Source organism: Silene latifolia, chromosome 10, assembly GCF_048544455.1.
Source record: "Silene latifolia isolate original U9 population chromosome 10, ASM4854445v1, whole genome shotgun sequence".
Classification (NCBI taxonomy): domain Eukaryota; kingdom Viridiplantae; phylum Streptophyta; class Magnoliopsida; order Caryophyllales; family Caryophyllaceae; genus Silene; species Silene latifolia.
Genome location: NC_133535.1, coordinates 34,374,341 through 34,446,429, shown reverse-complemented (window position 1 = coordinate 34,446,429; position 72,089 = coordinate 34,374,341). Strand labels below are relative to the sequence as shown.

At 33.5% G+C, this 72,089-nt stretch overlaps 2 protein-coding genes and 1 long non-coding RNA gene across 3 annotated transcripts; all 3 read left to right on the top strand.

Moving 5' to 3' along the window:
- Window positions 1-46,479: 46,479 nt before the first annotated feature.
- On the top strand, window positions 46,480-47,470 carry LOC141607417 (uncharacterized). The gene is made up of 2 exons (XM_074426767.1): window positions 46,480-47,209; window positions 47,286-47,470. The coding sequence occupies exons 1-2, from the start codon at window positions 46,480-46,482 to the stop codon at window positions 47,468-47,470; spliced, it is 915 nt and encodes a 304-aa protein (XP_074282868.1).
- Window positions 47,471-47,482: 12 nt separating this feature from the next.
- On the top strand, window positions 47,483-48,979 carry LOC141607415 (uncharacterized). Its single transcript, XM_074426766.1, has 2 exons — window positions 47,483-48,264; window positions 48,784-48,979. Exons 1-2 carry the CDS (start codon window positions 47,483-47,485, stop codon window positions 48,977-48,979), a joined length of 978 nt encoding a protein of 325 aa, XP_074282867.1.
- An 8,277-nt stretch (window positions 48,980-57,256) lies between these two features.
- Window positions 57,257-58,885, top strand: LOC141608921 (uncharacterized). Its single transcript, XR_012527064.1, has 2 exons — window positions 57,257-57,453; window positions 58,213-58,885. It is a non-coding gene; the product is annotated as an uncharacterized LOC141608921 (long non-coding RNA).
- Window positions 58,886-72,089: the final 13,204 nt, after the last annotated feature.

Here is a 72,089-nt window from a genome sequence, read left to right as displayed (position 1 = left end):
CTTCTCAAGACACATAGTGTAGGGCTAGGTTTAGGTCTATAAAGGACATAATCATTATGCCTAATTCTCAATTAGAGCACCAATTAAATCCTAAACTTACCCAACTCCCTCCACTCACACGGCACACTCATACAAAATGGGTCCATTTTATGTTTTGTCAATTTGTTAATTTGTATTGTGTGACAATTGGACATGTTATTTGACATGTCATTTAAATAATTCATTTTTAACAAATTAAAAAATAAATGAAATAAATCACATACAAAATTAAATAGTAATTCACAATTACAATTACTTAAAATGGGTCATAGAATTATAAATCACAACTTCTTATATTTATAATAGGCAATTTATTCTATATTTTAATTGTTTCATAAACAATAATTTAATCTAAGCAATAAAACAATTCTATTACTTATGCCGAATCTTATTTAATCAAATTACAATAAGACACGTAATTTTGCTCACAAAATCACCCGTCAATTTTAAGGAATTTAATTAACCATTATCGGCATACGATTAATTAAATAATCAATTAAGAGCATTACCCTATAGGTATGACCTTAGGGGATCAACTGGTCACCACCGTCGTACGACAGTAATGTCAAACTCTAGTCAGCCAATCGGTACTGATATGTGTGGACCAGTTCACTAAGAAGTAATACTTTCCCTCATGTATTCTTAATATGAGATTTAAACATGTGATCTCAATATGATCAACAATGATATCGCACTATTGTCGGGGACACTCCAACATTAAATCCCAAATTTAAGAACATATCCATACTTAGAACTTTGTAAAAGACATTTCCTAGTTATGCTATGAAGAACAAATCTGAAAAACAACTACAACATGATAACAATACAAACATCACACAACAAATCTGTGAAAAACCCTAATTTCATCAACCCTAATTATCAAATCTAATCATTCTTAAGCCTAATACTTAAAACGCAACAGAAATCATGCTATATTTAACTTCAAATTATAATACCAAGCATCACACAACAATCTAATTTGTCTAATTCGAATAAAAAACGGACTACCCAGAGACCCTAATTAATTAAATTGAAATTATTCAAGTTGAATATTATACCTTGTAAAAGAGACATAAGAATGTCAAAGGAGGAGATGAGTCGCCGACAAACGCTCGTCGTGTGTTGTGGTTATCGCATCCAATTTCGTTGTGGCTATCGTGCGTCGTGGCTGCGTTGGTACCAAAATGATAGTGGCAGAAGGACGGTGGATAAGGGTGGTGAAATAGGGTGGTAGGCGAGTGACGTTGGATGAGAGTGGTGGCGGTGGAAAGGGAGGAAAGGGAGTGACAGGAGATGGAGGAAAGGATGACTGTATGACGATATGAGTTGGGTTGAAGTGTAGGCGATCTTTAGGGATTTAATAAAGAACGGCCAAGAATAGGGACCGTGCTCTTTGTTTTATCAAGGAGAGCGGTTCTGCATATATAACCGATCTCTTTTATATTTTAAGACGGTTGGTCAAACCTAACCGTTCTCTTTGTTAATGTACGAGAACGGTTTTAACAAACAACTGTTCTATATTACAATCATATATGCCCGTCAAACTAAAAATAACAAAGAGACCGGTTCCGCTATCAACCGTTCTTGAAGGGGTGTTCTCTTTGCCTTAAAATGTAGTAGTGTGTATGTTATAATAATAAACAAATATATGTTACAATAATACCTGATACATATTATTTAAACAAAAAAATTACATGTTAAGATAACAATAACTGTGTCACAATAGCAACTAATATGTGTTACAATAGCATATAATACGTGTTACAACTTATAATAACACCTCATGTGTTCCATTTTAGTAACAAACACTACTATATAAAATAGAAAAACACATTTTTACCAATATTGTAACACCGTTACATAGTAATTGTAATATAGTTGTTCCCTCATCGAAACACAACAACATAATTGTAACAAAATTACACAATTACTAAAAAAAAGGCTAAATTGTAATTAGAACCGTGATTAGTTTATAATTATTAAAAGCAAAAAGAAGCCTTAAATCAAGATAGAAGACATAACTTTAATCAAAAATACATAATGACCAAATTTCGCATTAATCACAATTTTGGACAAAGAAATACTCCGTATCATCTTTGATTTTTGGGATATTCTCTCGTGTACCCCTCAACTTTTTCATTTTCTACGATATACCTCTCTTTTCATGCAAAAAAACTTTGATCGTCAATAACTCTTGGCTACAAGTTCAGAATACGATAAACTTTTTTTGCAAATTGACCGTTTTTAAGAGGTCTTCCGTTTGAAAAAAAATTCACCGACGTCTCAACTCGTAGTCGGGAATTATGATCGGTCAAAGTTTATTCGTTAAAAAATGTTTGACCAACCATAACTATCGGCTAAGAGTTCAAAAAGCGGTGAATTTGTTTTTCAAATTGAAGGCCTTGACGAGATAATTGGTTTGGAAAAAAAATTACCGTTTTCTAAACTCGTAATAGAGAATTATTGTCGGTCAAAGTTTTTTTTACGAAAAACAAGGGGTACACCATAGAAAACGAAAAAGTTCAGGGGTACACGAGAGAATATCCCTTGATTTTTCGTTGGAAATTCCCTTTACCTTTGATTTGATTGTTACATGTCTTCTTGATTCATTTCCAGTAAATGATGTAGTAATTTACAAGATTTATGTTAACTTTTGTTTGATTTAATATGTGTAATTTTAATAAAAAAAATTAAAGAATTGGATGTTGAAAACGTGGGAATTGTAAGGGTGAAGCAAAAATTAAGAAAATTTAGGAGAGAGAATGCATTCAGTGGAAATAAAGGGACGCTAACTCTCTAAACCCACCGCGCGTTCTATTTTCTTTTGTGTCAACGTGGCGCAATCTGGACCCTTCTTTCCTACAGATCTTGTGATCCTTATTTGAACACAAGACTTATCTAAGGGAGTGGACTCACCGAATCTTGCCTATATATATATATATATATATATATATATATATATATATATATATATATATATATATATATAGAGAGAGAGAGAGAGGTAAGATCTAATGAGTCCCTTACCTCATTTAAGTCCTTAAGTCCCTCTAAGGGCCATTGGATGGACTAAATGGAAGGTTGAGATGAATTTGATTAAAGGCCATTAAAAAGAAAAGGAAAAAAATGTGGATGGTTGGATTGAGATGGATGGTTGAGATTGAAAATTACCAAAAAAAATTACCAATAATCAAATTTCTATACACTAATTAATTTTTCTTTCTCTCTCTAGCCCCTAATTAATCAGTTTTGAGTTTTAGATTTCAGAAAGTGTAAATGTAATGTTGTATGAGTTTTACAAGTGTAAATGTGACGGAAATTTTGAATTTATATAATTTTAACATTTTACAAGTGTAAATGTGAAGTTTTACGAGTGTAAATGTAACATTTTAAGAGTGTAAAATTTATTTTTTGTGACGGAAATTTTGAATTTATATAATTTTAACACTTTACAAGTGTAAATGTGAAGTTTTACGAGTGTAAATGTAACATTTCTAGAGTGTAAATTTGATTTTTTTTGTGACGGAAATTTTGAATTTATATAATTTTAACATTTTACAAGTGTAAATGTGATGTTTTACGAGTGTAAATGTAACATTTTAAGAGTGTAAATTTGATTTTTTGTGACGGAAATTTTGAATTTATATAATTTTAACACTTTACAAGTGTAAATGTGAAGTTTTACGAGTGTAAATGTAACATTTTTAGAGTGTAAAATTTATTTTTGGTGACGGAAATTTTGAATTTATATAATTTTAACATTTTACAAGTGTAAATGTGAAGTTTTACGAGTGTAAGCTGTCGTAACATTTTTAGAGTGTAAATTTGAATTTTTGTGACGGAAATTTTGAATTTATATAATTTTAACATTTTACAAGTGTAAATGTGATGTTTTACGAGCGTAAATGTAACATTTTAAGAGTGTAAATTTGATTTTTGGTGACGGAAATTTTGAATTTATATAATTTTAACATTTTACAAGTGTAAATGTGATGTTTTACGAGTGTAAATGTAACATTTTAAGAGTGTAAATTTAATTTTTAGTCAATTTGAAGGTTTTAGAGTGTAACTTTAGTCCTTTGAGTGTGAATTTGGTCCTTTATAAGTGTAACTTTGTCCTTTACGAGTAAAACTTTAGTCCGACTACCAAAAACGCCACCATCATCGTCCTCTCCCACCAACTCATATCCACAAAAATATATGAGTGCAAATTTATATAATTTTAACGAGTGTAAATGTAAAGAAATACAAGTGTAAATGTAAAGAAATACGAGTGTAAATGTTAAGATATAGTTGTAAATGTTAAGAAATATGAGTGTAAATTTAAAGAAATACGAGTGTAAATGTGAGGAGATACAAGTGTAAATTTAAAAGACATACGAGTGTAAATGTGAGGAGATACAAGTGTAAATTTAAATAAAAACGAGTGTAAATGTGAGGAAATACAAGTGTAAATTTAAAGAAATATGAGTGTAAATGTGAGGAAATACAAGTGTAAATTTAAAGAAATATGAGTATAAATGTGAGGAAATACGAGTGTAAATGTAATGATTTACGAGTGTAAATGTGAAAAAATACGAGTGTAAATGTGAAGAAATAAAAAAAAAGTATAATATAGATCTACAAAAATAAAATAAAAGCATTAAAAAACTAAAAACACAAGAAATATGAGTGTATAATATAGATCTACAAAAATAAAAAAAGTAGAACGATAACTTTAACAAAAAATTTATAACTCCCACAACAAACAATAACCTATTAAATTAAAATAAAACAAAAAAAATAAAAAATTGAAAGACAAAGACTAAAAACACATCAAAACAAATTAAAAGAACAAACCCATCAAAACAAATTGAAAGATAGAGGACAAAACATGCCCACACAGATCTACAACAAAAACAACAAACAATGACATTTTAATTAAAAAAAAATGCAGAAAAAACGACACATCAACAAAACCAAAAAGACAACCCACCAACCCACACAGTAAAACAACAAAACACAATAAAACAAAAAAGACAATAAAAAGGGAACACAATAAAAACACTATAACAATAAAAACAATAAAAAGCAACGAGAAGAAGAATGAAGAAGAAGAAAGGAGTGGATGGTGTTGATGGTGGGTCGTGGTGGTGGTGGTGAGCCGTGGGCTGCGGGTGGTTGTTGTCGTGGGTGGTTGGTGGTGGCAGATCTGGTGGTGGCGTGTTTGTTGTCGTGGTGGTGCGTGGTGGCGTGTTTGTTGTCGTGGTGGTGGTGGCGTGTTTGTTGTCGTGGTGGCGTGTTTGTTGTCACGGGCTTTGGGTTGTGGCGGTGGGGGCTGTGGGGGCTGTGGGAGAAACGGTGTGAGTCGTGGGTGGTTGGTGGTGGCAGATCTGGCAAGAGGGGAGGTGGTGGTGGTCGTGGGGAAATGTCGCGTGAGGGTTGTGGGTCGGTGAGTCGGTGAGGATAAAAGGAGGGTGGTGGGTCGGTGGTGGTGAGGATGAGAGGAGTGTTGTGGGTCGGTGGTGGTGTGGTTGGTGGGCGTGGGTAGGTGGCGGTGGAGGTGGAGGTGGTCGTGGAGTCGGGTAGGTGAGGAAGAGGGGGGAATTTTTTTTTTTGAATTATTTGGTTTTTGAATTTTGTTGGATTTTTGAGAGGATTTCAGTTTTTTTTGATTTTTAGAGAGATGAGGGGGAGGATAATTGTGAGATGAGAGAGAAGTGGGTGGAAAAAGAAGGGTTTTATAGTGCAATTAGGGTTTGATTAGTGATGGTAGAGAGGGAAAGGGATTAATTAGTATCAATCCCCTTATTTTAGCCTTAATCCCCTACTTTTTCCCTTCAATCTCAACCTCTCATCTCATCTTTTCAATGGCCCTCAAGAGGACTTAGAGACTCAAAGGTTGGAGGTGGACTCACTTGATCTCTTCTCTATATATATATATATATAGAGTGAAGTTCAAATGAGTCCACCTAAATTGGTGAGTCCACTAAGTCCTAATCTTGGCCATTGATCTTCCAAGATTGATGGTTGAGATTTTAAAATTTTATGATGAAAACTTTAGTGTTTTATAAATGAAACTTTAATTTATGATTGTAACTTTAATTCTTTACCATTATAACTTTAATATTTAAGTCAATTTTATAAATAAAAATTTAAATTTATGTTATAAAATTCTATTTTAAATATATAAAATTAATTTTTGAATTTAATAGTGCTTTACGAGTGAAACTTTAATATTAAAAATTGAAACATTAATTTTTTTTAGACAATTTCTAATATAAAAGTTTAAATTTATTTTATTTTACTGATTTATAAATGTAACTTTTATGATTTACGATTGAAATTTTTATGTTAAAAATTGAAATTTTAATTTTTTTTAGCCAACTTCTAACATTAAAATTTAAATTTTTTTAATTTTACAGATTTATAAATATAACTTTAATGTATTACGAGTGAAACTTTAATAGTAAAAATTGAAACTTTAATTTTTTTTAATAGTAAAAATTGAAACTTTAATTTTTTTAAATAATATCTCATATAAAAATTTGAATTTATTGAATTTTACGGATTTATAAATTCTACGTAAATATTATAAGTTTATGAATGTAACTTTAATGTTTTGCGATTGTAACTTTAGTCATTATTTATGAAACTTTATTTTTTTAGTATAATTAGTGCATATCAGAACATAAATTTAGTCCATATAAGCGTAACTTTAGTCCATATGCGTTGTAACTTTAATCCGTGCCGCTGAAACTTTATATTAATAATCATCAACAACCACCACTGCTTTCACCAAAACCACCATGACGTCAAGCTGCCAACACGCACCACCATTCGGAAAAAAAAACCATTCGAAAAAAAAAATCATAGATCTGAAAGTGAAACGAAAAAAAAACAAAAACAAAGGCGACAACATCAAATTAGTGGTGGTGGTTGCCAAGACATCATCACCACAGATGACCTCCCACCAAAAAATCTGAAAAACCCAAACAAAAATTGAGAAACGTGATGGCGTCGGCCTGACCCAACAACCACCACCACGACAACACGACACCACCACTATCAAATCTGAAAAAAAAAACAAACAAACAAGGAGGCGGCGGCGGCCTGACACCAACCTCCACCACGACATCACCACCATCACTAGCCCCACACTTGACCCACCAACACCAAATCTGGAAAAAAAAAAGAGAAATGAGAAGGCTGCGGCAGAAGCGCGGTTGTGATGCAGAGAGGAAGGAGATCTTGTGGGTGGACGTGGTGGTAGTGGTCCGTGAGACAGAGAGGCCCGCTGGGGGAGGTGGTGGTGGTGAGAGTGTAAAAAAAGAGGATAGAGGAGGAGGTAGTGGTGGTAAGCAGTGGCAATCGTGTTTGGTGGTGAGCGGGGGCGGACGTGCTCGGTGGTGGGCTGCGGATTTGTAGAGAGAAGGTGGGGAGGAAGAGAGAGAAGTGAGAATGTGATTGTGAGGCAGAAAAATGAAATTTTTAGGGTTTGGTAGTGTTTTTATATAGGGCCTCTATTTTGAGATTTAATCTTGACCTTTGATTTTGTTAAAATCTAATGGTGAGGATTAGGACTTATGGACTCACTTAAGGGAGATGGACTCATTTGATCCTAATTCTATATATATATATATATATATATATATATATATATATATATATATATATATATATATATATATATAGAGGTAAGATCTAATGAGTCCAACATGGACCATTGAGTCCATAAGTCCCTCTAAGGGCCATTGGATGGACTAAATGGAAGGTTGAGATGAATTTGATTAAAGGCCATTAAAAAGAAAAGGAAAAAAATGTGGATGGTTGGATTGAGATGGATGGTTGAGATTGAAAATTACCAAAAAAAATTACCACTAATCAAATTTCTAAACACTAATTAATTTTTCTTTCTCTCTCTAGCCCCTAATTAATCAGTTTTGAGTTTTAGATTTCAGAAGTGTAAATGTAATGTTGTATGAGTTTTACAAGTGTAAATGTGACGGAAATATAATTTTAACATTTTACAAGTGTAAATGTGATGTTTTACAAGTGTAAATGTAACATTTTAAGAGTGTAAATTTGATTTTTTGTGACGGAAATTTTGAATTTATATAATTTTAACATTTTACAAGTGTAAATGTGAAGTTTTACGAGTGTAAATGATACGTGCATTTTATATAGTCTTTTTAGCCTGTTTTATGCACGTATTTCTATGCTTTTATCGTGGTTTTATGCTACGAAATGCCCCGAATTGCATACTTTGGAAGTTCTTGTCTTATTTGCATGAATGAGCCATAAGTAGCGAAATCAAGCCTTTTACCATACTTTTAGCATGCATTTGGAGGAAGAGTGAATTTGGAGCGGGAATGAAGCTATTTTGAGATGCGCATTGGAGTAAGGAAGTTAGGCGAGCCAAGAGAGTGCTTCAATTTGCTAGTTCCTGCTTGTAAGAGCCATATCTCGAGTTTTACAACAGTTATTAAGGTGATTCTAGTTGGAGGTGAAAGCTTATCCTCTTAGCTTTCCAACGCCACCAACCACGCCTTATTTGTCCAAGTAACGAAGAAATGGCAGCCGTTTGAAGTTCAGTGCGCGAAGCAGGAATTACGCGCTGAGAAGTGCTCGATCGAGAACTATTTCTATTCGATCGTGAGCCCATTTGCTCGATCGAGAGCCACTTATTCTCGATCGAGTGGTTTTAGGATGAATAAGTACTCGATCGACTATTTTTCCTTTCGATCGACCAGTTCCTTTTATGCCTTTGCTCGATCGAGTGATTTAGTTACTCGATCGAGTGGATTTTGCTGACGGGCTGGGCTTTTTAGTTATTTTCCGTCATTAGGTTTAATTAAACTCCTAATTTCTTATAAATAGGAGTTAGGTCGTCAGTTATGTTATGCTTTTTATCCGGGGGACTGCACGTTACTCTTCTCCCTTCTTTATACACTGTTACTTTTCTTCTTGCTCATTTTCCGGATCACTTAATTCAGTAATTTCTTCCCTTATTCTCTTTTAATGCTTATTTCTTCTTTAATTATTGTTATTGCTTATTTTATTATGAATAGCTAATTCCCCTAGTATGTTAGGATTAGGGAAGCCGTGGTAGCAATGTTTTAATTGACTTATATAGATTAGTCTTGCGATAGGAATTGTATTAGGCAATTTAATTGTTATCCGGTCGAATGAATGCATGCAGGAGACCATAAATTTAGTTAACCCCGACCTAGATCGAAAGATTGGAAGGGAAGGCTTGCTTAATTACAATAGGGTATTGCAGTGAGGGCGAAAGTTAAGCTGTTTACGCTCTAGGGCGGTTTAAGGACCGAAAGGTGACGACCATAGCTCTTCTTATCAATAGTCTAATCGCTTTAGTATTCCCGATAGTATAAGATCTGATAGCTGCCACGGTGGACCGATTCCTAGCATACTTCCCTTCTCTTCTGTTAATTTCTCTTGCTTTTATTTCCTTTTTGCCTTAGCCTCAGTAGTTTAATCAAAATAATCAAAACCCCCATTCGTGACATTCCGACAGATAGAATAGACAAGTAGATAGTAAACCGCCTCCCTGTGGAGATCGACCCTACTTACCGCTGACTTCTGTTAGTAGTACTTAGGTATTTATTTTTGGTACGAAACGACAGTATCAAATTTTGGCGCCGTTGCCGGGGAGGCATTCTATTTATTTATTTGTTTAAATTTTATCTGTTTTTTTTTTTTTAGCCTCGGGGATTTTTCCCTTGAGGCCGTTTCCGATCTTTTTCCTTGAGTCTTTGTTCGATAGGCCTTACAGTACTACCTAGACAGTTCTAGGTGAAAGACATCAAAGGGAAGGCTTGAGTACCTTTGACCCATCATCGATGTCCCATTATATGGAAGTAGGTGATGCGCTACGGGAGATGTGGTTCTCACGAGCACAATGCAAGTTTGTAGTTGTGCCGCCACATCCACCCTATCAATGGCCGCCGCAACAAGATTCCCCTGATATACAAGAAGAAGACATTGCGGAGCTGAAATTCTTGATGGAGACACTTGCATTCCAAGCACAAGAATATGTCTCGCGAGTTGATAAGCTCGAGTCCGTAGTTGCTCGATTAGCGGTGAGATGGAGATAGAAGAGATCGCGGAGCTGACATATTCAATGGCAACGCTTGTATCACAAATGCAAGAGAGTAATAAAAATATGGACGCTCGATTCCATGAGCTTGAATCTGTAGTTGCTCAGATAGCAGCTGAGATGCAAGAAGAAGAAGTATACCTTGCTGAGAGCGGTTCTTCCCCGGAGGATACCGTGTTACCCAATGCTGAGGAAGACTTCTATGACTCGGATGACGAGTTTCTATCATATTTCACTGCCCCACACGAGGATTTCAGCGCTGTACAGGAGGAATCACTCGATCGAGTGATTAATATCGGTCGATCGAGTGATTTTCCAGAAGAAAGTGCTCGATCGAGTGAACATTCTACTCGATCGAGTGGAAATCAGGAGGAAACTGCTCGATCGAATGAAGACTCTACTCGATCGAGTAGTTTGGCCATTGGGAGCTTTGGTTCGTCATTTGGGCTTGATTTTGATGACGATTTTGACGATGATAACGGTTATGGTGAATCACCCTTATTCAAAGCCGAGTTAGATGCGCTTGAGGCTGAGATTTACGGGACGGATTCCACTGAGGGTGACAAAAGGACAGTTGGGTCGGTGATTACTCCTAGCACGGAAGAGGTAATGAATTCTTTTATCTATGATTCCGTCATTAAGAGTGATCAACCTGAGGTAGTAAACGGTAATTTCATTATTATTTGTAAATTGCCTCGTCTTATTCATGCTTCCTTTTTCAAAGCTATACCCCCTCATATGTGGACGCATAAATTAGCGATTTTTCACCGTCCTTATCATTTTAATTTCGTTAATCTGAAATGGAGCCCTACTTTATTGACAATTGCTCCCGCGCTCCTATATTTTGTGGATAAATTTAGGAGCGCCCATAGGAAATTTGTTAGACTTAAATGCTTACATAATTTTATTTCCTATTTCTGTATTCCACTTTGGTGCTACTTATGCTGTTGTGTAGCACATGCGCAGATTCATGATTTAATGCTGCGCGCTTTGAGCTGTTTTGATCGTGATTAACCAGAGAGCTCGAAGAAAAAGAAGGTCGAGCTGGGACCTGTCTGAAGCTAGCGCTACCCGGGAGGCAACCCGGCGATTTTATTTTTGCATTTTAATTCATTCCAGTTGCAATAAATGGTTTTTATACCATAGACTATCTCAGTATGCTTGTTTTTGTCAGTTGCGGGCTGTTTTTCATTGCATTTTGCAGGAATACGCTGAGGATCACTCGATCGAGTACTTGTTGTACTCGATCGAGCACTTTTGCTGCCAAATCCACTCGATCGACCACCTGCAGAAAGAAAACCACTCGATCGACCACAGTACCATTCGATCGAGCAGTTTTAGATGCCCATTCACTCGTGTTGACTTGGATTAGCTTCCTGAGACGGTTTTTCGGGCCCTTAGCAACCTCCCATTTCATGGTCGGTTTGGGGAGGTCCCCTTATTCGCGCATTTTGTGAGTTTTTCCGCTCTTACTCTCTCTTCTTCTTTTAGTTTGCGTTTCCTTTCCATGTTTTGGTACAATGAGGGCATTGTACAGTTTGGTTTGGGGAGGTTATGCATCCATATCTGTGTCTGCATATTGTTTTTATTGCATTTCAGTTATCACATTTAATTTATGTTTGCATTGTTGTTTATTCTTATTAAAATTTAAAATTCCATAAAAAATTGAATAATTTCAAAAAAAAATTTCAAAAATTTCACGTTTAATTTAAGCATATAGGTTGAGTCGGAACGGTAGATTTCAATGATGATATTGCACTGCAACTGTCTTTTTGCTTAAGCCTTGCAATAAACTGTTATCTTTTAGTTTTGTCTTTTGCATATCTACGAGTTAATGTTAAAATTTAGCTGAACGAATAGACTTGACCTTAAATTTTGGCAACCTACTTATAATTTCTAAGATTTAGAACCTTATAAACTGGTGTCATTTATGACCAGTTTCATGTAGGATTGTGAGTAGTTACTCCTTGCATAACATGTATCATCAATTTGCACGTATATGAAATTCAATTGCTTTTTGCCTTCATACATTCGGGTTAGTGGTTGGTGTCACATGCAGGGAGGTGCTTACATTTTTCCCCTTTCTTTCATTTTTACCCATTTAACTCCACATTAGCCAAATTTGCCAGTTGACCCTTAGCTACATCCAAATTTAGCCTGCCTTGTCAAGCTAGTTTAGATTGTATTTTTTGCGGTATACTGTTTATTGTATCAAATCTTGGCTCATATCATATTGATTTGGAGTTGGTAATTTATTGAAGAAAAGGAGGATGAAGAAAAAAAAGACATGAAAAAGAAAAAAAAAAGTTGAAAAAGGAATTCGAAAAAAAAAAAGAAAAAAAATCAGAAAAGAAGAAACCAAAAGAAAAGAATAGAGAAAGAAAGGAAAAAAAAAGATGTTGTTTGGTTGACGGTTTCTGCTCCTATGATCTATCTTACATTATTTGAGGAGTATGTTCAGTTTGGTTTGGTGAGTTTTGTGCCAAATGAAGGGCATGTATTTATTCATAATTGAGTTGGAAATGGATGTTGATATATGGTTTTGTTTAGGTACTAGCTTGGCCGCCTATACCTCCACATTCCCATAAATGTTTTGCCTTTTCTTACCCATTGCCTCACTTTACCATACTTTTGTAAGCCCTCGGCTGTGACAGGACCTCGTTTGGTTGGAATGTATGTACGGTAGCTAGAATTGTCTATCATATTAGTTGCATGCATGTTTATGTGGGTCGTAGTCTAAGTGAGCGACTATTTTTCTTTTTCTCTCTTACATTCAATTGCTTACCCTTTGCTTCATGAGAGAAGAGTGACCCGTGAGAGTCCATTATTAAAGGTCTTGCAAGGTCGACGGTTCAGCTTTATTATAAACATCTTACAACTCGTTTGCATTTGACTGTCCTGCTATAAGTGTTTAGTTTGCTTGCATTAAATTGGCTTAAGTGGGCATTTGTAGCTAGCTCTGAGTTATCTTTTTCCGTCCCATTAGCATATAGTTTTGAGTTTACTCGAGGACGAGTAAAGGTTTGGTTTGGGGAGATTTGATACGTGCATTTTATATAGTCTTTTTAGCCTGTTTTATGCACGTATTTCTATGCTTTTATCGTGGTTTTATGCTACGAAATGCCCCGAATTGCATACTTTGGAAGTTCTTGTCTTATTTGCAGGAATGAGCCATAAGTAGCGAAATCAAGCCTTTTACCATCCTTTTAGCATGCATTTGGAGGAAGAGTGAATTTGGAGCGGGAATGAAGCTATTTTGAGATGCGCATTGGAGTAAGGAAGTTAGGCGAGCCAAGAGAGTGCTTCAATTTGCTAGTTCCTGCTTGTAAGAGCCATATCTCGAGTTCTACAACAGTTATTAAGGTGATTCTAGTTGGAGGTGAAAGCTTATCCTCTTAGCTTTCCAACGCCACCAACCACGCCTTATTTGTCCAAGTAACGAAGAAATGGCAGCCGTTTGAAGTTCAGTGCGCGAAGCAGGAATTACGCGCTGAGAAGTGCTCGATCGAGAACTATTTCTATTCGATCGTGAGCCCATTTGCTCGATCGAGAGCCACTTCTTCTCGATCGAGTGGTTTTAGGATGAATAAGTACTCGATCGACTATTTTTCCTTTCGATCGACCAGTTCCTTTTATGCCTTTGCTCGATCGAGTGATTTAGTTACTCGATCGAGTGGATTTTGCTGACGGGCTGGGCTTTTTAGTTATTTTCCGTCATTAGGTTTAATTAAACTCCTAATTTCTTATAAATAGGAGTTAGGTCGTCAGTTATGTTATGCTTTTTATCCGGGGGACTACACGTTACTCTTCTCCCTTCTTTATACACTGTTACTTTTCTTCTTGCTCATTTTCCGGATCACTTAATTCAGTAATTTCTTCCCTTATTCTCTTTTAATGCTTATTTCTTCTTTAATTATTGTTATTGCTTATTTTATTATGAATAGCTAATTCCCCTAGTATGTTAGGATTAGGGAAGCCGTGGTAGCAATGTTTTAATTGACTTATATAGATTAGTCTTGCGATAGGAATTGTATTAGGCAATTTAATTGTTATCCGGTCGAATGAATGCATGCAGGAGACCATAAATTTAGTTAACCCCGACCTAGATCGAAAGATTGGAAGGGAAGGCTTGCTTAATTACAATAGGGTATTGCAGTGAGGGCGAAAGTTAAGCTGTTTACGCTCTAGGGCGGTTTAAAGACCGAAAGGTGACGACCATAGCTCTTCTTATCAATAGTCTAATCGCTTTAGTATTCCCGATAGTATAAGATCTGATAGCTGCCACGGTGGACCGATTCCTAGCATACTTCCTTTCTCTTCTGTTAATTTCTCTTGCTTTTATTTCCTTTTTGCCTTAGCCTCAGTAGTTTAATCAAAATAATCAAAACCCCCATTCGTGACATTAAACGGATAGAATAGACAAGTAGATAGTAAACCGCCTCCCTGTGGAGATCGACCCTACTTACCGCTGACTTCTGTTAGTAGTACTTAGGTATTTATTTTTGGTACGAAACGACAGTATCAGTAAATGTAACATTTTAAGAGTGTAAATTTAATTTTTTGTGACGGAAATTTTGAATTTATATAATTTTAACATTTTACAAGTGTAAATGTGATGTTTTACGAGTGTAAATGTAAACATTTTAAGAGTGTAAATTTGATTTTTTGTGACGGAAATTTTGAATTTATATAATTTTAACATTTTACAAGTGTAAATGTGATGTTTTACGAGTGTAAATGTAACATTTTAAGAGTGTAAATTTGATTTTTTGTGACGGAAATTTTGAATTTATATAATTTTAACATTTTACAAGTGTAAATGTGAAGTTTTACGAGTGTAAATGTAACATTTTAAGAGTGTAAATTTAATTTTTTGTGACGGAAATTTTGAATTTATATAATTTTAACATTTTACAAGTGTAAATGTGATGTTTTACGAGTGTAAATGTAAACATTTTAAGAGTGTAAATTTGATTTTTTGTGACGGAAATTTTGAATTTATATAATTTTAACATTTTACGAGTGTAAATGTAACATTTTAAGAGTGTAAATTTAATTTTTTGTGACGGAAATTTTGAATTTATATAATTTTAACATTTTACAAGTGTAAATGTGATGTTTTACGAGTGTAAATGTTACATTTTAAGGGTGTAAATTTGATTTTTTGTGACGGAAATTTTGAATTTACATAAATTTAACATTTTACAAGTGTAAATGTGATGTTTAACATTTTAAGAGTGTAAATTTGATTTTTTGTGACGGAAATTTTGAATTTACATAATTTTAACATTTTACAAGTGTAAATGTGATGTTTTACGAGTGTAAATTTAATGTTTTAAGAGTGTAAATGTAGTATTTTAAGAGTAAACTAGTTTTGTGGCCCGTGAAATTCACGGGATGTTTTGTTTTGAATGTGATGTTTCTAGTGTTTTTATTAGTTGAAATTTTATAAAATATCAAAACATATAGTAAGCTCACCTTATGAATAATTCATCACTGATTGTGTATTAAGATTACGGGCATTTATATGTTAACATAAAGATCAAAGTCGATAAATTAGATAAGCCAAAGTAGGTGAATATTGCTATTTTTTCGAAGGTAAAATGATGGGAAAAAAAAAACAAACAAATACCAAAATAAAATATACATTTGAAAAAAAAAGGAAAAAAAAAACTATTAGTCATTCACGTTGATGTCGTCAATCTTGTAGTTAGTCTCCAATATATAGTTATTTAAGCTGTCCTAGTATTTTACTTCTTCATATAGTCTTCTTTTTTCAACGAATCGACCCTATAATAAAAAAGTAACTCAATAATTAGTCTGAATTAACCAACAAAATAGTGAAATTTGTTTTATACAATATTATCGTTGTTAACTTAAGTGTCCTCTTAAATAGTGAAAGAAAAAGGGAATGAGAATGAAGTCGTAGAGATGTATGTATTACATTTGAATAGCTCAACACCACAAATATTGATATCCACTAAATGAGAACAAAACAAACACAAACAATGAAATTGGAAATGTGATGAACATTTCATAACCCAATGGAACTTACATAAAAAGTAAATAAATTAGTTAATAATTTTAAAACCTTAATACACTTGGCTTGATGTTGATAGAATAATAGGAAAGTTTAATGATACATTTAGTTCTACTGACGATAGAGATAAGAAAAATTTTGGCTTATAAATTTTGTCTTCCATAAAAAATATATAAAGAATTGAGGATGCGTTTTATGACTTTTGAGCATCCTTTTTCATTATTATCAAAATTAATATAGGCATAAATATCAATCAAGGTTCACGACTTTTGAGCATCATTTTTCATTATTATGAAATTTAATATAAACATTAATAAGGAATAAAGAGAAATGGAATGTATAAGTTTTGCTTGATTATTATTATTGTTATAATTTTTTTTACAAGATCCACTTTACAAGAGAATTATTTAAGATGTTGTCTAATTATGTAATTAAAATATGACATGTAAATAATGATAGTTAGTTTTATTTGCCTTTTAATTAGATTTATATATTTTATATTTAGATTATTGAGTTATAGATTTTTCTCATTATTATGAAATTTAATATAGACATAAATATGGAGGAAAGGAGAAATGGAATGTAAAAGATTTGCTTTATTCATATTCTTATTTATTTTTTGTTTTTTTACAAAATCCACTTTGCATAAGAGTGGTTAGAAATTATCTTATGAAATTTGAAATATGACATTCAGATGATGGTAGATAGTTTGGCTTACTTTTTAATAATAGATTATAGTTTTATAAATTCAATTATTATTCCATGCATGTCATATTGTCAATATAATTAAATAATCAATAAAAATGAATAAGAATTAATGGGGTGTGAAAAAGTCATGTGAAATAAAATTGAATGTTCTAAGCTATCCTTTTAATTAGATAGTATAGACTTCATGCAATGTTATTGATAATTAAATATGTCATCTTCCTGAAATTTCAATACAAACACAAACACAATAACTAAATAACATTTCTTGCTATTAATAAATTTAAAACATAATAAGGATAAAAAGTGAAAGAATTCATTTAATTATCTATATATGTATACTTTACCTACCAACTTTTTGAATAAAAATGAAAATTAGGATTGTTATAATAGTTATATAGGAAACTTTTTGTTATTAATTATTGATTAAATTCAACAATTTATTCGAGGGAAGAGGAACGATTTTGTGAATTAAAAGGGACATAAAAAAATTATGATAACTACAAATTATAATGATGGTGAGGGAAAACCAAAAAACCATCCTATTAAATAAAAGAAATTAAAGGTTAAATAAATAAGTAGATTAATAACCAAATTTATGAGAGGAAAGTAAAGAGTTTGTATTAATTTATTTTTTGTGTTTGCAATTAATATTTTTTTTAATTTTTTTTACTTATAAGCATGTGACAGTTTTAAAGATAACTTTTTAATACATAATCTAGACTTTTATAATATTGTATAAATAAATAATCAAGTAATCAATATAGATAAATTAGCATTTACCAATAAAAAATCGACATGTGGATTAAAAATTAAATGTTTTAAGTAACCTTTTAACTATATTGTATAGGTACAAATTTTTTTTCAACTCCATTTATTCTTCTTCGTTCTTAATTTCATGTATTCGATTTTTTTATTTCAAATACATATAATACTACTCCATATGAAATATTTTGAAATTATTAGCTTATAATTAATGCATATTTTTTTTATTGTAATTTTTTTTAGTTAATTAAGTTTAAAGCTAATGGAATATGGATGGATTTATAAAGAAAATAAGTGAATTAAATTGATGCAATATAATAATAAATTGATAATCCATGTCATATTAGTTTGCCAAGTCACATTGTTATTGCATACGTGGCTTTTTTTCATCCCATGTGGCATTGTCTACGTGGCTTTTTTAGGCTAGCCTTTTAATAATGTTATATAGATTGGTCCTTTGAGTGTAACTTTGGTCCTTTATAAGTGTCAACTTTGTCCTTTACGAGTAAAACTTTAGTCCGACTACCAAAAAATGCCACCATCATCGTCCTTCCCCACCAACTCATATCCACAAAAAATATGAGTGCAAATTTATATAATTTTAACGAGTGTAAATGTAAAGAAATACAAGTGTAAATGTAAAGAAATACGAGTGTAAATGTTAAGAAATACGACTGTAAATGTTAAGAAATATGAGTGTAAATTTAAAGAAATACGAGTGTAAATGTGAGGAGATACAAGTGTAAATATAAGAGAAATACGAGTGTAAATGTGAGGAGATACAAGTGTAAATTTAAATAAAAACGAGTGTAAATGTGAGGAAATACAAGTGTAAATGTAAAAATTATAAGTGTAAATGTAAAGAAATACGAGTGTAATTGTAAAGACATATGAGTGTAAATGTAAAGAAATATGAGTGTAAATGTAAAAAAATATGAGTATAATAAATATATTTATTAGATCTAGAATAAAAATCATGATAAAACAACATCAACAACACTAGATCTAATAAAGAGAGATTGAAAAAAAACATCTAACAAAAATATAACATTAAATCTAATAATAATAACAATAATAATAAACATAACACTTTATTGTTGAAAAAAAAAAAAAAAAAAAAAAAAACACAAACAAAAACAAAAACAAAAACGACAACAAACACAACAACCACCACCATTTATTTACACAACTCTCAACTACTGTCAGATCTACTCTCAAATCTTAAAAAAAAAAAAAAAAAAAAGGAAAACGAGAAACAGAGAAAGAGATAAACGAGTGCACACACTACACTAGACACGAACAAAGCATAAAAACCCGACATGGGTGAGAGGAGAGAGAGGTGGCGGCAAGGAGTGGTGCGTGGTGGTGCGTGGTGGTGCGGCGTGGTGGTGCATGAGCAGTGCGGCCCAGATCTGCAAAAAAGAGAGGAGATATGGTGGTGTCGGGTTGTGACTTGCGAGAATGGCGGGTAGGGGTGGTCGGTTGGTGAAAGGAAGGGAGTTGGTTGGGCTGTTTGAGGCGTGGGGCTCGGATCTGGAGGTGGTTGTGGTTGTGGTTGTGGTTGTCGTGGGGTGGTGGTGAGTTAGTGGTGGTTGTCGTGGGGTGGTCGTGAGGTTGTGGTGGTTGTCGTGAGGTATTTGTGGTGGGGTGGTCGTGAGGCAGTGGTGGTTGTAGTGAGGTGGTTGTGGTGGATCTGAAAAGGGGCTGCGTTTTTTTTTTTTTTTGAATTGATGGTGATGGTGGTGGCGGTGCTGCTAGTTGGTGAGTGGCGGCAGTAGAAAAAGGTGGTGGTGATGTGCGGTTGTTGTGGTGGCGGTGCTGCTAGATGGTGACGGGGCAAAAAAAGGTGATGGTGATGTGCGGTTGTTGTGGGTCACGACAGGCAGGGGGAGGAGGCACAAATGGAGGTCGGGGCTGGGGTTGGGTGGTGGTGGGTGAGTGAGGATGAGGAGGGAAATTTTTTTTTTTGATTTTTTGAATTTTTGGGTTTTGGAATTGTTTTGGTTTTGGGGGGTTTTTAGAGAGATGAGTGGGAGGATAATTGTGTGATAGGAGAGAGAAGTGGGTGGAAAAAAAAGGGTTATATAGTGAAATTAGGGGGTTGATTAGTGTGGTAGTGAGAGAAACTGATTAATTAGGATTGATCCCCTCCATTTAGCATTAATCCCTCCCTTTTTTCCTTCAATCTCAACCCTCCATCCTATCTTTTCAATGGCTCTTATGAGGACTTAGGGACTCAAAGGTTGGAGGTGGACTTACTTGATCCTTCCTCTATATATATATATATATATATATATATATATATATAGGCGGGATCTCGTGAGTTTGGTTCTTACAGTGAGTTGTGAGTTTGAAAATTTTCAACCATTGATTTAAGGGAAACCAACGCCTGAGATTGAAACTAAAAAAAGAAAAAAAAACCTGACATCATATATCGTCTTTCTTCCCCAAAAAACGATTAAAAAATAAAAAATACCTTGACTTTTGGGCAAAATTAGTATACTAGCAATGATATCTCCTGCAATTTCACGAATTCTACCATTAAATTCAACAATATCGTCAATTTTCGACATTTTTGGTGCCCAAATATGGATTGTGTTGCCTCCTGCGTTTCAAGTGATTTTTAAGCATTTCGAGTCTCAACATTGATGCAGTAAGAATTCAAACATCCGTCATCGTTGTTGGGCAATTCATAACTAAATTTATTTATACTGCCCAAGTCCCGATTTAAGATTAAGGAAGAGATTGGGTTTATTGTCTTAAAATCTGGGTTTGGTTGATGAATAATTGAAAGATTAGGTTAATTAATTAAGAAAGGCAAATGGGGAAGAGATTAGGTTTATTGTCTTAACCTTTCTGACGAGTGGAGCACCATACTTAAGGAAGATTGACCTGAAAGTGTACCAAAGTTATGAGGAACTGTTGATGGCTTTAGGAAACATGTTCAAGGTCTGCATCGAAAAATACTCGGAAAGAGACGGGTACAATGAATCAGAGTACGCACCAACTTATGAAGACAAAGATGGTGACTGGATGCTTGTCGGAGACGTTCCCTGGGAGATGTTCATCACCTCTTGCAAGAGATTTAGAATCATGAAATCTTCAGAAGCTAAAGGGCTTGGCTGTTTATAATGATCAGGTCCCTGCAAAAAGTGTTGAATCTAAAAAAAGTCAAGATTTCAAGCAATGTGTGTGTCGAGACTTTAGAAAACAGATCGGATGTTCTTTTGGGTCATTTTTACTGCTTGTAATTTGGTTAATATGGTATTCCTGGTGGATTTTGAGTCTTTTGTTCTTGTTTTTGAGAGAAACTGATATTAGAAACTGTACTATTTCGAAATTCGGATCAAGGTGGTTGTGGATTGGTGATCAATTTGTTGATGGCGAAGAACGAGTGGATGAAGAGGACGAAAGTGGTGGTTGTGGAGGCGAGTGAGGAATGTTGGTGTCGCCGCTGCTGGTTGATGCGGGTCAAGTACTTAGTAGCCATCAGTTACCGTCAACATGTACATCCACTAGTATTTCAAAACTTTACTGCATAGGATGGAATTGGTTTATTAACAGATTGAGAAAATGGTTTACTTTCCATGCCTATTTTAGCGAAAAAATGATCTGTTGGTTGGACGCTGCTGCGTCACATTAGCTAATCGCTGCTCGTGCCTCTCGTTTGTGTGGGTGGGTGGGGGTTGAGAGTCCGTTAGATATTTTTTTGGCAACCGCCAATATACATTAGCACTTACTAGTGCGTTTAGCGGAATTTCTAATCTAGTTTCTTAGGAATCAGATTACCCCTCTTTGTATGACAAGCATCCTTACTCTCATGCGTTCGAGATGTATAGCATATAGGAGTATGATTTTTCCTTACAATCTATGCTGTGTTGCAGATATATCTCACTTAGCACAAGCTACAAAAAATACAGTTGATATATTACTCAAAGGAGTTAATGACAGAACTATAGAAGTCTTGTCGAAGAAAGCAAGCATATTCTTGAAATGGTTTGCATTGCTTCTTTTTAACTTATACAGTTATACCATCTAGATAAGCCTATATATGAGAATTAATTGATTGGATCATCTTTCAATTTTATTGAAGGCTAATTGCGTGTCACGGAGAAGAGAAATCCTGCACACAAATTTTCTTACTCCTCCAACATTGAAGGAGGCTATGGCGGTTTTAAATAAATTAGTTGCTGAAAGTCTTCTTCAGCCCACTTTTCTTTGTTAAAGTTACAATAACACCAGAATAACAATACCACCAGAATAACAGCACAATAACACGTGGTAAAAAGAGTAAAAAAAATGAAAGTAGTAAAAAACTCAAAGTGACATCGGAACATCACAATAACACCGGAATAACAATAACAGTAGAATAACAGCACAATAACATCTGGTAAAAAAGAGTAAAAAAATCAAAGTAGTAAAAAAAACTAAGTGACACCGGAATAACATCACAATAACACCAGAATAACAGCACAATAACATGTGGTGAAAAAAGAGTAAAAAAATCAAAGTAGTAAAAAAATCAAAATAGTAAAAAAATCAAAGTGACACCGGAATAACATCACAATAACAGCAAAAAAAAACAATAACACGTGGTAAAAAAAAAGTCGTAAAAAAAATCAAAGTAACAGCAGAATAACATCACAATAACAGCACAATAACAATAACAGCACAATAACATGTGGTAAAAAAAAAAAGAGAAAAAAAATTAAAGTCGTAAAAAAAAAAAATCAAACTAACAGCAGAATAACATCACAATAACAGCGGAATAACAATAACAACACAATAACATGTATAGTAAAAAAAAGAGAAAAAAATCAAAGTCGTAAAAAAAAAAATTCACAATAACAGTATAATTACACGAGGTAAAAAAAATAAGAGTAAAAAAAGGGTTTTTTGATAACTACTACCTTTGTACTACACTGTTTTAAGAATTACTACCAAAATAATTTTCGTTTAAAAACTACTACCAATAAGTTTGTTTTTTTTAAAAACACTACCAAATCTCATCTAAAGCCAATAAAACACAATCTCAGCCATTTATTTTTGAATTTCCATCTTAATTAGTAAATTTTATAGCTTTAACCAGTTACTTTGATGAAGTTTAAACAACTTTTTTACCTTAGATAGGTGAATTAGATGAATCTAAGTTAAAGTGATTTTGCCCCAAAATGATTGGCAAACGGTAGTATTGGTTGTGTTAAAGGGATAAAATGTATAACTTAAGATGAAAAGTCAAAAATAAATGGTCGAATTGTGTTTTACTGGGGTTTGGATGAAACTTGGTAGTGTTTTTAAAAAAATTTAAACTTATTGGTAGTAGTTTTTAAACGAAAATTATTTTGGTAGTAGTTCTTAAAACAGTGTAAGTACAAAGGTAATAGTTATCAAAAAACCCTAAAAAAAATTCAATTAAAAAAAAATCTGGTACAAAAAGAAAAAGAAAAAAAAGTTAACATAATGAGAAAACTAGAGAAAAACATAAGAGAAAAAAATCAAAGTTGTAAAAAAAAGTATAATAACACGAGGTAAAAAAAGAAGAAAAAAAATTAAAGTAAAATAAAAAAAGAGTAGCACTAGAAAAAAGAGAAAATAAGTAAATGACAGTGATTTTATATGACAGGTAAGATTAGATCTTGACCATTCATCTCTAATATAATCTAGTGGCTGAGATTTCAAAGCACAAACTCACAACTCACCATAAGAAACCAAACTGCCCGGGAAGCATATCCGTTTTAAGGCACGGGATACCGCCAAAGCCCATCTCTTGAATGTCTGAGATTTGATTGTTGGAGAGGCCACTATTGATGAAATTTAGAAGACCACTAGGACTCATCCTTGTTTTCAATACCGGAAAATCTTCAGAAGGATTACATCCAGCTTGTTGCATACTTGTGACAGGGACTTCTTGATGTCTGCTTGACCCTGCTCCGTCTAGTGCCGACGTTTCTGAACGTGTTCTCTTCATAATGACACATGTAATCATAAAAAATGTAGATGTCAATGTAATCAATGTACCTAACCAACAACAAATGTGTATGGACGTATGTGATAAACTGAACCTATATCTCACGGTGCAAAACACATAGTAGCCTCATTGAAAATGATCAAGCTAAACAAAAATAAACCATGATAAAGGTTTCCAGAAACAATATGCATAGGTACATTTATGCACACAACATAAACTAAAAAACGTATCCAGTAACTCATTTACCGTACATATAACCCGTATTGACGTACCTGACTGGCACAAAACCCCATAAATGAACAAAACTCACATCAACACACAAACAATCCATGAAAAAATACTCTCCCTACATACCAAGGGCATCATAGATACGTTACAGCGGAAAAAAAATAAATTGCAAAACAAATGCAGATGTGGTCACCCTCTTGAAAGGACACTGATGCAGTCATTGTTATTAAACGCAAAATAACGTACGTATGGGCTAAATAGACGTGATTAACGCGTATTAAAGTGCACCTACACCCTAAAATACTCATTAAGTGTAAAACCCCAACTGAAACACACAACAAAACAAAAACAAATAAATAAAATAATACAAAAAGTCAAAAAAAGCATATAACACACACACAAACTGATGCCAAGCATAGAAAAATGCCACAAATACGTAGGACATATCAGTAAGTCAAACAAACCACATGAATGTACCTATCAACTGACAAGGTGTGACTGATAACCGTTGTGACGTACCTAGCTGATACAGAACCATTAAAACGTATAAAAAAGGCAGATAACGCACACACAAACTGAATTCTGAAGTAAACACAAGGACATAACGTGGAAAATACACATAAAATTAGCTCAACAAGAAAAAACAACAAAAAAAGGTTGTAAACAACACAAATTTCAGAAAGAAAACTTCAAAACTACAATCATGTTAAACTTAGAATGCTAACACAGCAAAAAAAAGGAAAAAAAATGTAAAATCGAACAAAAAAAGTAGGGAAATATACTACCTAGTTGAGAATACACCAAGACGACGATGCTCTTAAATTGAAACGGAACAAAAACCTGCATGCAACCGAACGGAAGTAAATATCAAATAAAGTCAATGAATAAGCCGAACATAAACAAAAATATGCCTAAAATTAATCACGACAGTAATAACAAATACCTAATTAACAGAATCTCAACCATAACGCAGATAAACCTGCATTAATGATTTCGAAAGACAACGACGAAGTTAGATTCAGCTTATTAAAGGATAATTCAGCTTAATAAAACAAATAATCGAAGAAATAGGCATTAACAACTAAAAGTTGAAGATCAAAACATACCAAAATACTTGCGAAGTTCATAGAAATAGAGCGATTAAGTAGAGTAGAACGAGAAAACGGCAGACGAATGATAATCGATCATCGTTATCAACAATTAATTCACCGCAAATTGACGAACAAGCGATTTGAGGAAGAAATTAGGGTAAAACTGCATTAATGATTTGAAAGACAACGACTAAGTTAGATTGACTTATTAAAGGATAACTAAAGCTTAATAAAACAAAAAATCGAAGAAATAGACATTAACAACTAAAAGTTGAAGATCAAATCATACCAAATTACTTGCGAAATTCATAGAAATAGAGCGATTAAGGAAATTAGAACGAGAAAACGGCAGAGGAATGATAATCGTTCATCGTTATCAACAATTATTTCACCTGAAATTGACAATGAAATGATTTGGGGAAGAAATTAGGGTTAGTTTATGGTGATTTGGGGGAAAAAGGTAGAGAGAAGAACGAAACTAAAAAAATGAAAGGAGAGAGAAGGAAATGAAAAAATATCACAAATATATATGAACCGCGTAAAATAGAAAAATTAGGCAGACCGCGTAAAATAGAAAAATCTGTTATAAAATCCTACTATTGTAGGTCGTTCTCACCGTTTGCACCGAGTGATCGTTCTCACCGGATCCTAAATCTATATATATATATATATATATATATATATATATATATATATATATATATATATATATATATATATATATATATATATATATATATATATATATATATATATATATATAGGAATGGGATCATGTGAGGATACACTATCTTTTTGAGGATTGAGGATTTCGTTAAAATATCACAGGTTGTTCAATACAATATCACAGGTTATTCGATAAAATATCACAAAAAAAAACACCTGTGCAAAAAAAAAAAAATTATAATTTTTTTTTTCAAAAAAAAAAAATGGCAAAGGTCAAATTTTTCGTGATATTGTATTCACTAATCCTCAATCCTCAAATATTTAGGAGTTCTCACCGGATCCGTATATATATATATACATATATATATATATATATATATATATATATATATATATATATATATATATATATATATATATATATATATATATATATATATATAGAATTAGGATCAAATGAGTCCACCTTCCTTTGGTGAGTCCATAAGTCCTAATTCTGGCCATTAGATTATAATAAAATTAAGGGCCAAGATTAAATCTCAAAATAAAGGCTCCATATAAAAACAACCAAACCCTAAATATTTTTCATTTCTCTGCCTCACAAACTGTAATACTCCGTATTTTTAATAATAATTTATAAGAATAATTTATATAATTTAATGAGTAATTAAATGACATTTCTAATACTAAATACAAGTAAGACGTTAATTAAATAATAAATTAATAATTCAAATCGGGAATTGGGTTTGGCTAATATTTGTGCTTTGGGCTTAGTTGGTAATCGAGTGTTGGACTATGTGGTATTATTATATGGGCCGAATTTATTAAATTGCTATTAGTGTAATCGGGATTTATATCGGGAATTAATAATAATATAACAAGGGAATAATATTATATAAAGGTAATTATAATTATAATAATAATAATAAAGTTATGGCAATAATAATTAGTAAATATTATATGAGTAAATTATAGTTATGGTAGAATTAATAATATATGATAAATAATAATGATATAATTAGAATGACAATTTCTATACTAAATAGAATAAGGAAAGTTACATGGTTTCCTAATTGGCCTCGTATTCTCTAAATCTTACACTATAAATACCACCTTAAATCTGATAAATAAATTACAAATAAAAAGAAGAAGCTTTAGGAGGCGGAAAGAAAGAAGAATTAATAAAATCAATTGGTCGACTTGAGGTAATTAACTCAGCTTAAAGCGGTTTATATTCTTTTCATGCAAGCAACTTTAGATCGATAGTATGACTTATATAGACCACCATAGGACTCGGGAATTGAACCTATAGCGACATTGGACTGCCAAGTTTATAACCTGACCATTGTTGACCGTCATTGACCGTGTTAGGATGGCGTTTAGGGCGGCTAAAGGTGGCTGGTCAGGGGGGTTATACGAGTTGGTTGTGGGTGATTAGAATGAGTAGTTGAACCCCTAATTGACCTCGACTTGACCTGGGTATAGAGGGGTTGTGATGGGGGAAGGTGGTCGGTCCTTTTGGTGGTGGCGGAATGGTGGCAGGTGGCGGTTTATGGCGGTGGTGGCGAAAACAGGGGAAGGACTCGTGTTTTGGGCAGGCTGTTTCGAGGGGGTTTTTAGTGGTTGTAAGAGGTCTGGGTTAGGGGGTTTTTGGGTGGTTCTTGTCGAGGGAGGATAGGGGAGTTTATTGGTGGTTGTAGGTGGCGGTGAAGGTGGCGTTAGGTGGTGGTTAGAGGCGTGTTTTATGGGGTGTCAGGTGAGTGTTGCGGTTGGTGTCGTGTGATAGGGCGTGGGTTTGTGGGTTGTTGGTGGTGGTTTAGCTGGTGGTTAAGGACGAGTTGGATGCGTGGGGTTGCAGGCTAGGGGTGTCGAGGTTGGGTGGTGGCTGTGGTGGCTTGTGGTGTCGGGTTTGGTGGGTTTTAAGAGAGGTGTTGGCCATGGTTTATAAACCATGTTAAGGTGGTATGTGTTTGTAGTGTGACGGGTTTTAATTACTTAATTAGCTCGGGTGAGTCGGGTTCGTAGTTAAATCGGGTTTTAGTTATCATAAACCTTTAATAATTATAGTAAATAATTAATTTGAATAATTAAATAAAAGGAATAAATAAATGAATAAATAAGTAAAGTTAGTAATTATAATTGTTGTAATTGTTATTATTATATAGGTGACGGAAATTGTGAAGAATTATAATCGGGTTGGATTTGCTTTATTTATTTGGATTGCGTAATTGGAGTGCTTGCTTGCCAGGTAGGATAACTACTCAACTTGTCTTGCTATTTATTTGATAAGAGGAATTGTGGAACTGTGTGGTTAATTGTCGTTGGATGAATTATCAGATGTGAATTATATGTCGTTGGTTTATATTGTGGTTATTGGTTTATTCATATCGTAATTATTGGATACCTCAGACTCGTTCTGGGATGATTACTACTATTATATTTTGAGCATGGCATTTGTGTTGGATACCTCAACTTCGGTTGGGATGGTGGATACCTCAACTTCGGTTGGGATGGTGAATACTTCAACTTCGGTTGGAATGATGAATACCCCGGGCCAGGGATTGGCGGGATGAATGGGTGTTTCGGGTGATGAACTCAGTTGTTTTGGCATTATATATCGTATCATTTCACTTTGACTTGTTGTTGGTTATTCCTACTCAACCATTGGTTGACGTGTTTGCTTCTGTGTCAAAATAAAATTGATGCCTGCTTTAATTGATGGCATCCTGTGGTGAACCATTTAATATTTCCGGTTAAATGGGGAGCAGATTTAAATAGCAGGTTTTGAGTTAGCTGACTTGGGAGCATTGGGAAGAGAGCTCGACTTGGAACCTTAGAAGAAGTCTAGATCACATATATAGTTATATCACTTTATTTATTTCCGCTGCGAGATGTATTTAATTTTATAATAAGTTTTAGTTGATTAAAATTGTAGAACATATGTAATCATTAAAATTTTAATTTAAAGTACTTTGGTATTGTTGTACTTTGTTATTCACTACCTCGGGAAACCGAGATGGTAACAGTCCTATTTATTTGGGAATGTCTAGCTAAAGGCTCCTGAATAAATGGGGGTGTTACACAAACACACTTCTCACTTCCCTCACCCCCATTCTCTCTCTAAATCCCTTTCTCTCCTCTTCCTCCTACCACCCCGACATCACTACTACCGCATCCATCTGCCTCCCTCCCCCGTGCCTCCCTCGGCCTTTACCACGCACCTTTGCCGCCGTCTCTCCCCGTGCTTCCCTCGGATCAGCCAGCTACCGCCCCTCCTTCACCTTTCTCCTTTCTCTTTTTTCTTACTTTTTTCTTTTTTTCAGATCTGATGGTTGGTTGCTCTGTGGTGGTGCTTGGTGCTTTTGGTGGTGTTGTCGTTGTCTTGTCTTTTTTTTTTTTTTTTTTTTTTTTTTTTTTTTCAGTCAGATCTGATAGACCTGTGGTGGTGGTTGCAAGGGGGTTATTTGTGGGGACGGTGTCCTCTTTTGCCTCCCTCGGCACCACCCGCAGTTCCTCCTTCTTTTTTTTAAATTAATATTTCAGATCTGAAGTTTTCCAATCTCGTCTTGGGGTGGTGTGGGGTGGGGCTGTCGTGGTGGTGCTCGGTACCTTTGCCGCCTCTCTGCCTTCTCCTTTTTTTTTTCTTTTCCAGATCTGAGTAAGGAGTGGTGGGTGTTGTCCGGTGTTGGTGTGGGACGGTGGCAGTGTTGCTGTGGTGGTCGGGGTGGACGTCGTGTTGGACGATGGTGGTGGTCGTGTTGGACGATGGTGGTGTGGGGGGTTTGCTATGCATTAAAGTTTTTTACTCGCGAGCATTACCGATAAAGTTTCACTTTCGACCATTAAAGTTTCACTCGTATACCACTAAAGTTTCATTCGTAACTTCGAGAAATAACAAATTTTTACATCATTATATAAATACACACTTTTATATTAAAAATGGCCTGAAAACCATTAAAGTTTCACTTATCACCATTAAAGTTTCACACGTTTAACATTAAAGTTTCATTCATAAATCACTGAAAATTAAATAAATATTAATTAAAGTTTCACTCGTCAAATGGCCTAAAAAAATTAAAGTTTCATTCGTCACCATTAAAGTTCCACTCGTTAAACATTAAAGTTTCATTCATAAATCAATGAAATTAAATAAATTTTAGTCACAATTACATCATTACATAAATTCAATTTTTATTTATTAAAATGGCCTAAAAAAATTAAAGTTTCACTTTTAAGATTTAAAGTTGAACACGTATACTATTAAAGTTACATTTAAAAATCAGTTAAATTAAATTAATATTAATCACAATCACATCATTTCATAAATTCAAATTTTTATATTAAAAATGACCTAAAAAAATTAAAGTTTCAATTTTAAGCATTAAAGTTTCACTCGTAAAACATTAAAGTTATATTTAAAAATACATAAATTTAATTTTTTATTTACAAAATGACTTTAAAAAATTAAAGTTTCAATCATAAAGAATTAAATTTGCTCTCACATATTAAAGTTTCATTTTTAAAACATTAAAGTTTCATTTCAAAAATTGATTAGAAGTCTCAAATCTCAACCATCAATCTAAAAGATCTAATGGTTTAGATTAGGACTTAGGGACTCAATTATTTAGGTGGACTCATTTGAACTTGCCTCTATATATATATATATATATATATATATATATATATATATATATATATATATATATATATATATATATATATATATATATATATATATATATATATATATATATATATATATATATATATATATAGAGAGAGAGAGAGAGAGAGAGAGATTGGATTTGGATTTTTGGTTGATTTTGGTTCTTATGGTGAGTTGTGAGTTGGGGAATCTCAACCATTAGATTAAATTAGAGATGAGTGGCCAAGATTAATCTTAGTTGTCATATAAAAGCATTGTTATTTAGTTTATTTTCTCTTTTTTCTAGTGCTACTCTTTTTTTTTTTTTACTTTAATTTTTTTATCTCTTTTTTTACCTCGTGTTATTATGCTTTTTTTTACAACTTTGATTTTTTTGTTCTCTTATGTTTTTCTCTAATTTTCTCATTATGTTACCTTTTTTTCTTTTTCTTTTTGTACCAAATTTTTTTTTGCTTGAATTTTTTTTCACTCTTATTTTTTTTTACCTCGTGTTATTATGCTGTTATTGTGCTTTTTTTTTAACTTGATTTTTTAACGACTTTGATTTTTTTTTTTCTCTTTTTTTTACCACATGTTATGTCTTTGTTATTGTTATTCATTTATTATTGTGATGCTATTCTCATTACTTTGATATTTTTTTACGACTTTGATTTTTTTTCCTTTTTTTTACCACGTGTTATTGTGCTGTTATTGTTACTCCGCTGTTATTGTGATGTTATTCTGCTGTCACTTTATTTTTTTTTACGAATTTGATTTTTTTTTTTTACCACGTGTTATTGTGTTTTTATTCTACTATTATTCTGCTACTATTGTGATGTTATTCCGGTTTCACTTTTGATTTTTTTTACTCCTTTGATTTTTTTACTTTTTTTTTACCGCATGTTATTGTGCTATTATTCTGGTGTTATTGTGATGTTATTCCAGTGTCACTTTGATTTTTTTTAGTACTTTTGATTTTTTTACTTTTTTCTACCACATGTTATTGTGTTGTTATTCTGTTGTTATTGTGATGTTATTCCGGTGTCACTTACATTTTTTTACTACTTTGATTTTTTCTCTTTTTTTACCACATGTTATTGTACTGTTATTATACTGTTATTGTTATTCCGGTGTTATTGTGATGTTATTCCGATGTCACTTTGAGTTTTTTTACTACTTTGATTTTTTTACTCTTTTTACCACGTGTTATTGTGCTGTTATTCTGGTTGTATTGTTATTTTGGTGTTATTGTAACTTTAACAAAGAAAAGTGGACTCAAGAAGACCTTCAGCAACTAATTTATTTAAAACGCCATAGCCTCCTTCAATGTTGGAGGAGTAAGAAAATTTGTGTTTAGTATTTCTCTTCTCAGTGACGCGCGATTAGGCTTCAATAAAATTGAGAGATGATCCAATCAATTAATTCTCATATATAGGCTTATCTAGATGGTATAACTGTATAAGTTAAAAAGAAGCAATGCAAACCATTTCAAGAATATGCTTGATTTCTTCGACAAGACTTCTGTCATTAACTCCTTTGAGTAATATATCAACTGTATTCTTTGTATCTTGTGCTAAGTGAGATATATCTGCAACACAACATAGATTGTAAGGAAAAATCATACTCCTATATACTATACATCTCGAACGCATGAGAGTAAGGATGCTTGTCATACAAAGAGGGGTAATCTGATTCCTAAGAAACTAGATTAGAAATTCCGCAAAACGCACTAGTAAGTGCTAATGTATATTGGCGGTTGCCAAAAAAATATCTAACAGACTCTCAACCCCCACCCACCCACACAAACGAGAGGCACGAGCAGCGATTAGCTAATGTGACGCAGCAGCGTCCAACCAACAGATCACTTTTTCGCTAAAATAGGCATATGGAAAGTAAACCATTTTCTCAATTTGTTAATAAACCAATTCCAAAGTTTTGAAATACTAGTGGATGGTACATGTTGACCGTAACTGATGGCTACTAAGTACTTGACCCGCATCAACCAGCAGCGGCGACACCAACATTCCTCACTCGCCTCCACAACCACCACTTTCGTCCTCCTCATCCACTCGTTCTTCGCCATCAACAAATTGATCACCAATCCACAACCACCTTGATCCGAATTTCGAAACAGTACAGTTTCTAATATCAGTTTCTCTCAAAAACAAGAACAAAAGACTCAAAATCCACCAGGAATACCATATTAACCAAATTACAAGCGGTAAAAATGACCCAAAAGAACATCTAATCTGTTTTCTAAAGTCTCTGACACACACAGTTGCTTGAAATCTCGACTTTTTTTAGATTCAACACTTTTTGCAGGGACCTGATCATTATAAACAGCCAAGCCCTTTAGCTTCTGAAGATTTCATGATTCTAAATCTCTTGCAAGAGGTGATGAACATCTCCCAGGGAACGTCTCCGACAAGCATCCAGTCACCATCTTTGTCTTCATAAGTTGGTGCGTACTCTGATCCATTGTACCCGTCTCTTTCCGAGTATTTTCCGATGCAGACCTTGAACATGTTTCCTAAAGCCATCAACAGTTCCTCATAACTTTGGTACACTTTCAGGTCAATCTTCCTTAAGTATGGTGCTCCACTCGTCAGAAAGGTTAAGACAATAAACCTAATCTCTTCCCCATTTGCCTTTCTTAATTAATTAACCCAATCTTTCAATTATTCATCAACCGAACCCAGATTTTAAGACAATAAACCCAATCTCTTCCTTAATCTTAAATCGGGACTTAAAAGTATAAATAAATTTAGTTATGAATCGCCCAACAACGATGACGGATGTTTGAATTCTTACTGCATCAATGTTGAGACTCGAAATGCTTAAAAATCACTTGAAACGCAAGAGGCAACACAATCCATATTTGGGCACCAAAAATGTCGAAAATTGACGATATTGTTGAATTTAATGGTAGAATTCGTGAAATTGCAGGAGATATCATTGCTTAGTATACTAATTTTGCCGAAAAGTCTAGGTATTTTTTATTTTTTAATCGTTTTTTTACCCAAATCTGGGTTTTTTTTTTTGTTTTGGAGGTGGAGGGAGAATGAAGATAGAATTATGGGGAAGAAAGACCATATACGATGTCAGGTTTCTTTTTTTTCTTTTTTTTAGTTTCAATCTCAGGCGTTGGTTTCCTTAAATCAATGGTTGAGATTTTTCAAACTCACAACTCACCGTAAGAACCAAACTCACGATATCCCGCCTCTATATATATATATATATATATATATATACATATATATATATAGGGTCGAGATCCGGTGAGAACCACTAGTATAATGAGAACCATGAGAACCACTTATAGCCATCCGATCTAAATAATCCTACGGAAGGCTGAGATTGACTCAACCATACTCCAAAAGTCCAAATCATCGCAACAACACCCCCCTAAACCTTTTGATCTGCTTCATTTTCACAAAATTATTTTCTCTATCATCGTTCTTTCTCTCTCTTCGACTATCAAAACCTTCCACCATCACTCTAGCTCTTCGAATATGATATTCTTTCGCTTCCCTCGATCGTGACATACCTGATGAACAAACTCTTCGACAATTAACTTTTCGATGATTATTCAATCAATGAATCCTGTTAATTCGAGGTAAAGTTTCAAAATTGATTATCATTTCTGTGAAATTAGGGTTTCGTGAATTAGGAATGAAATTATGGTGGCCGAATTGGTGACTCGACATTTAATGGGATCGAGTGAATTGGTGGTTGAATTGATGTCCGGCTGATTGGAGGAGCAGGACAGGTTATGGTCCTTATGGAGTCGGGTTTTGAGCTGAAATTGAAGCTGGTGTTAAGTTTCGATGTTGTTATGACTCGAGTCTGGGGTTGATTGAGTTTTGTGGCTCGGTTGAGTCGTGGGGCAGGTGTGAATGGAGAGAGAGGAGATGAAGGGATGGTGACGAGCTGCTGCTACGGCTGTTGGTGTTGAAGCAGTTAAAGGAAACGAGGCTGCTCGTGGTTGTTGATGCCGCTGATTGGTGATGAATGGTGGTGTTCAAATAGGCAACGACTATTTGAGGGCTTTTCTGGTTTTATACTATTCAATCGGTCTTCTTTAAAACGGTTATATCTAAACCTGATAAACGGGTTAATCGGGTTGAGGGTAAAATAGGGGGGGGGGGGGGGTTGAGGAGGAAGAGGGGCAAAGGAAGAGTAGGGCTGGTATAGAAGAACACAAGTATCAAATTCCGTCTGATCAGGCCGCTCATCTTATTGCCGAACAAAGGTAGTGCCTCATTTACCACCTACCTCTTATAGCTTTATTATAATCTCTCCGTCTCAATCATTATTTTTAGATAAATTACCTGATAACGAATTAAAAAAGCAAACGAATAAAATGTTGATGATAAACTAGCTAGTCAATCCCCTTGGAGTATCTTTATATAGAGGACAATACTCCAATAGATGATCATGGTAGTGCTCTGACTCTGACTCTATGTGTGTGGAAATGTGTAATGAAATAGGTATGCCCAATCGAAGCAACACGATGCTGGCACACAGCAAGGTGACCGCACACAGACGCGAGAAGAGCATCACCCGAGAGAAGCACCAGGACGACTCCTTCTCTGGAACAAGTTACTCAGTATAGACAAATTGCGCAGCAGAACTCAATGGATGCCATTCGAGCTGCTGAGGAGAGGTACTTAAATCCCAAACTCTTTGATTATTACATGTGCATTCTACCTTGGTTCTTTTCTATCACTATTTTAGCTTTGAATAGTTTCAATTTAGAAATAATTCCCTACCTTTGAATTCAAAGCTCAACTTTTATACTTTTACTGTTTGTTTGGTTGGAGGTGTTGGAATGGAATGGAATAGAATAGGTTAGAGTGATTCTAGTGTTGAACTGGAGGCTCTGAGTTTGACTGCTTTTCATGAAATCTGAAAATGCGTGTTTTTATGGCCAAACCGTGTTCTTATATTGTTTTTGTTCCTGTTCCTGGGTTTTATATTTAATAAGATATGCCAAAGCCAAGGAAGAGGCTGCAAATGCTGCTTATGCAGCCAAAGGTTTTTAATCATTTCATTCATTTGCAATTAGAGTGGTTTTGTATTAACTCGACTCTTTTGCAGCTACTTAAAAAATGTTGAAAAGTAATCAAGGCGGAATAAGGCAGGCTTATGCCACTGTAATTGCAATCATCTCATGGTTGCGGATGGTCTAACTACATAAACCCTTCCCCATATAACTATCACTATTATTTGGAGTCTGAAGGCAATATCTTGGCTTTCCTGCCTGCTTCATATGTAAAATAAGAATCCAAAATATTTTGCTGTCTCCGTTTCCTTGGTAGTAGCTATGAGCTAGCTGCTTTTCGAGTAAAATACATGCGCTGATGAAAATAGTCCTCTAACTCAAGCTTAAGCTCTTCTTTCTTCGGCGTGTTACTTATTTTGAAAGTCAATTAGCTCAAATGGGAGAGCATTTTGCAATGCACAAGATGTGGGTTCGACTCCCATATTAGCTATGAAATTCCAAATCTTTCTTTTATTTTAAGAATGAAATAGTGTAATTGATAATCCTATTTCCAGTTCTTATCACGGACCTAAAGACAAAAAAGATGAGGAAATTGGACACTTATTTCATGCATGTATAGGGTTGTTTAATGCACATAGGTTGCTTTTTCATGCATCTAATAGGCTATATGGGACTCGAACCCATACCTTTGTGCAAAATTTGCACATTGCTCTACCATTGAGCTAATAGCCTTTAAAATACGCTAAACAAATACGAGTATCAAATAACGGGCGTATCATATGTTTATTGAACAAATCAAATTCTCTTTTATAACATTAGCCCTTTTATACCAAACCCCTACAACATTGCAAAATTAATAAAAAGCTTTGTCTCAGACTATAAGAGGTAAAGTGCGAGCAGGTGAAATGCCAAAATCTGACAAGTGGTGGCAGAATCAAGTGCATCAGTAGATAAGCGTGTAATACCGTGATACCTGGCCGTGATATATGCACTAAATAGCATTATATGTGCATGAAATAAGCTTGTACATGCACGACATAATGACGCCAAGAAAACTCGCGTTTTACATTCTATAAATCCAAAATAGCATTTTGGTCTTCTGTGCTCAGGCCATCAATTCGTAAATCTCAATCTGTACTAGTCCAAAAAATCAAATCCAGGGAAAAAAGTGTTGTTCAAATGATCAAGTCGAGAAGCGCTAGGTCTACCAAGTTCAGCTTGCATTAAGCCTTAAATACAGTACGACCAACCTTTAACAAAACAAAGGAAAAAATAAAAAATAAATATAGCTTATTCGTACGTACTCCCTACTCCCTACGTCCAATCATTTATTTACCTTTTTTATTCCTTGTGATTGGTATTATAACCAAGGTAAACAAATGATTGACGGGGGGAGTAACAAACAAATGTAATATACGCTACCTTCACACTTGCAGGAACATCAGGTCCCCCTATCATGATTGTTGCTTAATCGTTTGCCTATCATAGATTTAGTGACAAAAAAAAAAAAGACCAACTTGTACCCCAATTATACAGTAATACAACTAACTAACTAACTAACTGAATTCACCCCTAAAAACTAAACCCTTTCCCTTATTATTGGAACGGGTTTAATGCACATAAGACCTTATTTCATGCATATAGAACCCTATTTCATGCACATATAACCTTATTTCATGCACATAGAATTAAAGTTAATGTACTTAACCAACAGTAATTAGTATCACAAGTTAACCAACTGATGCTATTGAAGAACTTTTTAATGCACATAGAACCTTATTTCATGCACATAGGACCTTATGTAATGCATATAGAACCCTATTTCATGCACATATAACCTTATTTCATGCGCATAGAATTAAAGTTAATGTACTTAACCAACAGTAATTAGTATCACAAGTTAACCAACTGATGCTATTGAAGAACTTTTTAATGCACATAGAACCTTATTTCATGCACATAGGACCTTATGTAATGTACATAGAACCTTATTTCATGCTCATTTAATACTTATTTCATGCACGCCGAACCTTATTTCATGCACGCCGAACCTTATTTCATGCACATATAATGTTAAAATGCAAATGCTTGCTATTGAAATTAGAACTCAGTTGCGGATGAAATGGCTGAATCTATAATTGTTTTACAGTCAAAGGCCACCGACATAAACGGAGTCTCGTGTTATATGCCTTTCTGTTACATTTTACTTTGAAGACGAAAGATGAGAGGCTGAAATAATAAATGCACAAAGCAAGATAATCAGTGTACACAACGCAACTACAGAGAAAACAGAGATAGCCAATTCATTTTCACACTGATATCTAACTAAGAAGTCTGTTTCCAAACACGAACTGCAGCAAGTAAATCAATCAGCCTGTCAAATTGATTCAATATCACCTTATAGCCTTCTAGGTGTAGCAAAAACCAGCAGAACACTTAATGAAACTCATAAACGTGATAGCTTAATAAGCGAAACACCCAAAAAAATCCTGACATGCGAAATCATACATGAATGGAAATTGCAGGCTATAACCACATTTCCTACCTCTTTCAGACCATGCATTAGAGAGCCAGCCGGAGTCGTATGAGAAAGGCTAGGCCTACCATAGTTACTCTGTGGAAGCTCACTTACATTTCTTACAAGTGGAAACCCTGCAGTTTCCCCAAACAAAATCCCACCTTAGTTTCCAGAAAAATATACCCACAAATCATGCACTGAAACCAAAAACCGTCAGAAAAATCTCAATCTTGATTCGAGACCTACTCATCTGCAATGGGTCTTGTAAATAAATGGAAAAAATTGCCAAAGTAAACCCTTTAGTGCTAGCAACACAGAGATAAGGCCGCACACACTCGACCCCTTAACCCGGAAATGGCAAGAACCCATAGGGCACTTAATTCAGGTGGCGATCGTTAAAGTTTGACAAATTATCAAAATACAGAAGCACAATTTCAAATTTTTACTGTACGAAAATGGGCCAATTCTAAGAAGTAACAACCCCAACTCATTAAACTTCACCACAATTTTGATGAATCGATAAAACTATATACACTCTCCGTCTCAATCATTTGTAATTTTTTACCAGGATTCTAAATAAAGAAGTCGAACTCAGCAATGAACACAAGAGATTATAGTGATTGTGCAATACTTCAATGAGTAAAGGTCAAAAGTAATGTGTGATTGCAGTAGCCAATCCAAATGATTGTTCAACAAAAAACCCTTCACCAGCTGAAAGGGATTATGACAGCAAAACAGTCGCCAGTCGGTCTTACATTTCATGACGTAAAACACAAAACTCGATAAATAATGATGAGTTCCTATTACGTTTAAAACGAACTACATAGAATCAACAAAAAAACCAGAGAAATTACAGGATACTTGTACAAAAGACTTCATCAGCCGAAAGGGATTATGACAGCAAAAAAGCCGGTCTCACATTAATTTCATGATGAAAAACAGAAAGCGCGATCAATAATATGACTCCTCAATTTCTGAACTCAAGTAGACCACATCAGTAATTATGTCTATTCCAATTCCGTGAATAATGAAACAGTAAGAATCTGAACGGTATTTGAAAGCAGCGAAAACAACATGAAGTAGAACAAATCAGAAATACAACCCTAATCAAACTAATTTGTATAATTAAAATCGTAAAATTGGGGAATAAAAGAGAAATAGGGAAAATTAAGAAATTACCTAAATAGTAATCTACTAAAAATCAAAGAAATCATAGTTGAAATCAGCGAGAACAAATTGGGGAAGTATGGAGTATAATAGCCATTACCTGAATCAGCAGAAAATGGTGATGATCGACGAATTCAACCCTAATTTGTGAAGCGGATTGAGAAGAGTCGAAAACATGGTCATCGGAGAGTGATAGGATCAGAGAGTGATAGTATCGAGAGGATGATTTGAGAGGACGGTCGAAGAGAGAGAAAAATGAATTTGTGAAAGTGGCTGAGTTTGGAGGATTTGAGGGGTTGAACTCTGACGTCTCTGAAATTTCGGGAACGTATTATTACCAACAATCTCAATCGTCAAATTTCAGTAACATAGGCTATAAATGGTTCACATGGTTCTCATTATCTTGATGGTTCTCATAGGATCCCAAATCTATATATATATATATATATATATATATATATATATATATATATATATATATATATATATATATATATATATATATATATAGTACTATAAGGTTATACACGATTTAGTTTGATTTTAATTGTTCATAATTTAATCTTTTTTGAGTTTGCATCCAACTAAAACGCATATATATATATTAAATATATCTTCGTTATGTTGTTGAGCAAGTTACATATTATAGTCTACGTAAAATACAATCTACTATCTTCTTTATTTTAAAATTGATATTTATTTATTTATGTAATCTGCAAAACTTGGACTCTCTATAATCGCTCGAAAAAAACTTTCTTTATTTTTAAAAGTTTAAAACTTTTTCCGGTCCATGAGCTATACCTCATATATTTAATTAAAACAAATTAAAAAGATAAACAAATCTACACAATCTTCTTCCTACGCAAATATGGAAACACCTATTCCTAAAGAAGGCGGGACATGGATCGAGAGAGGGAGAACGTTTGTTTTTCCAAGCAAAAGAGTAGTTCAGCTGATGTCATTAAATCTGAATGGTAAATCTTATCTCAGTAATTGAAGTATATTCAAAAGATGTAAATTTACGAATTACGATTGGTAGTTTTTTTTTTTTGAGTAAAAGATCAATTTCATTAATAATAATAATATGTCATACAAGAATTGCAACAGAAATTAAAATTATTTGAATACAAATTTGTAAAACATTTGCAAGATAAACTTTTCCTAAAACTAAGATCGTTATTAGATAAAAGCGCTTCTGCACACCACCTTCTAAAATACCGATGTTTCTTCATACAGCCAACTGCGAGGGGATCCATAGATCTGATAATAAAGTTTTGAAAGAGATGAATCTTTTCCGATCTCACAAATCGTAAGCAATAATCCAATATCCATTGCAGCACCATATGACTACATATAAGACCATTGATCTTCCACATAATTCTTGAACCACTCAAATAGAGGGATAAATCTCACACAAGATGAGGACCAAACTCACACAAAGGCGGGGACAAATCTCCAATAAAGGAGAGGCAAGAGTTATTTGCATATAATTAATAATTAATAGATGTTTAGTAAGAAAAATGGTAAAATTGGGGCTTACCTCCACCAAAATTGGTAGACGGTGGCCCCTAATTGATGAACTTGAATGTTAGGGTTAGGGTTTTTAGCCTGTAGGGTTTACTATATTTTTACCCGCTAAACAAAACTTATGTTAGGCGTAGCAATTTCAGTACTACACATGTGGGTCAAAGTGTTACAAATATTGCTCATTTTAAGATGAAAATATATGTGTCAATCTCTCTCTAAAAAAGTCTCTCTCTAAAAACCTCTAAAAACCCTAACCCTAATCTTCAAGTTCATCAATTGGGGGCTACCGTCTACCAATTTTGGTAGAGGTTAGCCCAAATTTTTCCGTTTTTCTTACTAAATATCTATTAATTATTAATTATATGCAAATAACTCTTGCCTCTCCTCTATTGGAGATTTGTCCTCGCCTTTGTGTGAGTTTGGTCCTCATCTTGTGTGAGATTCATCCCTCTATTTGAGAGGTTCAAGAATTATGTGGAAGATCAATGGTCTTATCTGTAGTCATATGGTGCTGCAATGGATATTTGATTATTGCTTACGATTTGTGAGATCGGACAAGATTCATCTCTTTCAAAACTTTATTATCTGATTTATGGATCCCCTCGCAGTTGGTTGTATGAAGAAACAGCGGTATTTTAGAGGGTGGTGTGCAGAAGCGCTTTTATCTAATAACGATCTTAGTTTTAGGAAGAGTTTGTCTTACTTATGTTTTACAAATTTGTATTCAATTAATTTTAATTTTTGTTGCAATTCTTGTATGACATTTTATTATTATTATTATTAATGAAATTGATCTTTTACTCAAAAAAAAAAAAAGATGAAAATATTAGAAATGTGAAATCATACTCGTCCAATTTAGTACCCGAGTCTTCTTTTAAAATAAAGAGACCATTCAAAATAGTTAATATACCATACCATGAATATTGTCTACTATGACTTTGTTTGTCGATAACCAATCCTTTTAAGTGCTTATTTGGAATGAGAGTAATTATTAAGGGAGTAATGAGAGTTAAAATAAGAAGAAATAGAAGGAGATGTGACTGAAGAATTATTACCTCCATATGGAGGTAATGCATTACTTGGGGGAGAGGCCGGGAATAATTACTCCTTTAATGGAGTGACTATTACACTATATTTCTCCATTTCTATCTCCAAACCCCATCCATTCCCTCCATTTTTTAGTTCATTTTAACTCTATAATTCCCTTAATAATTACTCATATTCCAAGCTAGCCCTAAGCGTTTATTTGCTTTTGCTTGTCAAGTATTTCTAATTCCACTCTTTATATTTTTTTTATATTATATAACTAAATAAGAAATCAAAATTATTTATAAAACAGAAGGTGTAGTACTTAATGGAGAATGATTCGATAGTACAAAATGTCTTAAATTTACAAAAGTAACTTATAAATTAATAAAGTATTTGTATATACTATACCTAATACATTTATTAAAACACTTCTTTTAAGTATGAGACATAAAGGTTTTAGCACACTTATATATGATCTCCAATATAATTTTAGTGTTGACATCTTAAGACGTGCTAAGTGCTAACATAGCCATTTAGGCTTTAGATGACTGACAATCATAAAAACCTTCTCGTACGTAATCTTAATATGTCGGTGTTAACTAACGTTTTTCTTGCATAAATTTCTAAGTCATAAAAAACCCATTAAAAATGCTAAGAGGTTCTCTCGTCATGGCTAATGGTTAAGTTAAAGTTCAATTCTTTTAAGACCCATACCCATTTGTATAAGTTAGAAAAATAATTCAAGTACAATTGATTAACTACTTAAATTTTCTCATTAATACATGGTAAAACATGTAAAGTCTAAAAGTTTATACTTCTATAAGGTAAAATTAAGAACCTTAAAAGTATATTCTTAGTCTAAAAGTATACACTTTAAATTTAAAGTCTTCATATGTATAAGCATGGTAAATTTTTAATTTGAACTTGTCAAAGTTCGTGAGCAATATCACCTAAGTTTATACAAAGAGTACTTCTTACACCTCTAATTTTAGATACAGAGTGCCAATAAACTTAAAAGAGTTTTTAGATACCCCATGGTATTATTAACAATTTTAATGACTATGTAGCAAAGATATACCATTGATACAAAATTTGAATGAAGTAATAGTACAATGAATGTGACGTTATAACGACTTCTTCCGTCTTAATCAGTTGTTTTTCTTGATTAAAATACACTTATAAACTAAAGTAAAAAAACTAAATTTGATAGGGAGAGTAAGTTATACGCTTGATATAGTTGTTCACGAGTATGATAACTACAAAATTGTTCTTAATAAGAGGGTAAAATTACAAATCCTATTGTTGATGTTGCATTCATTCAATTCCTATTTTTGAATGACTTCCATTGTTTCCTGAAAAATTGATAAAAAGTACAAAATTAAATATCTACAGTGTATAAAAGTAAATAATGCACCCAAAAAAAACAGTATAAAAGTAAATTAGGTATGACAAAATTTACATATGTATACTAAGCAAATATAATCAGGTTCATTCTCAAATAGTTTAGGGGATGGGGGACATTCAAAGGTTAACGGGTATAACATTCATCGTAGCGTCAAAATCCTGCAAATAAATCAAATAAAGCTATTTGAGAATGAACCTGATGCGTGCTTTATTCTTGCTTAGTATTATTTCTACATAACTCCCTCCATCTCAGTCAATAATTTACAGTGTCCGTGCATATGTGTGCTTTATTCATCTTTGGGTGCAAAATTGCAAATAAACGTATCAATTATGCCTACTGTAAAAATGAACGAAACCAAAGTCATTAATTTAACACAAACTCACAAAGTTAGATCGTTATAACTGTTTGGGCTAAAATTCACATAATAAATAAAGCTCGCTTAGTAAGCAATTAAGGAAATGGGCTATGAAGGGAGAAATTAAGAGAAAGGAGCCCGTGAGTAAAAGAAAGGCAGGTGGGCCAAGAAGCGTGCAGAGGAAGCTAAGGCCCACTAAGAAGGACATCCGTGTTTAGGAAAGAGTCAAGGAGAAGTCAGGGAGATCAGGGAGAATTGAGGGAGACGGCAAGATATGGAAAGAGTTATTATGGAAGTTGTATTCCTTTCCATAAACACAGTAGGATACATCTAGGGTTCCTACCCTATAAATAGCCAAGGAAGCAATCAAAGGAAGACATTCAAGATCTCACACACTACACTTCGTGCTAGCAAGATTTACATTACGTCTCAATTGTATTCATCCCCCCATTCAAACATAGTGCAATATTTGGCAGGGTACCGTCCCTCCCGCGGTTGTTCCCACATTGGGTTTTCCGCGTCACCAAATCTTACGTGTCAATATATATCTCGCACTTTATTTCTTTATTTACACATCAAATACAAACAATCAATTAAGCAACCAACGAGTAAGACCACATTGACCTAAAACAACTAACTTGGTAAAAATCACCTAAACAATAACTTCATCGGTAATTCTTGTAGTATACCGTCTAACACACAAACAAAAAGTAAGCAGCATGTTTCGTTGACAATACCGTAGCCCCGTAATATTTTTGATTTGCGATTAGACCTTGGTAACATCTCCATCCTATCAACTGAATAAAAGAAATCGGTCAGTAAAAATTGAAAAACGATACTATGTATAAATAAAATTAAGCTTAATTACCTTCGGTTTTTATTACTCCCTCCATACCACACAAATGGTTACATTGACTTTTTCATACTTGTCGAGACACGTTTGACAACGTGGATATCTTTAGTTACACATTATTAAAAATTATAAAAAATTGATATTCTTATAGCATTTATGACGATAAATCAAACAAGATCTCACATGACTATATTTTGTCTGATAAATTAAGAATAATATTGAAGATTCCCTACGACCATGAATAGTACCAAGATTCTCAATGTTATCATTGGTGTAGTATGGAGGGAGTACTTTGTAAAAACTCTAGTTGGTTGATTTCTTGACACCCTGTACATGGAGTAAAGCCATACAATAAAAGTTTCAAAAGATTAGGAAATAAATCATGAGCTCCAAATAAAGAAACGAAAACTGGGATAGCCGACAATTTATACCACAAGGCTCTTGCATCGGAATACATTGATAGAATGACCTACAAAGGCTACAATCACAATATGATACTCCCTCCAATTTCATATTATCTTCCCTCTTTCCTTTTTCACACAAGTTTGATTATCTTTTATCTTTTTTATTTGGTAAGTTTTATTCATTTTTTATTAATTTCTCTCTCCTAAAAAATCAACAACTCTCATTACTTTATCTATTCTTTATTCATCATTCATTCTTTATTATTTTCTTTCACCTATAAATTTCAAAACTTACAATACTTTATTCTATTTTATTCCTTCTTTCTTCCCCTTTCTTAATTATTTTATTCCTTCTTTATTCCCCTTTCTTAATTTTTGTGCCTAAAAGAAAGGGGAAGATATAAGAAAATAGGAGGGAGTAATTGATAAACAATTAAACAATACTTCGTACGTATATATTATAATTACAACTATAATTGTTATTATTATAACAACAAATATGCTTACTATATAATCCTTGATTAAGGATTGGCAAATTCACGAATGCATCGCATCTGTACATGCAAACGTCAATTAATGCATCACAACTTATATATAGTGGTTGTTAATAACTAATGCATGATCACCTATTGTTTCCAATTCGACTACAAATGCTATGAGATTAAGATTGTTTTTGGTATTACAATAGCTTACAAATACGATAGTATATATCTTTAACGTTATTCTATTTTATGTAGTGATTTGTAAAAGTTGGTCTCTTTAAAATCGCTCGAAAAAAAGCTTACTTTATTAATATAGATAGATTGATTTCGTTTTGAGCCCCATTTTAAGAAAAAATTCCTTAAGTCCTCTTTCGGGCCGTTGTTAATTCATCACACATGGTATAAATGGATCTCTATAAATATCTCACATTCATGATTGACCATGGTACTTGGGTGGTAAGGTTTTCTCACTCGTCACAAGTCACAACTATACAACCTCTGTTTTTAGAAGTAAGAGTAATCACGCTACAAATAAGAGAGGATATCGAGACCTAAGCCTCTAGCAAGGTCCTGCCATCGGGCATCCACCGGTGTCATATTGACATAAGCATCAGAGAAGGACTCTTTGAGAACCCCCTAACATTGTTTGCTACGTGTGCAATAAGAACTATCCGAGCACAAACATTAAAAAAAAAAAAAAGTTGAGTGCTTGATTTTCAAAAGATTGAACATGCTAGTATACAGTGGTGGAACTAGGGGGGCTAGCAGGGGCGGTCGCCCCCCCTGGCGAAAACATAAATTTTTTTTATACTAGCTTGAGTTTTGAAAAAAAAAATTGAAAAAAAATTAGAGTATATGAAAAAAATTATCTATTAAACTATTCTTTCCAAATAATCTTTTAACTTATATAACAATATAACAAATAAGGAAAATTTCCTAAATACTATTTATTACCCTAAACCTAATCTAATTATACACTAATACTTCCTCAAAAAAAATTATACACTAATACAAATAAGTAAAAAATTAGCAGAGGCGCAGAGCACTAACACAAACTCCACACCTCCATTGCCGATTCACGTAATCACGTCTAATTGTCTAAAGAATTAGCAAGTAAGTCACCAAAGTCCAATTTGTGTTTTTGTATGTCAAATTAGCTTTGTCTAAATTTTCTAATCCTTGGGTTTTTTGCAATTGTTTTTTTGTCAATTACAGGTAAGTTAGCCGTATCAAATAGCAATAACAATTTGATTTTGTATTTGCTCAAATCTCAATACAAAGGTATGTTCTCAAATTTAACTATTTTTATTTATAATCTTCTATTTGAGTTATAAGTTATGTATTTGTATTGTGCAATTTGTTAGAGAAGTAGACATGAACTTGAAAATTTGATCAATTATAATGTATAAACTAGTATTAATCGAAAATTTGAATTGTCATGCTTAATTAGATATAACTTTCATTTATAGTGTATTCTTTTTGTGGTAGATGAGTAAGAATACGAAAATTTCTGATTTTTTCAAGAAAAGAAGTCAAGAAGAGGTTAACACTAGTAACCCAAGTATAACCTCTACGGATGTGACAGAAACTGAAAACCCAAATATAGAAGAACTTAATGATCATGATTCTAACTTGGGTACTGAAAATCCAATTAATGAAGAGCCCCCGTTTAAAGTTCCCCGTGTTGAAGTGTCAGATCAGTTATATTTAGAGCGTGACCCAGGAAAAAGAAAGCCAATTTGGGAGTACCAAACATCAAAAGAGCAAAATGAAATCCGTAAAACTTTTCTTCAAAAAGGTCCATACACATGGCATACAGCAAAATATCCTTCTGACCGAAAGGGTAGAAACTTTTGCTCATCTTGGTTCAAACAATTTCCTGATTGGTTAGAGTATTCACCGACTACTGATGCTGCATATTGTCTCCCATGTTTTCTGTATGCCAAACCAAGTAATCGTCAAAGGGAAAATGCTTTCACAATTGAGGGATTTCGCTCATGGAAGAAAGTAAATGGGAAAGATTGTGCCTTTTTAAGTCATATTGGGCGAGATCATAACTCGGCTCACAAAGATGCAGTAAAAAAGTGTAATGATCTCTTGAGAATGGAACAACATATTGACACTCTGATTGATAATATAACACCTGAAATTATTGAAAGGAATCGATTGAAGTTAAAAGTATCAATAGTTGCAGTCAGATGGTTGACTTTCCAGCACTGTGCATTCCGGGGGGCATGATAAAAGTCTAGGCTCACATAATAGAGGTAATTTTCTTGAATTTATTCGAGCTATAGCCTCTTTTAGTAAAGATGTTGAAAAAGTTGTCTTAGAAAATGCTCCAGGAAATGCATCATACACATCACATCAGATCCAGCAAGAGATATTATCAATATATAGTGATAGAATTCGAGATGTTATACGTAATGAGATTGGTGATCAGAAGTATTGTATAATTGTTGATGAAACAAAAGACGTCTAAAAAAGGGAGCAAATGACAGTGGTATTGAGGTTTGTTGACAAAAATGGTTATATCCATGAGCGTCTTTTTGACTTGATTCATGTCAATGAAACAAATGCATTATATCTAAAGGGTGCAATTGAAAAATGTCTCCTTGCACATAAGTTGAACATTGAAAATATTCGAGGCCAAGGATATGATGGAGCTAGTAATATGCGTGGAGAATGGTCAGGTCTACAAGCTTTGTTTTTGAAAGAATGTCCATATGCTTATTATGTTCATTGCTTTGCTCACAGACTACAACTAGCTTTAATAGCAGCATCCCGTGATGTGATCTCTGTTTATCAGTTTTTCTCTAAGCTAACATTTATTGTTAATATCATCATTTCGTCTGCTAAGAGGCATGATCAATTACAAGCAGCCCATTTAGATGAGATAGAGAGATTGCTAGAACTTGAGGAGTTAGAAACTGGGAAAGGACAGAATCAAATAGGCACTATTAAACGAGCAGGAGATACCCGATGGGGTTCACACTTGGGATCACTTAATAGCTTGTTAAATATGTATACCGCTTCATGTTCAGTGTTACAGACCGTAATTAAGGAAGGAAAAGGTGCAAAAAGAGGAGAAGCCGATAAGGCTTATGATGACATGACTTCCTTTGAGTTTGTTCTTGTCTTGCACATTATGATTCAGATTTTGGGGATAACAAATGATCTTTGTCAAGCATTGCAAAGAAAATCACAAGATATATTAAATGCTATGCACCTAGTGTCTAATACAAAGATCTTGATACAAAAGCTAAGAGATGATGGGTGGGAAAATTTGTTACAACAAGTGTTATTATTTTGCAACAACCATGAGATCGAAGTGCCAAACATGGAGGATCATTATATTTATGGGAGAGGAAGATTCAGACAACCAAAAGATCGTGTCACCAACTTACATTATTTTCGATTCGATGTCTTCAATCTTTGCGATAGACTCTCAACTACATGAGCTAGATTTTAGATTCAATGATGAAATGATTGAATTGCTTTCCGAGTTCGTCTCTTGACCCGAAGAGAAAATTTCAAAATTTCAAGGTTGATGGCATTTACAAGCTTGTTTCAAAATTTTATCCAGCGGATTTTACCGAGCAAGAGAAGTTGAATCTTAAAAGTCAGTTAGACCTCTTCTTGCTTGAAATGATGGAGCACCCTCAATTAGATAGGTTAAAATCTATATCTGATCTTTGTCGATGGCTTGCGGAAAGCGAAAAGGGGAGATTTATTATCTTATCGATCGACTAGTTCGATTAGTCTTAACTCTACCGGTGTCAATCGCAATCGCAGAGCGTGCTTTTTCAGCCATGAAATTGATAAAGACGCACTTCGTAATCGCATGGAGGATGATTATTTAACAGATTCATTAATCGTGTACGTTGAGAAAGGGATTGCCAAGGAGTTTGACATTGATTCGATAATTGATGAATTCGCTTCTAAGAAGAATCGCCGATCATTGTTAAAGATTTCGAAATCCAACAAGTGATTTGTAGGATGTTATTTATATTTTACAGGTAATTTTAGCGGATCAACTTTATTATAATGCATTATTTTAAAAAAATTGACCTTATTTGTAATCTATGTTCAAATAGGTTTTGAAATACAAACTTGTTATTTACGTGTGATCGCGATCCCCCGAGTTAAAATCCGGCTCCGCCTAACGCTAGTATAGATCCCCATTGCTAATTGGAGTCAAATTAGTTACCGATTGGTTGGAACATGAAAATGACTTTAGCAAATTTTTTGGTTAATAGAGTTAACTAGTTTTAATCCGTGCAAATTGCAGGACTACATTAACATTGTGATCATCAAAAGTTTATATATTTCAGATTTTATCATACAAAATTTGAATATTTTGGTTATTAATATTTTGAACTAAAATTTTATCCCAATAAATTTGAACAAAATTTATAAATAAATATAAATTTAACAGAATCTAATTATCAAATTGTTAATATAGTAACAAAAGAAATTATGTACAAATTTCATGCACTACGTTAATTATTCAACGAAATATAAATAATTTATTTATACGCAACAAAATCGTTTTGTGGATAATAAAAAGCTATATCAATTTAACATACTTGTGTTAATTTGTTTAACCGGATGTGTATAATTAAACACGCCGTAAATAAATTTAATTAAACAAAAAAAAGTGGGTTACATTTAGACCTGGCAAACAGATCGGGTCGTGTCGGGTTCGTGTTCGTATCACATGTAAACGGGTCACAGACCCTCCAACCCAAACCCGACCCAATTAAATTTCGTGTCGTGTTCATGTCGACCCACTTACATAAATGGGTCATCAAGCCTCAACCCTGACCCATTAATTTCGTGTCGGGTTCGGGTCGTGTTTTCGTGTCTTGTCCATATTTGGAAAGTTTAAGTATATCTATGTGATGAAAGATCAAGAAAAATTAGGATTAATTTAGTAAACAGATCTTTCGTGTCGGGTTCGTGTTTAGAGAGCTCAACCCAAACCCAACCCAATTAAATATCGTGTCGTGTTCGTGTCGACCCACTTACATAAATGGGTCATTAAGCCTCAACCCAAATCCGTTAATTTCGTGTCGGGTTCGTGTCGTGTTTTCGTGTCGTGTCATTGTTTGCCAACTCTAATTACATTTGTCTGAATTGGTTCAATATTAAGTTCATTGACTCAAAACTCTATTCTATCCGTACAAATTCAACGCATCTCATCATTCTATTATATTGACCTAACACGCATCTCATCATTATATACATACTCACTCCAATGATATTGATTGGTAATACATTTTATTTTTTTTTACAATCAATTCAATTGGAAGCATTTTTTTTTTTAAATATTCCACAATGTTATCCGAATAAGATAAGGATATTCAATTACTGTAATTTATACTGAGACGGTCACATTTTGTAAAAAAAAAAACAACTCATTTAATGAATGTTATTTATACGGAGTAACTTTTTTACAAAACTATAACGTCTCACATTATAACACCGTCTTATTCTATAATCTATCCAAATATTAACATTGTTGATAACTAATTTACTATAATATTATTTATTATTAAAATTTGGTATGAATGATAGTGGAAATTTGATTGGGACCATGCCATCTAATTCATTGAGTTTATAAAAATGAAGGAAAAAAAACAAAGAACGTGGGTGACATGATGATGTCACTACACTATGACATCATGGAATTACTTTTCAAAGTGAGAAAATCGCTCCTTGCATTTGTGACGTGGATCAACGACAATTGTCTATTTGCTCTTGCTTTAATAGAAGTAAGATTAGCAAATGTTTCAAACTACTTTGTCTATACTGTTCACGTCATCACTTTATAATTTTTTTTTTCGGTTTTTATATAAACCGCTAAAAAACTTAGCGGCTTCACTTAGTCTTTTTTTTTTTATAAATATATATAAACAGTGGCGGCTATGACCAGGTGTGGGCTGAGCGTGCGAACTGGGCCTCCAAATTTTTGGGCCTCGTGTTCGTATAAATTATGAAAACATTAGTCATATACATAATAATCTCTATGTATATTAAAAGAAGTGTGATAGTGCAGTGGTGAAACTATCTTTAATAATAGTTCGAAAAACTATCTTTAATAATATAAACAAATAAATACTGATTCAAAGCAAAACCCGTCGGAATCGACCAGATTCGATTGCTTTGTACTTGTTAAATGATACTCCCTCATATTTAAATGTTGTTCCCCTTTCCATTTCGATGCTAGTTGGATTGTTGATTTTCCTTTCTTTTTTTGGTAACTTTTGCATGATTCAAATTTAATTCCATGTAAGATAGAGTATTTTGTGTGATCTAAATTTATTTCCTTAATTTTGGTAAAAAAAAAAAAGGAGCGGGGGATTCAACGCTCATACCCCCTCCATTCAACTCCACTTTGCAACTTTCTATTTTGCGCACTATTTACAAGCGGACATTCAATTTCAATTTTCTCTCGATATATAAGTGAAAATATATTGATGTGAGATCTTATTTGATTCGTCTTTAAGAGTACATTAAAAATATCTAACTTTTATAATTTTTGCAAATACGCAACTAATGATATTTATCGTGTAAAAGCTGTGTTGACAAACGTAATAAAAGAAACTTGTAAAGTGGAGTTGAATTGAGGAAGTATCAGAGAACTCCAGTACACCATCTAATTGCAATGGTACATGAATAGAAATTGGAATCAATTAAGGCAACTTGTGGGAAGCTTCACTGTTTTTTGGTACGATGGGATGCTTCATTGTGGCATGCGTATCGCGTCCCTACACTTTTTTTTTTTTGAAATTGTCATCTCATTAATAATCAACTAAGCGTAGGTTACAATGAAGATAACAAATAGACAAAGGAAAATCAAGATTGCTAACGTAAAAAATACATTCAAAATAACTATCTAAATATCGTAATAATGCCGCTCAAAAATCATAAATTTCTTGAATCTATGAATAATCGATGTCTTTGCATCCTTCTTGATGGAGGGAAACAGTGTAGCCGTCTTGATGTATTCATCCACGAAACAAATCAGATAATCTCCCCGTCGATTAAAACTTATTATATTGATAACAATCCCACGAAAAAATGGAAAAACCCCGAAAGAAGGGACGGAACAACAGATCTCACCAAAAGGGAGACTATTATTGAAAATAAGATAGATCTGCATAATATTAGTTGTTTAAGAAAGCTTTTGTGGGCCTTACCATCGATGGATGATCGATGGAAGCCCCCGAATAATAATGGAGGCTAGGTTTTTAGAGAGGGAGCCGCGTCCCTACACTTTTAAAGGTGGGGTAAGTCTGGGTTCTTTCAATCACATATTACGCGTTATTGTCCTTGCCTCCTTGACTCTTTGAGTAGACTTGGTAAATTGATCAATTAAATTGGATTTGAAGTGGCTCAGTATTGACTAATGTTATATCTTAATGAAACTAATGTATCAGTGTATCACCATGCCTACATATTAATTTTATATTGGTTATGGTATGACTTTGAGTTAACTACTTAAATCGTGATCATCATTTTTATTAATTTAGGGAAGAAGCAAATTTTCTCTTCTATCGGTTTTTATTTTTTATTTATTTATTTTTTTCGGTGTAGACTTTCTGATTTAATGCGGATTCGAGCTGGGTAATATTACTAGAGCTGTCAAGATCTCTAGTTAAGTTAGAACAACTCATTGTCAACTAATCTAATTAAGTGCTCATGAGTATTATGGCTTCACAAAAACTCCGGAGAGACGTATCTCAATAGCGTTATTGAGAGACCTCTTACATGATGGGGTGGGGGCTCACTGAATTTCTTTTTTCCCTATTATGTCTCTCACTAAATTAGGGGGAGACGGTTTCTCATGAGACCTACTGGACTCACAAAATTAAATTTAGAATGAGCATTGATTTCGTAATAACATAACCGTAAGTCTTGACGACTGAGTCCACTAATTAATAATAATAATAATAGTAATAGGTAGGGCAAAGGTAAAGGAGGTGCATAAAGGAACTTGACGACGACTTTGACATCCTTTAGCAACGACTTCACGTAGACCACAAGCACATAGTCCTATATAAAGGACGCTTGACTCAGAAACATAAAACACACATCATAAATCATACTCCTAAAAGTCGTTATAATGTTTTTGATATATGATATGGGCGCGATCTTGGAAAAGTATTAAAAAATTAGTAAAAGAGTTGTGTGGGGTTGGTGGTAGGAGAGAGGGATGAATTATTAGTAGTTAAATAAAGAATTGTGGGGCCAAAACATAAAGGAAAGTAATAAAATATGAGTAAAAGAGTTGTGTGGGGTTTGGTGATAGGAGAGAGAAATGAATAAAATAAGAGTAAAAGTTTCTAAAAATAGAAAGGGGAACATTACTTGAATAATCCGTTTTGGGAAAGAGGGAACATTATAGTGACTGGGAGGGAGTATTAAATTAAACAAAAAATAAAACAAGACTAAAATGAAGTCCACTAGTTCAAAAACCCGTATCCCTGCATCCATCATTTGGGTTGTTATCCTGGCCATTATGGCCTCTCTGTTGATGACATCAAGCGTAGTTTCCGCTGCTGCCAAGCCTCGCCGCCTTCTTCAATTCGGAGGAATTGCTGAAGATATTAGCAAACTAAGCAAAGATTTAACAAAAGGTACGGGCTATTGGGACAATTCTAATGCAGCTTTCAAAAAACCTTACGAAAAACGTCAAAAATTTGTAGATTGTGCTAAAGATGGACTGCCTTCACTGATTAATAATAATAATAATAATAATAATAAGCCGCCTTCTTGTGAGAATATTGGTAACTACTATCACGTTGATCCTGCAGCCGGGTTTCCTTAATTACTTAGCTCCGTCAGTGTGATATTATGTGTGTTTCTGTTTGAACTAGTCTCCAAATATATTATTGGAGACTAGTTGTCGTCGCTTTTTATTGAGATTAAGAAGAGTTGTGATATTAATGAGTTCTTTGTGGGTCTTTTCATCATCTTGATGATTACCCTGATATTTGGAGGTTGTGCTAAGTTTTCTTGCTAAGTTATCCATATATCCATTATTGGAATGTAATTTTATGTTTAATATAAGTAATTCTTATTATGTTTAAAATATTATTCTCTCTTTTAATTGAACCGTTTTGTATCCATTTATGCTGAGTTTTATCTCTCAATATGAGAGTTTTAGATATGTTATTATAACGATATAATAAATATACGGAAGATCGGGACGCCTACATATATAGTCCTTTATATGGTGATGTAGTTGACATCAGAACGTTGATGCAAGGTTGTTAGGTCAGACAAAGTTCGTCTTGCTCAATATTTCGTTAGATCCAAAGATTCTCTCACAAAAGGCTATGTGAATAACCGAAGCTTGTTTTTGTTTTTTACCAGGCATGCCCAAACGACCCGACTTGCTAGCCAATATAGGTCATACAATGCCCTTGAGCCCGGTTTTTTTTTTTTTTTACAAAATAGGGTTTAAAGAACAAAGAAATTATCGAAATGGGCCTACTCTGAAAGATATTACCCAAAATGGGTTTACATAGGATAGGTATGCACGAAGCTGTGCCGCGGAATAAGTCGCTTTGGGACTCAACGACTTTGGGATCAAAACGCTCTCCCCCTCAACGACCTAAATGACTTGTAAAGAAGTAGGGGGGATAAAAATGAACTTTGGACTAAGTCGCTCAGGTGCTGAGCGACTATAAAAGCTTCCAAAAAAAAAAAAAAAATCTAAATGTTTTAGATGGGAAGAATCGAACACACAATCTCATGCTTTAAATAATGCGTACTCTAACCAGCAGGCATTGTTAACTCTTGTTAATTAAACCTGAAATTAATATATACTTCGGAATAGGCAATAAAAATCATGCAACCTGTATTAAGTAAGGTTTAATTAAATTAAGCACTTATAATAGACATAAAAATGCGGTGTTTTGGTGGTTAGAGTAAAAGATTTACTAACGACGGGTCAACGGATCGGGTTGTTTTGGGTCAAGCGGATCGGGTCATTTCGAGTCGAGTCATTTTCGGGTCAATGATAAGAAGGAAAAAGGCATTTGAAGTCTTTTAGGGCCAATTAAAGTTATGTTTTGTCGGGTCATTTTCCGGTTAGGTTGTTTCAGGTCGGGTCATTTTGAGTCGGGTTAATACAGGTCTATGAAAGCTCGGGTCATTTTCAGGTTGGGTCGCGTTAATTCGGGTTTTGGGTGTCATTCGGGTGCGGTTGTTCGGGTCAATTTCGGGTCTCGGGTCAGCCTTTTCGGGTCGGGTCAATCCACGTGTACTTGTCACCGAGGATATGGTCGCTCAGGGAGAGAGCGACTTGAATTCGAGCCTAGTTTTGGTGGTGACGTGGACCCACTTTGAATAATAAGTTTGAAACTAACCACATTTTATTAATTTATTTCGTTTTGAGCCCCATTTTAAGAAAAAATTCCTTAAGTCCTCTTTTGGGCCGTTGTTAATTCATCACACATGGTATAAATGGATCTCTATAAATATCTCACATTCATGATTCACCATGGTACTTGGGTAGTAAGGTTTTCTCACTCGTCACAAGTCACAACTATACTACCTCACTTTCTAGAAGTAAGAGTAATCACGCTACAAATAAGAGAGCATATCAAGACCTTAGCCTCTAGCAAGGTCCTGTCATCGCCATCGGTCATCCACCGGTGTCGTATTGACATAAGCATCAAAGAGGGACTCTTTGAGAACCCCCTAAACCCTGTTTGCTACGTGTGCAATAAGAACTATCCGAGCACAAACATAAAGATTGAACACGCTAGTATAAATCCTCATTGCTAATTGGAGTCAAATTAGTTACCGATTAGTTGGAACATGAAAATGACTTTAGCCAATTTTTTGCTTAATAGAGTGAACTAGTTTTAATCCCGTGCAAATTGCACGGGACTACATAACATTGTGATCATCAAAAGTGTATATATTTCAGATTTTTATTATACAAAATTTGAATATTTTGGTTATTAATATTTTGAACTAAAATTTTATCCAAATAAATTTGAACAAAGTTTATATATAAATATAAATTTAACAGAATCTAATTATCAAATTGTTAATATAGTAACAAAAGAAATTATATACAAATTTTATGCACTACGTTAGTTATTCAACGAAATATGAATAATTTCTTTATAAGCAACAAAATCGTTTTGTGGATAATAGAAAGCTATATCAATTTAACATACTTGTGTTAATTTGTTTAACCGGATGTGTATAATTAAAAGCGCCGTAAATAAATTTAATTAAAAAAAATGGGTTACATTTGTCTGAATTGGTTCAATATTAAATTCATTGACTCAAAACTCTATTTTATCCGTACATATTCAACGCATCTCATTATTCTTTTCCATTGACCTAACACGCATCTCATCATTATATACAATTATACATACTCACTCCAATCATATTGAATGGGTAATACGGAGTACATTTTATTTTTTTACAATCAATTCAATTGGTAGCATTTTTTTTAAAAAAAAATATTCCACAATGTTATTCGAATAAGATAAGGATATTCGATGACTGTAATTTACATTTTGTCAAAAAACAACTCATTTAATGACTGTTATTTATACGGAGTAACTTTTTTACAAAACTATAACGTCTCACATTATAACACGTTCTTATTATATAATCTATCCAAATATTAACATTGTTGATAACTAATTTACTATAATATTATTTATTATTTAAATTTGGTATGAATGATAGTGGAAATTTGATTCGGACCCTGCCATCTAATTCATTGAGTTTATAAAAGTGAAGAAAAAAACAAAGAACGTGGGTGACATGATGATGTCACTACACTATGACATCACGGAACTACTTTTCAAAGTGAGAAAATCGCTCCTTGCATTTGTGACGTGGATCAGCGATAATTGTCTATTTGCTCTTGCTTTAAAAGAAGTAAGATTTATACAGAGTAACTTTTTTACAAAACTATAACGTCTCACATTATAACACCGTCTTATTCTATAATCTATCCAAATATTATCATTGTTGATAGCTAGTTTACTATAATATTATTTATTATTAAAATTTGGTATGAATGATAGTGAAAATTTGATTGGGACCCTGCCATCTAATTCATTGAGTTTATAAAAACGAAGAAAAAAAAAACAAAGAACGTGGGTGACATGATGATGTCACTACACTATGACATCATGGAACTACTTTTCAAAGTGAGAAAATCGCGCAAATAATACCCTACAACATGTTGTATATTTGCATCATACAACTGGAAGTATCCAATCTAATTTAAATATTTTTTTTTTTAAAAAAAAAGCTAAATCTCTCAAGCACAACAAACGCTAAACCTCTCTACCACAACTGCTAATTTCTCTCCATCTAAAACCTCAATTCCTCTCCTATTCATCCTACGATGGAAAAAGATAAGCAATTGACAGTACCAACAAGACGGAAAAATGGATCTAATAATATAATAAGGTAATTTTCCACATCAATTTGTATATTAACATGTATGTTCATCTTTTTATTATGATCATAACCCTAATTTTATAGATTTGAGTTCTTATGAAGTTGATTCGATAAATTAATTTTAATCAGTCGTCTGTGTTTTTTTATACTTTATGCTATATGGCCTCCTTAACAACAAGAATCACAAAAGTTTAAATTTTGTTCTTGGGATTATAACAAAATCTGGGTTTTTACCCGAAAACTCTGATTAATTACATTGTATAATGGAAGGAAGAGGAGAAGCGGGTGTCATGAATGAATCATGAATAATGTACATGATCATGTTATAGCTGACTATATATGTCATTATGATTGTATATACACCCGTCTTGTGACTATAAATTTGGTTTGATGTTGTCGCTAATGCTGTGCAAATAATATCCTCCACTTAGCTGTATACTCCGTATATTTTAGTTAATACACCATCGTGTTATGCATTGTGCCTTATTTTTCGGGTTTCGCTTTTCGAGTTGCATATACGAGCTTTCACATTTTATCTTCATCTTCTGACATGGATTCTAGCTAGCAATGTTTTTTGCTTCTAGTTTTAATGTACGGTTTTTTTGTTAGTATGTAAAAAATTTGAATTTACATGGTGGGTAAAGATTTTGAGTTTTCCTATAAAGATTTTGAGTTTAGGAGCACAAATTTCGTAGAATACTTTTATATTACAAGCTACTTTAGTGTTACTTTTATTTCCTAATTGATCTTATTTATTCTATTTCTTAGACCTTCATAAAGGCAAAAGAATGACAATGAAGAAGACAATGACGATAATTTGGAAATGCTTCTCGTTTGGAGACAAGGATTTCTCCAACAAAGATAGTAAAGCTCATCAACAAGTTATCTCCAACTCAAATAGAAAGTTTATTGGCCACACCTATCAGATATTTCGTAAATTTAAAAGTGACAAGAAACGCACCCGCTTAGCCCACTATATAGTGCCCAACTACAAGTCTAGAGACCGAAAACTAAAGCTAGATAATGGAGAGACATTTGATGTCCCAAAACAAGACGTTCACACGGTCCTGGGTCATTCAATAGGAGGCGTTTAACCAAACTATTTAGTTGAGGAGATGCAACAACTTTTTGGTGAGTGTACCAATCAATTCGGTGATGATGCTACCGGCAGGATGGTAAAGATGAATGTGTGAAAAAAATTACACAATAAATCACAAGTAAGACGGAGGACCGATGTTCAAGAGGAACATGTTGTATATCATTTCTTCTTTGATATGTTCTCACGAGAATGAAGATGTATTTATAGATGCATTTCCTTGGTTAGTCTACAAGTGATTTGTTATATGTAAAAGTTTTATTGATTGTTTCAATGTTTATTCTGTTTTTTAAGACAATCCGGTAACTGTTTTTGATGTTGGAGGGACAAGTCAGTATTTTTGGGGCATATTCTTAGTTTGAGTTTTGTATGATACAATTTGAGATTTTAGGTAAATTCTCGAGCTTCGTAAGTTTTTTAGCTTTCAAAGTTTTAATGATATTCCGAGCTTGCGAGTAATTTCATCGAGCTCTGTAAGAAATTTTATGAGCTTACCAGAAGCCTGGACAAGTTTGGAATAACATGACAATATTTTTTTTTTGGCATATTCTAAGTTTTCGAGCTTTATATGATACAATTTGAGCTTTCGAGTAAATTTCCTGAGCTCCATAATTTTCGTAGCTTTCGAAATTTTTAAGATATATTTCAAGCTTGCATGCAATTTTATCGAGCTCCTTAAGAAACTTGTCGAGCTCTGTGTAAGAAACATTATGAGCTAGAGAGTAAATTTTAGTCGCTCAGTAGTAAGTTTTATGAGCTTCTGCGTAAAGTTCTCGAGCCTGATATAAAATGTTTCAATGAATGTACAAATTTTATACGCTAAGATTGCAATACCCCTCGACTATGTACAAGTTTTTAAATCACATCATAACTACAACACAATATAAACAAGTAGAGTTGGTGTCAATGTAAAATAAATATACTCAATTTATACCATCTAAATAACTACATCTACTACGAAATAAGTTTCAAAACGGAGGTAAATTACAAGTTAAAGAAACTATAAATGATAATCCTCCGGCGTATCAGAATATCATCACCTATCTGGCTAGTCCCATGATCATTAATAGGACGCACAACTCCAACACTATCTCCCACTTTCTGTGCATTGTTTGTTGCCCTTTTTACGCGCCCGAGTCTTAACGAATTTGAATTTCCCACGAGCTCGGCTAGTTTGAATATCTATTAAACTCCTCTTCCTAGTAAACCTCTCCCCCTTTTTTGTCTTACCCTTTGAATTTTGTATTACATCAACATCGTCCTCTTTTAACATCCGAGAATTTGATGCCACCTTATTTCATCTGCCATTGAACCTTCATCCACAATTGATGATTGAGGATACAAAATGCAAACAGAATGAGAATTACTAGTATCATATACAGCGTATGAGACAAAAATATTGAGCCAAATAACGTTTCACCGGCCATCGTATTTTATATCATGAATCAAATTCGAGCTAAGTTCAAATTGTAAAGTATGCAAAATTTCGAGCTAACTCAATTACTTTATGAGCTAATCCGTAAAAATAATGAGCAAATAATTGTTTCTATGTAAAACACTTGCACAACAATAAACTCACTGAACTCATAAATATGTGAGCTGCATCATATATTTACATGAGCTATCTTATAATTTTCTCGAGCAAAATTAAAATTGTAATGTATATCAAACAACTAGAGCAAAATTAACAACCTATTGAGCTAATCAATAAACATATTGAGCAATATAAATATTCAAAGTCCTAAAATACCGAGGCTTATAAAATTGACGACAATCGTATCTTATATGAGATAATTTGATAACTCTACTAACAAAAATTTCATGTTTCAGTACAAGTTTTTTGAGTTAACACCAAAAACTAATGATAATTACCTTGACAAGGAGATTTTTCTTCTACTTATATTTCCAAAGTCATTGATACTCAGTTAAATGCTATAGTTTCCATTGACATTCCAATTTTCTTTAGAAACTCCGTTGTCCATTGATGATGCAAAATTTGATCTATCATCCGCCATAGAAACTTCGTCATCCGTAGATTGTAATTCTTCATTAGATCTTTGATTCTGATTAAAGATAGAGAAATAAAATAGGTGAAAAAAATTATATTGAAGGAATAGATGATTGATTAACTGCAATATAATGGGGAAGCAGTTAGAAAAATATGGAGAGTAGAAAGAGAGAAGGAAAATGACTACGTTGAATTTTTGTTTTAGGGTTCGTTTGGATTGAAGGAATTAGAGAGAAGGGGAGGGGAGGGAAAGAGAGGGATTTAATTTCCTTTGTTTGGATAAAAAATATGGGAGAAAGGAAATGGAAGGGGAGAGAAATGAGAGGATTTATTTTCCCTCCTATAAAACAAACTATAATCTTTCCAATGGTGGCAAGATTTGGAAAGAAAACATTATTTGGACTCTAATTATACCACCAACATCCTTCAATCCTCCATCCATTCTTCATCTCCCTCCTTCCTCCCCTTCCATTTCCCTTCATATTTTTTGTTATCCAAACACCCACATCTCATTTGCCCTCCCCTTCTCTCCCCTCCCTTCACCTCCCCTCACTCCCCCTCCCCTCCCCTTCCCTCCTAAAATTGTATCCAAACGGACCCTTAGTGTTTTAGGTTACAACAATTAGGATGAAAAAGACTAAATTAACCTTGGTGGTATAATAGCACTATACCACAGGAGGTATAGTCTATTAACTGAGAAAATCGCTCCTTGCATTTGTGATGTGAATCAACGATAATTGTCTATTTGCTCTTGCTTTAATAGAAGTAAGATTAACAAATGTTTCAAACAACTTTGTCCTATAGTGTTCACGTCATCACTTTATAATTTTTTTTTCATTTTTTATACAAACCACTAAAAAACTTAGCGGCTTCACTTAGTCCTTTTTTTTATAAATATATATAAATTGTTGCTGCTAGGACCAGGTGCGGGTTGAGCTTGCGAACTGGGCCTCCAAATTTTTGGGCCTCGTGTTCGTATAAATTATGAAACATTAGTCATATACATAATAATCTCTATGTATATTAAAAGAAGTGTGATAGTGAAGTGGTGAAAACATGTTCCAATTGCCCAAGCCACCCGTGTTCGAGTCTTGCCATAAGCATTTTTATTTATTTTGTTTGTTTATCCCTTTCGTTTGAAAAAAAAATTGTTTAAAGCATCTCGAAAAATTTTAAGGGTCTCCGTTTTCATTTTGCACGGGAACTCCGAATTATTCGAGACGCTCATGTATATAAAGATGAAACTGCTAGGAATCCTAGCGGCTTAGCATGTCTGTACTGTCATTTTGTAGTGTAGTGTACCTAATGCATGCAAGTTTTATTGAAATTGGAATAAGCTACTGAGAATCTCAGCAACAGTACTCTCCATTTTTTTTGGGATATTCTACATGGTATCCCTCAATTTTTTGACTTTCTATATGATACCCCTACCTTATTTAAAACATACATGGTACCCCTAATTGTTGTCATTATAACTAAGTGTACCCCTAAATTTTATTTTCCATCAATTAAACTTGGTTTTAGACGTTAGATAATGACTTGGACGCGTAACCAAACTTGTCATTTATTATCACATGACATAAGACTCTATTAGGCTCAATATCCATCTCGATCCTAATATTTATTGATATATATGGGCTAAAAATTTTTTGACGGGAAATTTATTGATTCATTGCCAAATTATCACGTCCAAAGATGAATATTGAGCCTAATAAAGTCTTTATGTCATGGGATGATAAATAAATTACTTATACGGTCATACTCTATCTAACACTTTGTTTTATTGAATTTTCCTATATTTAATAGTTTATTTTAATTTTAATCCATTTTAGATTTTAGATTCTTAAAAATAAGTACATGCTCATTATAGGATTGTATTAGAACTCAATTGCTCATACGTCATACTCTATCTAACATTTTTTTATTGAATTTCTATATTTAATAATTTATTTTAATGCATCTTAGATTTTTAGGACTCTCTGTAATAGTTCGAAAAACTTCCTTAAATAATATAGACAAATAAATACTGATTCAAAGCAAAACCCGTCAGAATCGACCAGATTCGATTGCTCCGTACTTGTTAAACGATACTCCCTCCTCTTTGAATGTTGGTTCCCCTTTCCATTTCCATGCTAGTCGGGCTGTTGATTTTACTTTTTTTTTTGGTATTTTTTATATGGTTCAAATTTAATTCCATGTGAGATAGAGTATTTTGTGTGATCTAAATTTATTTCCTTAAATTTGGTAAAAAAAAAAAAGAAAAATTCTTAGGTCCTCCGGGAGGACCATTAATGTGTCCTCCCTATCCAATAAGAAGCCTTCATGGCTCTTTAAATGTAATAAATAAAAAGTTAAATATAAGATAAATATAGGTGTGAAAGCATTTTATTGGCTAAGGAGGATATATTAATGGTCCTCCCAGAGGACCTAAGAATTTTTCAAAAAAAAAAAAGGAAATCAACGCTCATATTAGAAATTGGAATCAATTAAGGCAATTTATGGGAAGCTTCATTTTTTTTCACAAAATCTCATTGAAGACGGACGATATTCGTCACAAACTTGTGATGGATATCGTTTCCTCTTATAAAATGCCCACTGAGAGGTGAGTGAGAAACATATGGGGTGCTCCACCTTGTCCCCTCTCTCTTTTTATGAGAGGTCATAAATTTATAATGAGATTAGCCAGTCACAAACAAGACAAGTTGTTGTTTTTTGGTACGATGGATGCTTCATTGTGGCATGCGTATCGCGTCCCTACACTTTTAAAGGTGGGGTAAGTCTGCGTTCTTTCAATCACATATTACGCGTTGTTGTCCTTGCCCCCATTGTTATCAGAATTCCGATTCGATCCCATGATTCTACGATTTTACGATCCAAAAATGCTTGACCGATCCCGGATCCTACGATTCTATCACGTTCGTAGAATCTTACGATCCTATTTATTTGAAATTTTTTAGAGGTAGGATCATAATACGATCCTACGATCCTACGATCCGACTCCATAGTAAAGATATTAATATATATTTTTATATAATGATATCGTAAAACCCAAATTTCGTATATTTATTAAAAACATGTTCATGAAATGATACTAAAATCATTAATTATCAATATTTTGTGGATAAATAAGTGTTTTGATCTTCAATTATATATATTTACCAAAAAAAAAAACTATATTTAGTGAATTTGTAGAATCTTACGATTCTACGATCCGATTCTATCGATTCGATCCTACCCTTCCCATCAATTCAAAGTAGAATCCCGATCCTAACAACATTGCTTGCCCCTTTGATTAGACTTGGTAAATTGATCAATTGAATTGGGTTTGAAAGATTTGGGAAAGATTGCGGCACATTAAGTGAAAAAAGTTATGGGAGTATTGACTAATGTTATACCTTAATGAAACTAATGTATCACCATAACCAATGATTTTTAATTAGTTATATTGCCCTGATCTTTCCCAAATCTTGCAACTCCAAACCAGGGACGAAGCTAGGGTGAAATTAAGACTGGGCGATTTCGACTTCTTATATACTTCGTACAAGGAATTTTTGATTAAATAACTTACGAAACATACAAATTAATATGTATTTTCACGGAATTATTAAATTATACATTGGTTTTTTAAACGGACGTACTCCATATTTTATATATAAAGCGTAAATCGGTGAGACAAATCTAAAATATAAATGATAATAAAACTATTTTAAGACGGTATTATTATAAACTAAGGTGAGACGAAAGACATGAAACAATCACTATTGCAGTAATGGTAAAATTGTTTACTAAATTAGGACCATTCATGATGATAAAAATGGTTCCCTTACTTAGTATAGAAAGAAATCCTAGTTGATGTTTAAAATATAATAGTTCAATTCGTCGAGGCGTTGAGTATATTCGACGCTAAATAATAAAACTATAAAAATAGTAAAATAAAAATAAAATCTGAAAAGTAGCGTTACAAGGAGTCGAACACGCATCTTTTGAGAGGTCTAAATTATTTAGGGAGGTATTCACCACTGTGCCACAACAAATTATTGCTATAATTACTGCCATTTATTATACTTGTGCTTGAAAAGTTCACCCGGGCCGTGGCCCATCCGGTCAGGGTTGAGCTTCGTCTCTGCCCCAAACTAAGACTTTCTTGAGTCCCCTTTTAATTCAGCTCGTTTTTTCCGAGTTGCAAGATATGCCTATATCTTAATTTTATATTGGTTATTGTATGACTTTGAGCTAACTACTTACATCATGATCATCATTTTTATTAATTTAGGGAAGACACAAATTTTCTCTTCTATCTGTTTTTATTTTTTTATTTTTTCTGGTGTAGACTCTCTATTTAAGTTAGAAGAACTCATTGTCAACTAATCTAATTAAGTGCTCATGGGTATTAGGGTTTCAAAAAAACTCCGGAGAAACGGTCGCTTAATAGTGTTATTGAGAGACCTCTTACATGATGGGGTGAGTGACTCGCTGAATTGTTTTTTTCCTATTATGTGTCTCACTAAATTAGTGGGAGACGGTCTCTCATGAGACTTACTGGACTTCACAAAATTAAATTTATAATGAGCATTGATTCCGTACTAACATAACAGTAAGTCTTGACGACTGAGGCCACTGATTAATAATAATAATAATAATAATAATAATAATAATAATAATAATAATAATAATAATAATAATAATAATAGGTAGGGTAGCAAAGGTAAAGAAGGGTAGCAAAGGTAAAGGAGTTGCATAAATGCATGCAAGTTTTATTGAAATTATTATAGTGTAGTGTACCTAATGCATGCAAGTTTTATTGAAATTGGAATAAGCTACTGAGAATCTCAGCGACAGTACTCTTCATTTTTTTCGGGATATTCTACATGGTATTTTTCAATTTTTCGACTTTCTACATGGTACCCTTATCTTTTTTAAAACATACATATAGTACCCCTAATTGTTGTCATTATCACTAAGTGTACCCCTAAATTTATTTTCAATCAATTAAACTCGGTTTTAGGCGTTAGATAATGACTTGGACGCGTAACCAAACTTGTCATTTATTATCACATGACATAAGACTCTATTAGGCTCAATATCCATCTCGATCCTAATATTTATTGATATATATGGGCTAAAAATATTTTGACGGAAAATTTATTGATTCATTGCCAAATTATCACGTTCAAAGATGAATATTGAGCCTAATAGAGTCTTTATGTCATGGGATGATAAATAAATTACTTATACGGTCATGCCCTATCTAACACTTTGTTTTATTAAAGTTTCTTATATTTAATAGTTTATTTTAATTTTAATGCATTTTAGATTTTAGATTCTTAACAATAAGTACATGCTCATTATAGGATTGTACTAGAACTCAATTGCTCATACGGTCATACTCTATCTAACATTTTTTTATTGAATTTCTATATTTAATAATTTATTTTAATGTATCTTAAATTTTTAGGACTCTCTGTAATAGTTCATTTCTTTTAATAATATAGACAAATAAATACTGATTCAAAGCAAAACCCGTCAGAATCGACCAGATTCGATTGCTCCGTACCTATGTTGTTAAATGATACTCCCTCCTAGTCTGAATGTTGGTTCCCCTTTCCATTTCCATGCTAGTCGGGTTGTTGTTTTTCCTTTCTTTTTTTGGTAAATTTTATATGGTTTAAATTTAATTTCATGTGAGGTAGAATATTTTGTGCGATTTAAATTTATTTCCTTAACTAGTTTTAATCCCGTGCAAAAATTGCACGGGGTTACTTATTAAACAATTATTATTATTAAATTATGAATGAAGAAAATGTAGAAATATTGAAATTCAAATATACAAAATTATAAGTAAGAATATCAATCGACAATATTGAATATAGTGAAGACAATAACATTAATACAGTCGTTATTACATGAGACGGTTTTACACGGTGAGACGATTTCGTTGTATATAAAAACAACTTACTTATTAGTATTAGATAAATAGTTTATTTGTAGAAATAAACCGTCTCACAGGATGATCCGTCTTACTCTATAATTCGTGTCAATCTAAATAGGTTGAATAACAAACTGTTGGTTCAAAATTTAAATATGATTAAAATAGGCTTAAACAACCTCAAACTAACCCATTAAAATCCCAGTACATATCGCCAAAGCCCCCACCTTCACCTGATAGTATTAAATCAGTAATGCTAACCTAACATACTTCACACGCCTCTTTCTCCCTCGCTCTCTCTCATCAAACACACCGTCACCAGTCACCATCATTATATCACTCCCTCAAACTCATTCTCTCACTTCTGTCTCAACTTTATCTCTCGTAAATCTCATGGATTCATAGTCCCTATAATTTCTCTCTATAATCCTCATTCTTTAAACAATATATCATCTTCTTACTCGATAATGTTTACCTAATTGTCAATCTCTCTCACTATCAGCTATGTTGGTTCCATTTTTTCTTCATGTTTCTGTGATTTTTTTCTATTCAATTTCTCATAGATCTGATGGTTATTTTTCTAAAAGTTGATTTTTTATTTTTTTATAAATTATAAAATTAGTAGTGAATATCATAGATCTAATGAGTATTGTTTTTTTAAATAAAATTACTCAATATAAGGAAGTATGTGTTTTTAAATAATATTCTTTTTACTTTATTTAGTTGCCTATATTATGTTTAAATTATTTTTTTTCATATATTTAAAACTTATTTTCGTTAATTTTAAAAAATCCCATATTTTGAATGTAATCTTCCCCTTTTTTGAAGTTTCTTTATTTTATTTTTTTGACAAAACAATAGAGTATATTTCTAAGAACGAAAATTAAATCTATTAATTTTAAATGACTTGGATATTTTCTGAAGAATATTTATCAATTAAATTTCTAAATCTTATTTTTTTATATAAGTTTTTTATGGTTTAATGGCATATTTTTCCTATACTGAATTACAGGATTTTTAAAGAGAATTTTTTGAAATAAATTGTTAAATTTAGTTTTTGGATTTTTTTGAAGATTTTAAAACAATTTTTTTAAAAAACATAAGTAATTTTTAAATGTTAAATATTTGTAATCACTTTCTTGAGATCATTTAAAAGAATTAGATTATATTAATTCAAATTAGATTAGCTTAGATTATACGGAGTATTAATACATTGATTTTATTATTAAAAAAACGTGCAAAATAAACTCAAAATCATTTTATTCGGAGTAATTTTTCAGATTTGAATTGGGTGGAGGAGATGAGAGGAAAGAGGGTAATTAAATGGTGTATAGAACATGGTAGGTCCTATATTGGCCAAATTTCTAAAAAATTTCAGCCAATGAAAAGCCTTAAAAAAACCTAACTTTTATACTAAGTAGATTTTAGTGGAAAAAAAAGGGAATCACCGCTCCAGTACACCATCTAATTGCAATGGTACATGAATAGAAATGGGAATCAATTAAGGCAACTTCTGGAGAGCTTCATTGTTTTTTTGGTACGATGAGATGCTTCATTGTGGCATGCGTATTCTCGTCCCTTCACTTTTAAGGTGGGGTTAGACTGCGTTCTTTCAATCACATTACACGTTGTTGTCCTTGCCTCCTTGACTCCTTGAGTAGACTTGGTAAATTGATCAATTAAATTGGGTTTAAAGCGGCTCAGCTTGGGTCGAGTTTTGTCAGGTTGCAAGATTTGGGAAAGATCGCGGCACATTAACTGAAAAAAGTTAAGGGAGTATTGACTAATGTATCACCATAGCCAATGGTTTTTAATTAGTTATATTGCCCCGATCAGGGATGACAATGGGTAGGGTCCGCCTAGACCCGGACCCGGACCCGTACCCGACCCAGACCCGCAAGGGTCTAAAATTTGAGGACCCATACCTGGACCCTATGGGTAAGGGTAGGATCTGGGTCTACCCGCGGGTCCGAGTTTCAGCCACTTTAGTAACAAGATTAACAACTATGGGGTCTATAATATTAAAAAAAAATTCATACTACTTTAACATTATGAGTTTATTAATCTGCCGTTAATGGTGGTTGTCGGTCGCCGCCTATTAGAGAGGTGGTTGCCAGTCGCGTATCAGTGCTGTGGTGATGGTTTTCTTGTGTCAGTGGTGGTATTGTGAGAAGAGTTTGGTTGAGTTTTATCACTTTATGGGATGAGGGAAGAGAAATAAACTTTAGTTGAGTTTCTACAGTCTGCCAGTATAAATTCAGAAAAGTTGTGATTTTGATTTTTTTTTCTTTAATAAAGGGTCTAAGGGTCGGGTATGGGTCTCATAACTTAGACCCGAACCTGGACCCGAAATATTTTCTTATGACCCATACCCGACCTATACCCATTGGGTATGAAAAAATGAGACACATACCCGACCCATTAGAGTCCGACCCTCAGGGTCTGGATAAGGTCCCCGACCCACTGCCATCGTTAGCCCCGATCTTTCCCAAATCTTGCAACCCCAAACTAAGACTTCCTTAAGTCCCCTTTTAATTCAGCTCGTTTTTTCCGGGTTGCAAGATATGCCTATATTTTAATTTTATATTGGTTATGGTATGACTTTGAGTTAATTACTTACATCATGATCATCATTTTTATTAATTTATGGAAGATACAAATTTTCTCTTCTATCTGTTTTTATTTTTTATTTTTTATTTTTTTTCGGTGTAGACTTTTTGGTTTAACTAGTTTTATTCCCGTGCAAAAAATGCACGGGCCGTAATAGCGTACGCTATTATTAGATATATGAACATATATTATTAGACAAATCATTTGGTATTTACTAGACAACAAATAGGGTGAATTGGTGTTATTATATTAGTTAATCTGTATTCATAAGACAGATAATGTCTATTTTAAAGGGGTTTGCTAAACGTCGCCCCTAGTTTTGTTAAATGTCTCCCCTAATTTTACTGTTTTGCCATTTGCTACTTTATACACCATCACTTCCTTTATTTTCATTTCCGTGTTCAAACTATTTCCGCTTCAAAACCCTCTTCAAAAAGAAAGAAATTCAAATCCGCTTGAAAAGTAACAACAAAAATCGGAAAAAAAAGGTGATAGGCTATCGCACACCTATGCAAAAATAATATTTATACCCTAGACACAAATTAATGTAGTACGTAGGGGTCGAATCCACAGAGAGACGGGAGTTGTAAATTAGTTGTTACGAGGTGAATTTTATCAAGGTCGATTACGTTTGAATTGGTTTGTTGGTTGGTTTGATGATTAGAAAATAATAAACTATATGATAAAAGGAGTCTAGGGAAGTCGGGTCACACATGCAAATTATGTAAATGCTTAAATTTAAACATAGGAGTTGATGAAACGTTAATTGTTTAGGCTTAGAGACACCCACCTTACGATATTAGTGTCAACCATAGACCGGGTCCTAGAGAAACTCTCGTCCATGACTAGGTCGTCCTACTACACATGCTTAGTCTAATTCAATTCCGTGCCTCTCGACTTTTAGAACGAATGAACAAACTTAATCAGTGAATAAGGCCTTTAAACAAAGATTAAACGTTAAGGTTCAAACATGTGATAGAAACAATTAGACAATATTATAACATCCTAGTTTATCATGTTACAAATACTTTTTATGCATGGCTCCCTTCATTCCCTAGACAAGGTAGACTACTCTAACATGATGTAAATGTAAACTAAACTAATGACAATTGAAATGATAAACATAATGAAGATAGGAAAGGAATTACCTTGAAAAGGATGGAAATAGAACTAGGAATTGAAGAACAATGCTTAATAGAAATAATCTTGAAATGTAACTTAAATATGACTTGAATGGAAATTGTATTATAAATTGAAATGCTTAAGGGAAATGTAAACAAACTAAGATAAACTAAAACTAATCTAAGCTAAGCTACTACTAATATATAGAGAGAATTTTAGATGGAAAAATATGTGTGTAGGTTCCAAGAAGTGTCGACCAAAGCTTCTATTTATAGGAGTGAAGGGAGTAACGGAAATAAGCTACAGGGGGCTAACCCCGATCGGGGCCACCCAACCCCGATCGGGGTCGTGGTATTTCTCAATTTTCTCTTAATTCCGTCTTAACTTTGCACTTAATGTTGATGCGGAATCCGATGCTTATGTCTTAATGCGTCCGTCTAAGGTATCTTAAGCATCCTTTGGCATCCAATGCAAACCCTTATCGTGGGCTTTCATTTGGATTTCATTTCTTTACATATCCACCAACTAAGATTGGTTTCCTCTTGCTCGGGTTTTCCAATTTCTTCCCAAAATGCCCCTATGCTTCCCGAAACTCCTTTGCATGATCAAGACTTGCTCTCATTAGCCACGTGATCTCTTGTACTTGCTACTTTGACGGGAAAAAGCTACTAAAAGCTTAATTTCCTACAAAACACAATGGAAAACAAACAAGCACAACTAAAATCACGGAATTAGCTCACAAACACTAACATTAGTGCAAATGACATGTAAAATAGAGGTAAAATAGGGGGTTAAAATGTATATAAAATGGACCTATCAAACTCCCCCAAGCTAAACCCTTGCTTGTCCTCAAGCAAGATCATCCCAACATTGCAAATCCCAAGTAGCTAACAAGCAATTGATTCAAATCCCGAAACAACATGGGCATAAGGATAAGCAAAATCATGGATGAGATTTACATGGCGGCGTAGCGTAGAAGACTTCAAGTAAACTTTTCGGCTCTTGCATGATCTTTTGACTTTCGGACTCTCACGATCCACTCATAACTCAATTTTGTGTAAAGGACATTTTGTGAATAATCACTCAACTATCCTCGACTCATGAGAATGTGCCCGCAATCTAATATGGTAAACAATCAAATCATAAGCAAAACAATCAAATGCAAGCAAATAATGAAGCCAAAGGGTTAGAAGAAGGCTTTATTGTGATATGGGACATAAGGGGGACAAATGATTATGGATATGTGGAGCTAATGTTAAGCTAGCAACAAAACCATGTGAAAATGCTCATTCCAACCCAAAATAGCCCAATTAGAAGACAAATGACTTCTTACATTACTCATCATGAGAAATTCTCCATAAGATATTGATAAACACATGAGAACTCTTAATAACACAACCTCTTCTTCCTTTCTTCCAAATTACAATACTTTATTCTTTTTCATTTTTTTCTTTTTCTCTTTTCATCATTTTTTCGGACTCTTTTTTTTTTCTTCTTTTCTTGCTCCAATTCTTTCTTTCATAACTCCGGAAAACAATGACATATCCGGCAAACCAATTTCACAATGATATAGATTTTAAAGATCATCCCAATTTTGAGCATCCCATCACCAAAAGAACTTAGCTACTAGCTTAACAAGGGTGGGCAATTTAATGTTGCTAAGGAATAAGAACATGTGAAGAGGGCTAGAAAATGGGCAAATTTATCAATGTGAATTTGGCTTCAAAAATGCATAGCAAATGAAAGTAATGCTTAAAAGAGATGAAAAGAATACCATACTTGTGCGTTTTGATGTAACACACACCATAAGGAGACCTACCACTCACCTAAGTGAGACCAAATAAAGATGAAATGGCCTTTAAGGAAGTTATACCTTACCAATT

Excerpts from the sequence above, each read along its gene's own strand:
- LOC141607415 (XM_074426766.1), top strand. The coding sequence starts at position 47,483 with ATGACAGTGGTATTGAGGTTTGTTGACAAAAATGGTTATATCCATGAG. Across the intron at positions 48,265-48,783 it reads CAAAAGCTAAGAGATGATGG|AGCGTGCTTTTTCAGCCATG; the intron begins GTGGGAAAATTT and ends TCGCAATCGCAG.
- LOC141607417 (XM_074426767.1), top strand. The coding sequence starts at position 46,480 with ATGAGTAAGAATACGAAAATTTCTGATTTTTTCAAGAAAAGAAGTCAA. Across the intron at positions 47,210-47,285 it reads ATGGTTGACTTTCCAGCACT|CCTCTTTTAGTAAAGATGTT; the intron begins GTGCATTCCGGG and ends TTCGAGCTATAG.